Source organism: Haliotis cracherodii, unplaced genomic scaffold, assembly GCF_022045235.1.
Source record: "Haliotis cracherodii isolate W230 unplaced genomic scaffold, xgHalCrac1.p SCAF_3, whole genome shotgun sequence".
NCBI lineage: Eukaryota > Metazoa > Mollusca > Gastropoda > Lepetellida > Haliotidae > Haliotis > Haliotis cracherodii.
The window spans coordinates 19353993-19426081 of record NW_027266286.1 but is presented as its reverse complement, the minus strand read 5'-3'; the positions used below and the strand labels follow the sequence as shown (position 1 = coordinate 19426081).

The window sequence follows — 72089 nt, the reverse complement described above, 5'->3', positions numbered from 1 at the left end:
CTGTCCGCTTACCATGAACCCTTGTACTGCTTGAATCTGACAAACATGCTGTAGGAATTTCACCAAGATTGTTTAACGCCACACTACACTATTCTATCTTTGTGACGGCGGCCTGTTAAACAATCGAGTCAAGACCAGTTACAGTTATTGATGTTGTGAACAATGATCCATGCCATCGAGTACCATGGATACGCTGTTAGTTTACATAACCGAGTCTGACCACACGATCCATGTGCTGGGGACCTATTTTATCCTGGAATACCCACGAGCACACAACCATGGGACTGCTGGAACCCTTAATATCAGGTATGACAATTATTTTACGTTATTGTTTAGATTTAGGAGAGCTTTGTACCTTGTGGGGCGGTGGGATAACCTTGTTGTTCAGTGTATTTGCATTATCAAGCAGAAGACCCGGGTTCGATTCCCGACATGGGTACAATGTGTGAAGCCCATTTCTGGTGTCCCCCACCGTGATATTGCTGAAATATTGCCAAAAGCAGCTTTAAAGCATACTCACTCACTCATTGTTCCTTTTGTCGTTTGGAATGGGTGTATGGGGTTAAATGAGAAACATTTTGTGCTGTGAGTCAGCTCGTGTGTGGATGTAGTATGTAGGTTTTGAGTGGACTGTGCAGCAATCTAACCCTAGTATATGCCGGCAGTAAACATGGACATTCATTTGAGGTTTGCAATCATTTACATAGAAATTCCTAAATAAAACCTATGAGCATGCTAAAGTCTTGTCAAAAGTTCATTGAAGTTGAACAAAAACTTGGTTATATCATAAACATGATTTGTTAAAAGTATAATGGTCATTTGTTAATTTAAGATCTAAACTGTTTCTATTTCTTGTTTCAGTGGAATTTCAATAAATACTTGCCATTGTTTTCTCTTTCCAGAAAGGTGATAGGTGTGTATTGTGGAGGTGGGTGATAGTTTACAACACACATGCACACCTCACAACAGTACTGGGTGTTCAACATGTATCCCAGAGCATCAAGAAGTGCCACAAATGATGAAACACAAAGTGCAATACACAAATCTAACAATCTACCTCAACAATGTCGGTCTACATTGTTACAATAGTAACAATCATGGTAGACCAAACAAATACTTGCCCAAAAAATATCCTTATGTGGATGAAAAAGAAATTGCAAACTTGACAGTGGCAGATACATGTATTGTGTTTGATGTGTTTAACTTTGTCTTGACGATGAAGGCAGGATCTCAAACTATGGTAGAACCGGGGCAGTGATTGTGAAGAAGGGGTGGTATACACTAGAGGGAGGATTTATGAGTATTTGGGTGGCCTATTCAGGATGCTGTACCTTGAGAACTAATTACTGGTTACTCCATGCAGGTGGTGTGTTCGGACACTTTCACGTGCAACAGTGATGTGAATTTATGTGCAGGACTTTACCAGTTGACTGGAGTAGCTGCTGGGACAGGCACACACCATTTGTTGATTATCCAGTGCCGTGTGTTACATTTCCAGTTTATTATGATAGTACCTCTGGACCTATTTGCCACCATAGCTTTGTGTTCAACCCAATTCAAATAGCACAGTGATAGAATTATCTATCTCATCTAATTACTCTAGTGTATGAGTGAGTGAGTTGGGTTTGACGCCACTTTTAACAGTATTATATCGCGGCGTGTCAGCTTAATGTGGGAGGAAAGCCCGAAGTGATGCAGGTCTCAGACGTTAACCACTTCGGTGAAACCCACGAGCACGGCAATGGTGCTGACAAACCTAGAAACATAATCGGGGCGAACCTGGATTCGAACCCACAATCATAGGTTTCTGGCGTGCCCAAGGGATGCAACTCTGCACAGCAAACTGCGGCGCCTTAGACGACTGGGCCATCGACTGGGCCATCGACTGGGCCATCCGTGCCCCCTCTAGTGAATGAGAGAACTTCTGTGCTGGGTTAGTTATACGGTCAAGGTGTGTGGGTCATGGATGCTAATGTTGATGCAGTGGAGACCTAATACACTGGATAAATGAGCAAGGCATCATACCTGCTAGAAGCTTTATAGATACAAGGTAGCATATTTTTGTTATTATTATCCGTCAGTCTGTACAGGATGAGCTGTGGTTGAAGCGATTGAATGTTTTCGACTGAGCTATTGAGTGATGGAAGTCATGGAAGTCATGGTTTGACTTGTCTGTGTACAGGACTAACGAGTGCACCACACATTTGTTTAACATATACTGAACAATAGATTTTGGATCATGGATATATTTGGAGATGCATTTTTGTAGTAAACACTGAACACATAAAATTATTCCAAAAAATATTCAGTCCCTAACGTTTTTTGTTCAGTACCTCGGTGTAGGTTGCCATTCAAAATGTTTGGTGTAAGTTTCTTTGAAACAGATAGATCTTATCTTTACTGTTTTGTACTAAATGTACACAGGTATTAAACACAACATAATTCTTGGTGAACATTATTCAATATTGTCACTATTGCAGGTATTATTTGCTCGTATATATTCAGTAACAACATTCGTGGGGTGCAATATACTAAAGACAGTTGTGTAAGGTGTATACTCAGCCCTGGTATAGTGACATTTCAAAACACCATCGACTCTTTCGTAATCTTTCAAGGCTAGTGAATGTTTTGGAACTGCTTTTCTTGTCGAGTTACCTCCCTTGTCGCTGCCCTCGATATAAATATTGCTTGCCTGAGTCCATGTACAGCGGTATCATTGAATCTGTTAGATAGAGTAATGGATACAATTTTGATTTTATGTTTTTCACTCACGATGTTTTTTGTTGTAATGATTGTCAGTATATAGTATAGTTACAGAGCTTTTAAGTAGAAATTCGCTTTTAAGAGAAACAAATCAACAATAACATGTCAGCTCATGATCTGGGAATGTTTTCAAGTGATTGTAAGGTGGTGATGTTTACGTGCACTAATATTGTACCTAACAAACCAAGCAGGCGAACTTTGTGTGTGTGTGTGCGTGCGTGCGTGCGTGCGTGCGTGCAGTGTGGACTTGGCAATTCACCCTTTAGTAATTGTGTAATGTATTGCTATGAGTTAGAACTGTTCTTCAGCAACCAATGCTTGTCGTAAGAGGGTGATTAACGGGATGGGGTGGTCGGGCTGACTTGGTTGATGGATGTCGTCGTATCCCACTCGCGTAGACCAATGCTCATGATATCAAGCTTTATTTACCACCGCAATGTAGCTGAAATATTGCTGATTGCAGCGTTTATCAACAAAGAAATGTATTTTACAGTATATCCTATCACCAATAATATATCTTGGCGTAGCTGAGGTGATAAAACGTACTCATGTGAACCCTAACCCTGGATCTAAGTATGTAAACAATAAATGACGATCCTGTAATATTTGATTATGTCGTTGATGTACATATCTCTGGTAACTTTGTGTTATGATAATTATTTTGTCAAATGAGCATGTTCATATAGTCCTGAGGTCATTTTTAAACCGCTGTCATGTAATGTTGAATCGGTGATGGGTCGTGGTTCGCGATTTGACGAACGGATTGTCTTATATGTTTCAATTGTGACAAATTGTCAGGGCATGCTGGTAAGTGTGTGCGGCCAATATCAGTCACTTGACACCTTCAGATGAAGTTTGAGCCTTTATATATATGTGATTGCTGCCATGTGTGTGTCCTAGAGACTTGACCCGTTCTCCGAGTAAATGGTCCACAAGACATGCCAGACATTAGGTGCCAGACATGTGTCCTCTGACTAGATCCATGTCTTCCGGTATAAAACATTGAACATGCCCCAGACGAATGTGATCCTGTGACAAATCTGCAGCTGGAAGGCTGGCTAAATGATTGAATGATATTGTTTCTCGCTCAGATATTCCGGTACAACATGTGTTACATGGCCGTGTGACAAAAATAGGTTGCTCGCTGTTTCTCACTCAGCTATGTGCTGGCTGTCTCGGTGTGTTTTGGGACCCGGCAATGATCATTGAATTTTGCACCATGGGCTGTTCATGTGCCTTATTAGTGTTCGATTCCTTAAAGTAGGTAGCTGTTCACAGAGCTTTTTGTCTCTCACGGACGTACATTGTGTTTTGTCAAAGGGATAGAATTTGTTTCATGGTGCATGAAAGTACTTATTTTGTGTTTATAATAAAATGTTATTCAACGTCCATGATCTTCAGTCCCAAAAACTGTTTCTGAATCTGCTCAGTCGGCAGATGAGATAGGAAACTTAAGGAGATGTTCCTTCCGGTTTGAACTTTCAAGGACCGCCTCTGGTCTAGTGGTAGAGCGTCCGCCCGGAGAGCGAAAGGTCTGGGGTTCGATCCCCAGACGCGTCATACCAAAAAGACGTTAAAAGGTGGTACCTATTGTTAGCCTGTCTGGCGCTGGCATTAAGGGGCACACATTCGAGCACGTACGCACACGCACACACACACACACACACACACACACAGAGGCGCTATATAAGTGCAATGATATTGAACGCGAAGTTCAAACCCCATTTCACCTCACCCCGAATTTTCAACCTTCGTTTTTGAAGGATCACAAGGCAAAAGAGGCGACACAGAGTGCTTTTAGAAGAATATACGCCAACAAAATAGATATTTTACGTTCGTTTCCCAAAGTTCATGGAAAATGGGTTGGAAACTTTAATTTTTTGATAAATGTTTCGGTTTTGTCTTTCGGAAAACACTTTCCCTCGGGTTTGGCTTAACATGTAAACAGTCCTTGTTTTATCCTTTACCCCATTCCCCCCCATCAATATTTAATCACCAACCAAACAAGTGCTAAACCATGTAATTTGACATCATGTAAGTCGACCATATGTCAGTGCTTTGTACATATATCAGTTATGTGGCGTTCGATATGTTCCCTTGAATATTGCCGTCAAATTTTGTTGTATTATTTCCATATGTATTCCCCCACATACGGAGACTGATGTAGTTCACAAACACACAGACACACACAGACAGAGACACACTTACAAAGAGAGAGAGAGACAGAGACACTTACAAAGAGAGAGAGAGAGAGAGACACGGAGAGAGACAGAGACACTTACAAAGAGAGAGAGACAGACAGATTCACACACAGAGAGACAGTGACGGAGAGAGACAGACACGCACTCGCTATATTTAATGCTGGAACTTTCATCCCTATTAATAATGAGAACTTTTACATTGTTGGATTTGCACACGGACCTATATAGGTTATTTAGGACCGTGATTTGTATGGTAACATATACACTGTTGATCTTCTGAATAAAGAAATATGATGACTTTCTCTCCATGTTCGTTTAGGACCCATCATGGACAGCTGATTGTTCCCGTGTTGCCATCTGTTTTTAGATGTGTTTCCGTTCATGGCTCTGGTAGAGGAGTTCAACTACTTTGGCTGCCAAAACTTCCGCCCGTGGTCCATGTGGGTTTGTATTTGTGAGATAGTTCTACCAGACGGGTTCAGCTCTCGTCAGACGAAAGCAACGGTCACTGATCATCAGAATCAGGCGATCAGGCTCGGTGACTGTCGACTGCGCATCTCATCGTAACTCGACGGCGTGGGAAGTTGCTCGCTGGTTTGACTGGTCCAGACTCGACTATTTACACACCGCCGCCATATGCCTGGAATATTGCCGCACGCTTCAATAAACACGAAGGAACTTAAAAACTAAAAGAAAAAATATGACGTCGGATGTCCATTTGCCGAGTTGAGATAACCGACCTGCAGATACACTCGGGTGGTAGCTGGCAGTAACCTTTTTCCCGATCTTCAGACGTCTTTTTAGATTTGACCTGTGAAGATCTGGGGTAGAATAGGTCTTCAGCAACCCATGATTGCCGTAAAAGGCGACTATGCTTATCGTAAGAGGCGACTAACGGGATCGGGTGGTCAGGCTCGCTGACTTGGTTGATACATGTCATCGTGTCCTAATTGCGTGGATCGATGATCATGATGTCAATCACTGGAATGTCTTGGTTGCTCCAAAACAAACGGAAAGGAAAGTTGCTCATAATATAGATCACTGGTTTGTCTGGTCCAGACTCGATTATTTATAGACCGCCGCCATGTAGCTGGAAAATTGTTGAGTGCTGCGTTAAACAACACACACATACATACACACACTGTTATAAGATTGTTGTTCAATTAATAGCACGTATGAAAATATATTAACGAAACAAAAACAAATGTAAATGTAATATTGTAATTATTTATTGTTGAATGTTCGCTTTTTGATCAGTCACAGAATCGGGTCTGATGCCAATTGCAAAATACCTAACTTTGTCAATCACCACATTTTGAGGATGACAGATGCAATCATCGCGCGTTCCACACATACTAGAGTGATGCCCAAGTCATTTACAGTGAATGTTGAGTTGGACACCATTCCTCATCTCATCTCCTCCACGTCAGTCATCCCCCTCTACATCAATCTCCCCTCCCTCCGAGGCGGAACGGGTGGCGCCGCGATTCGCCATGCAGAGTTGCGTCCCTTGGGCACGCCAGAAACCTATGATAGTGGGTTCGAATCCCGGTTCGCCCCGATTATGTTTCTAGGTTTGTGGAAACATTTTGATTGTCAGTTTCACACTGCAGTGTATACGGATAACAGAGGTGTGTTATATGAATTGATGATGTTACTTGTAGGAGCTTGTTGGTACTAGATTCAAATGTACACATTTGTTTTCATTCAGGAAACTTCTCACTTTCTATTGAATTATAACTGTTGAACTACCAATATATCATATTGCGTTGTGGACATTTGAGTCAATGTCCTATGGTTTCAAATTTGTTTGTAACAGACCAAGATTGTCAGTGCTACAGTAAAACATTCACTAACAGTGAGTTGGGTTTAACGCCGCTTTTAACAGTTATATCACGGCGTGAAAGCTAAATGTGGGAGGAAAGCTCGAAGTGATGCAGTTCTCAGACGTTTACTGCTTCGGTGAAACCGACGAGCACGGGTATGGTGCTGACGAACCTAGAAACATAATTGGGGCGAACCGGGATTCGAACCCAGAATCATAGGTTTCTGCCGGACGCAACTCTGCACAGTGATTCGCGGCGCCTTATACGACTACAGTACTTTAACAATCATTCTTGAATGATGATAGCTGCAATATACCTGATTCGGCTCAAAGCAATATTCACTCCCTCTCTTAAATGATGTTTTCGCATGGAAACGGGTTCATGGATTACCCATTCAAAATTGGCCATTAGTTATTTCATTGCTATTTTTTTATGTAGGTTATGAGGTTCTCTAAGTTACAACTATACTCGAGTATCGTGAAATATGAATGTTATGATCGGTCGTCAGAAGAAAGCTCAGCTTTGAAAAATGCCTGCAAGAGACAGAAAAAGGAACGAAAATCTGACGCTCCAACACCCCTGAAATATTGCACGTGCACCGTACAATTCCCCCGTGCACGCGGGTTGGAAGTGGATGGTGCCTGGACTTTTCCCCCTGCTGCCAACTGTGCCTGACTCAGAAACTCTTACCTGACCGAAGGCAAGTATGACCAACTTTCTTAATTCCCCAATTTCAAAATGTACTTGCCCTAAATTAGGCTAATAAATTCAGTAATAACTCTCTGTTTCAGACCCGATATACACATCCATGGATTTCTGTAATAAGAGTGGTTCAGGAACACATCTGTCTTATTCCTTTTCTCTACAACTTCCTAGTACCTTACAGTGACAGACCGTGGTCTAGTGGGAGAGCGGAACGTCCGGGGTTCGATCCCCAGCCGCGTCATACCAAAAGACGTTTAAAGATGGTACTTGTTGTTACCGTGTCTGGCGCTTGGCATTAAGGGGCTAAAACAAGGACTGGTCGGCTCGGAGTTAGTATACTGTGTCTGTATGGGGTATTCATCTTAAACTGTGGCAAGGTATCTCAGTGAGCTTGCACTATAAATCGGGATCAGTCCAGACTAACGTCGCTATAAGAGTGCATAATCTTTGACGACGTTAAACCCAATTTCACCTCACCTCACCTTACAGTGACACAGATGTATGACAAGTATTACAACATGTTACAGTAATACATATACTGAACAAAAGTGAGATAATGAATAATTTGGGGGAAATGTCTTTGTAGCGAAGAATCAGCACACAATGTCGCACAAATATTCATTTTCCCCAACGTTTTATCAGCAAATTTGTTTTCTCAAATGAATTGTGAGTCTTTATTATTCAGCTGAAAAAGACTGAAGCTTTGTTAGACTCGTGTTCAGACTAGACACAGATAAAAGTACATGACTATATGTACTAAAATAATGTGACTTTTCGAATACTCTATTCTGCAATTCGAACACCCATCGTTAAAAGTCCTTTTTTACAAGCTTGTGTTTTTGGGTGCTGTGACGGATGGTGCACTTTAACTTCGACCACATCATCATAGGAAACTGGTCATTCCACCCATCGATAAATGTTCTTTTTCTCTTACTTAATTTCACATTTATTGCCGATATGGATTTACTTGAATCATCTGAATCCCCCTTCGCATTCCTATCCTATAAAGCTTGGCTCCACGGTCAAAACAACGTAATATAGATCGCAACACATGACATGAACTGACGTGCGATGAATGTCGGTAATATAACTGTAGATGGCGCTAATGAAGCAAATCGAGGCTTGATATTGCAGTTTTACGTTCTTAAAACAAAGCTAGGCCTCGTGAAGCTTCAAAAGTCGGCACAAGATCTACCGTGCGTCACAAATTTCTAGAAATGTCAACTGCCCGCCATTCCATTTCCAAGAAGCGTGTGCCATATATGGAAGTGTAACTACGATTTATCAAGGAAACCAGCCTGGCTCTTGTTCTTGACTTGTCTCACCTCGACGTGTAGTAATCTCATTGGATGGCTAGTGTAGCTGTATGCAAATTAATTGCCTGGGATACTAGCCAGCTGTTAGCCAATCATATATCATAACATAATCACATGATTACATTCTCGTGAAACTTGACATAGTAAACGGGTCCGATTTGAAGTTAAATTAATGAAATTACTGAAAAAATATCGAAAATCTCAAATGTATATAGGCCACTTTTACGTACACCACACTGTTGAGTCATGAAAACCAACTAAAAATAACCCCGAATCCCGGATACCAAAATGGGGTTGGCGGCCCCATGCTTGCCGTAAGAGGATTCTAAATGGACCAGGGGGCAGTCTCGGTCATTTGGTTGATCCAACACCGACGAAAATGAATTTTGCTCATAATACAGATCACTGGATTGTCTTGTCCAGACTTGATTACGTACAGACCGCCGTCATATAGCGGGAATATTGCTGAGTGCGGCGTTAAACAACAACAAACAAACAAAATATAAAAACAAGTTCCCTTAAGACAGATATTTTATCTCAATGCATTCAGTGCAACTGCATCACATCAATAAGAAAAGGAAACATCGCCACGGAGTATATAAGAATTTGAGGTGTTTACCTCAATGCTGTTTTTTTCCGAACGCATGCACTGCAAAGAAGATGCATAAAATCTAAATCGTGGAGAAAGAGAGGTAACTCGGGGGGAAAAAGATTACGGCATGATTTGTCTAACTCAGTCTTGACAAATATTTCCTGGATGAACATGCGAACTTTCATTCATGTAAATTAAGAAGTTTCACAGAAAACTTGTCCTAATTACATGCAGTATGCACAACGTTAAAAATACATTGTTGGTTGGTTGGTTGGTTTGCTTAACGCCGCACTGAGCAATGTTCCAGCTATATGACGGCGGTCTATAAATAACCGAGTCTGGACCAGACAATGGAGCAATATTGCCTTAACTATGGAAAAGATAATTTATGGGATGATATAAGAAGGCCGGTTCTGCCCCAGGGGCCGAAGGATCCGAAGGTTTTGATTGGTTAAACGGTCTAAGGCATGACGTCACACTAAAAATAGCTCACAAGCGTAAGCATGTATTACAGCCCGTGGTGCAATCGGGGAAATCCCGAGCTAAAGATAGACCAACGGCTATACATTCAAACGTGACCTAAACGGTATCTAATCTGTAGAACAGTATTTATGAAATTCCTTTGAAATTGTGAGGATGCAATGTAGTTAGTTCTTTAATGTTTACATTATTTGCAAGGTATATATATTTTTTTTTTGCACGGTGTTGAACTAGGTCACATAACAGCCTTGTCCGCTGAAGGCAAACAGCTGTGTAAACAAACCTTTGAGGAAGGCAGTCCTCTGTATCCACGGGTTAACATAAACACACAAGCACGTTTTTTATTGAAGGTAACCCAGACCCGTCTCTGTAGTTATGATAGGCTATGTAGTTGATAAATATTTAAGCTCTATTTACATCGTTTAGGCGACATTCCCCATATAACCATGCCTGCTGATGGTTGGAAAGCATATTTGTCTAGTATTTATTTTAATACCAAACACCCAACATTCAGGTCTAACGTAAGCTTGCAACTGTTTCATTCATGTAACTTCAGCAGTTGAAACTTGTTCCCCGTTGCAGATACTATGCACTAATTAAAATAATATGAATCAAGGGCCGTAACTAAAAAAATAATTTACGGAGCCAATTCTCGAACTCAGACTTGGCAAGTATCCCTCATATATATTAGACAAGCTTGTAGACTTACATTCTGAGAAAACCTGTCCCCATTTCACACTGGAAAAGCATGGAGAAAGCCTTAATCTGTAAATAATGAATTTAAGACACCAAGTTTCGAACTCATTTGAGATCGTGACTAGTTACACCAGTGTGTAAAATTTCGTTTCTCTAACTTAAATAGTTTTTGAAAAGCGTACGGACAGATGAACTCGTCCTATATCCCCGCCCCACTTCTCAGCGGGGGATAATAAGGCATCGAGTGGAATGCTGCTATCTTGATAATACAACCCGTACGGACCGTACGTCAGAATTGGTCCACCAGCATTCAAAATTGGTCGTAAAAGGCTATTTAATGGATCCGATGGACAAGCACAATGGTTGCTGGGTCATCCCCGACGGGATAGATCGCTGCTCATTATATCAATCACTGAGATGTCTAGTCCATATTCGTGTATTTTAAGGGTGATGTCGTACAGCTAGAATGTTGCTGGATGGGGCTTCAAACAACAAACAATATCAAAGAGATTTGCACCTTGTTTGGATTGAGTCATTGTGCAGTACGCTATGTTAAAGTGTACATGTAACAAGTTCCGAATACCTAAAACTTCTTAATATAAAAAAAATTCATTATTGAACAGTAATAATCGCTTGTGTTCTTGAAGTAGTCAGTTTGAAATATAAATGGGTGTCTTACATTGCAAACAAGTAATAAAAGAAAATGTATAGTCACTACAGTTGAACAATGCAGACATGGCCGCAACTAGTCGTTGGAGCAAGACACGGGGTATGGCAAACTATGCTGCAGTCAAAATGAATAGTTTTCACAAGAATTTTACTCATCCGTATTCCTCTTTTAATGAGTGTACAGCTGAATTAAAACAAAGGTGTTATAGAAAGTGATAGTTCTCTAAGCGGTCGTAATATCCTTGCATCGGGATGGTGATGGTTCACAAATTGTTACTGGGTAATGTGCACGGTATTTGAATGATTACAAAAGTCGGCTGTCTTACACCTACACTATGCACATCAAATGCAGACAGTCAAGGATTAGGCAGAGCCGTTAACAATGTGCCATGACTGCACATCAACTGCAGACAGTCAAGGATTAGGCAGAGCCGTTAACAATGTGCCATGACTGCACATCAACTGCAGACAGTCAAGGATTAGCCAGAGCCGTTAACAATGTGCCATGACTGCACGTCAACTGCAGACAGTCAAGGATTAGGCAGAGCCGTTAACAATGTGCCATGACTGCACATCAACTGCAGACAGTCAAGGATTAGGCAGAGCCGTTAACAATGTGCCATGACTGCACATCAACTGACGACAGTCAAGGATTAGCCAGAGCCGTTAACAATGCGCCATGACTGCACATCAACTGACGACAGTCAAGGATTAGCCAGAGCCGTTAACAATGTGCCATGACTGCACATCAACTGCAGACAGTCAAGGATTAGCCAGAGCCGTTAACAACGTGCCATGACTGCACATCAACTGCAGACAGTCAAGGATTAGGCAGGGCCATTAACAATGGGCCATGACTGCACATCAACTGACGACAGACAAGGATTAGCCACAGCCGTTAACAATGTGCCATGACTGCACATCAACTGACGACAGTCAAGGATTAGCCAGAGCCGTTAACAATGTGCCATGTATTTATGATCATTTGACTAGATACTGCCGTTACATTTAACAATTTAAACGGAATAATGAGTTGGGTTTAAGGACGCTTTTAACAGTATTCCAGTTATATCACGGCGTTTCAGCTCACGATATGATTGGAATGTGATGCAAGACCCCATCCCACAATGTAAACATTGCACAACGACTATGGTTAGCCTTAAATGGAGTGTGGGTACAATGTGTGAAGCCCATTTCTGGTGTCCCCCGCCGTCATATTGCTGGAATATTGCTAAAAGCGGCGTAAAACCATACTCACTCACTCACTCACTCACGTAAATGGGAGTGACAAAGCGCTGAGATCGCTTTGTGTTCACCACTTTGATGACACCGCCGAGCACGGGCATGGTGCTGACAAATCTAGAAACAAATTTTGGGCGAACCGGGATTCGAACTCACTCAAAAACGTTTCTCGCGTGTCCAAGGGACGCAACTCTGCACAGGGAATTGCGGCGCCTTGGAACACTGCGCCCAGTTAATGGGAATAATTCAGGAGTACCAGTGTAGTCACTTTTTGTTTCGTCTAGCGTCTAGAAGCGTCCTTTATTTACACAGTTGTCTAGGGCCAAAGTGTAGCGATAGTTCGAGACCACATGATGGAGGTGTTTCAGTAATACTGCAAGCTTGCATGACATTGCTCATTCTTAGCCAGTCCCACCCCCTTATCAGCGAGGAGTATGTACTCGGTGTTATCAGTAGCGATTACAGTGGTATTCGAACACAAACAAACTCCTCCTGACAAGACTATACAAAACCTGTGGCAGATTTGAAGTAATTTCATACTGAAGAAAGACCCAGCACTAACAACTGATCTTCTCCACTCGACATCTATTACCGAGGTGATATTAAGGAGTAAATGTTTGTTTGTTGTTTAACGCCGCACTCAGCAATATTCTAGCTATGTGAAGGCGGTCTGTAAGTAATCGAGTCTGAACGAGACAATCCAGTGATTGACAATATGAGCATCGATCCACGCAATTGGGATCGATGACATTCATCAACCAAATCAGCGAGCCTGACCACTCGATCCCGTTAGTCGCCTCTTACGACAGGCATAGTCGCCTTTTGTGGCAAGAATGGGTTGCTGAAGACCTATTTTACCCCGGAATTTCACAGGTGTTATGAAGAGGTGCGTCACAACTGCAGATAAAAAAACTAGAGACCAAATCATTATATGATGTGACACGTCACAACCTGAGCTAAAACATATGAGAACAAGTCATTATATGATGTGGCGTGTCACAATCGGAGCTGAAACATAAGAGACCCAACTCATTATACCAGGAAGTGGCGCTTCTCAAATTGATCTGAAACATTGAAAGGCCAACTCATTAAAATAGGATTTCGCACGTCTGAACTGGATCTAAAACATTAAAAGACTAAATCATCGTTTCTGGAGGTGTTACATTTCAATATAGACTATAGAGTCTTGATTTTGTTTTCACAATGATCTTTTGGTAGTGATACGCAAATCGTTATATACCTCTACAAAGTTACTTGCCGGAACGGGTACACAAGACAGTAGTCCATAACTCTGTGCACTGACTATTGTGCTAAATTAATGGTCAAACGAAGCCAGCGTATCTCTTCATTTTAACCTGAAGCTTAGAGCTTTTTAATATCTATCAATAAATGTGCTCTGGAGATCAGACTTCCAGACGACCTCAGCTGATACTACAACTGCCTTTCTACGGTAACTGGGGTATCATTGGTTGTGGACAGCACCCGCAACTCATTCTTACACTTCACCATGGATGCGGAAGGTAATACTTTCTCCACTACTCGGAACATTCGGACCAGCAAAATACACCCCTATATCTACTGACCACATTCTTCACAGAGAAAGTCCAGCATCGCATGGCTTTCTCAAAATGGAGCCCACGAGACAACGGACAGTTGCAATGTGTAACCCATGTCCAGGCACCTTGGTCGTCTTGGTATAATCTACAATTCTAGAAGGACATCTTTACATTCAGTAAAAGTCACTGTGACTATAGAAACTATTTGGAGTTAGAGTAGCGCCGAGTTTAAACCATAATATTGAAAAAGTGATTCTGTCTGGAAAAATATTCTGCTTCGTCTAATAGAAGCGTCTCAACTGGATAAAAAAAACTAGCTCATATGAGTAGGAAGTGGTGCGTCACAACTGGAGCTGAAAAGGTAGAGACCAACTCATCATATGAAGTGGTGCTCACAACTGGAGCCAAAACATTAATAGACGCACTCATCATGATTCATTCATTCACATTAGTTCATGGTATAATCGGCCGTAGCAATTACTATCAGCGACAGTAACAGCAACATCCCGGCATCAACATCAGCAAAACGTCCGAATCGCCAACAGCTTTCGACCTCCACCACTAAAGTCTCCGACCCTACCACAATCCAACAAAGTCCTGTCCCCATTCTTCTTCAAATAAATAAAAGCGACAATACCCTTACCACATTCAATAGAAATCTCTGCAAAAAGCAGAGTCGATTGTACAATACCGACTATGTCATGAGCATGTGTTTATGAATCACTCGAGAATAGTGATGATACCAGGTGTTCGCGAAAAGGTGAGCGTATGCTGCACCACCGGTGGCACCCGTCACAAACACAGGTAAGGGCAAGTTAATTGTTCACCTGAAACAACACGGGAACATACCCAATGCAACCCACATACTCTCCGCCATTGCTAGCGCTAGTCATGCCCCGACGTTCATTCAGTTTGGACCACACTCTATGAAGGTTCATACTTCAGTGAACTCACACAAAGTGAAAGTCCATTCTTAAGTAATCCCTAAAACTGGAACTTCCCTCAACACATTACTTATATTTTCTGACCTATTATCTACTCCCGCCAACTCTAAAACTCTTAAACTTAGCAATAGGATGAAAACATTAATTTAAATAGCATCTTATTTCAAATTCCAAATTGTAAATATTTATGGACATAAAACCCTTCACACTAAAAGTATTACTAAATGGCACATTTTTTTCAAACTCGACCAATGTAGAAAAAAAGAAGTTCAAGAATTCACAGAGCCATTGCAGATCTAAACTCTGCAACTAAACACCACAGCGATCAATGTACAAACTGCAAAACAACCGATGACCTTGACAACTGATCTTTACATCACGATCAGTAACAAACTTCTGTTCGAGATCTATACATCAAAATATAAAAACAATCTAGCTTTACTCTTCGGGCCATTTAATGCATCGACAGTATTCTCGGCAATTTCAAATTTCATTAAAATATACAGCAAATATTTTAGATGAATCTTTGACAAAACAAAATTCCAAACAAACCAATTGCCATATATACTAGTTTTGAATCTAAATTCAGGTGTTTTTTTATAATCGTTGTATGCATGTAGATGTCGGTCAATGGGTGCAGGGGTTTAGCAAGGTCTCACTTTGTGAAGATTTGTTGAAACAAATTCCGAAGGAAAAAGTGACACCTAACCTCACCCCTTCCCTATTTAGACACTGGTACTACGTTTCCGGTTGCTAACAGCTTACTCGTTTTTATTGCAATTAATACTAAGTTTTATTGATATTAAACCAACAGTTTGCAGGTTTCACAATGAAAACAGCATGTACTGATGTTACTACACCTTTCATAGCGGAGCTGGACAAGACAGAGCTGCAGGGAATGGTTAAAACGGTCATTTATGTCTTTACACCTCTGTCGTTGGTGTTTTCTCAATACAACACCAGTGTTGTAAACAAGAGAAAGCAGTTTCGTTGCCGTCATAACGGCTTCCTCAACACAATAAGGCTGTGTTAATATACCATTTCTCCACCCGTACGAACAAGTGGTATATCATTTATCTATTTTTATTAGATAATGAATGAATGAATGAGTGTGGTTTTTACGCCGCTTTTAGCAATATTCCAGCAATATCACGGCGGGGGACACCAGAAATAGGCTTCAAACGTTGTACCCATGTCGGGATTCGAACCCGCGCGTGCACACTAAACACACACCGAATTATCTTTTTCAATAACTTTTCTCAAGGAGAATTTTGGCCAACGCCTCCACACAATTGCCATATGCATCCATACAGGGTATTTGCTGCGAAACAGACTTTAGAATCACTATGTTCCATGTACAAGCTGTATTCTTCTCATTTAATAATATGCTTCAGTCATTGACGACAAGGGACAATCTCTCCTAACCCATCCCCTCCACACACGCACACACACACACACACACACACACACACGCGCTCTTATCGGCCTGGTGCCCTGGTGCTGTTTTGTATCGAATATAACATCACATCATCTGCGAATCGTTACAGCCACAGCGATTATTCGTTTACATAATTACATGTCCACTAGCAGATTGTTTAATTACATATTGCTGCACTTACCATGTCGTTTTGTTCAACGTCCTCTCCAGAGTGAAAACATACGGCAGGGCAGGAAATCACACTGAAAAGTTTTAAACGCAGCGTTCAAAGTAGCGCGTGATTAATATAAACATGAGAAATAGGGGTCTAAGCCCATTGTAATCTCGATTTTAAATGATTTCTAAACAGTTTGTTGAAATTAATTTAACATGCACCGGTGCATTTGATAAAGTAAGCGTCGTCAGCTTCGATCCGAAGTCTGGATTACACGCAGGAAAAACTCGTGCAACGGAAGTGTTTCCCAATTGGCTAAACTCGTAACCATGACATCACGTGACTATTCTGGTGAACTGCTGCGTGAAATAAACAACACTTCTGACCTGATTTTTGACATTTGTTTATATAAATAATCTTAACCGACAAAGCCATTGATGGCGGGGTTTGTCCAGCGAGGTAAAAGCGTCAACTCCGTCACATCAATTCACTACATGGGTACACCACGTAGAGCCGATTTTGACGCCCCTCTCCGTAATATGGCTTGGATTTTGTTCCAAATTTTGCAGCGGTATTACTGGAGATGGCGTAAAAGGCGACTATGCTTGTCATAAGAAGCGACTAACGGGATCGGGTGGTCAGGCTCGCTGACTTGGTTGATGCATGTCATCGATCCCCATTGCGTGAATCGATGTTCATGATGTCAATCACTTGATGGTCTGGTCCAGACTCGATTATTTACAGATCGCCTTCATATAGCTGGAATAATGCTGAGTGTGGCGTTAAACAACAAACCAAACCAAACCAAAATGGCACCTGTTACAGCAAGCATGGGTTGCTGAAGACCCAGTCTACCCCGGATCTTCACGGGTCGACACATCGAATGAAGATCGAGCTGCGGTTGCTTTGTAAAATGTGTATTAAGAAAGGTGGACCTAGTCATCTGTACTAATGGGTGATAATAAATCAACAACATTATTAAACGAGTACGAACTAACGTCAATAACATTACTAAACGAGTACGCACTAACGCCAAAGACATTATAAAAGGGGTACGCTCTGACATCAATAACATTATTTAAGGAGAAGTTTAATTTACAGTGTCAAGTGGTGTGGATAGTATCAACGTCGCGGATGGGCAAAAAAATATGTTAATAAACACCAAGATTGTTTTTTACTAATTGTGCAAATTATTTTATGTCTTTTAAAGTTTAAAACACATGGGACCAGTCTTTAAATTTATGACGTAGATCGAAGCCTTTGCTTGAAACCTAGACATTCATAGCTGAAGAAAGATTTTTTTGCAATGGTAGTAGTAATAATTGTTTTTATCACATTGGGGAATAGTTTTCCACAGCGGTGGGGAAATTTGAGATACGAAAACATTTGATTATTTCACGTCCGAATGAAAATTCAGGGCGGATGGGAGATGGGAAACACAGGAACAAATATGGACAACCTTACAAGTCGCAAGTACTTTTGAAAGAGGACAAATTGACCACTGACCTAACGATACCCGGTGAACACCGAATTATTGCTTTATCGTCAGTTGTGGATGAACAGAGGTATGAAGAGTTATCTCCCTTTGATCACATGAGGTACGACATATTATATACATGCTCTTTCTGATACTTACTTTCAAAAGGCTTGAGACATTCTTCGCGAAAGGCCCGCTACACATTTAGGTCGTTTTTCATTTTAACTGTCAAGTTCTGCAGCATGGCACCTTTCTCAGACCACAGGAGTCCGTATCTAAAAATAGACGCCCTCATGCATATTCATGACCATCTCCACGGGGCGTCTAATTTTAGATACGGACTCCCGTGCTCAGGCGGATGTAGCACTGTTTCCTGGTCAGTTCTATTCTAAGCAATTGTATTTTATAAATGAATAATCCCGTTTCAAATCTAAATGTTTCGACTGTATTGTGCTATCAAGTTATTGATTATAACAGGCTGAATGATCTGCCTGACGACTGACGCAATGGAGGAGTAATTGCTACTTATAGAATCGTTCAAAACCACAGGCCAATCCAGTTCATTGCACAACCCCACGTCAATCATTCAACGAGTTGGGTTGAACCGGAAGAATTCCTTCCATGTTACTCAGAATTACCTTACATTTATAGAACACACATATACATACGAACTACATTAACTTGTTGTCTTCTGACATCTATCGACACAGTGGAGATTTATGTTTTGAGTCAACTGTTCAACTTCGAGAGTTCATGGTGATCAGTAAGTACAGTACGTACCAGTTATCCATACCTTATTTGGAAGTCAGGTCTGCCAGCAATTTATCAATTTATTCTATTCATTTATTGTTCATGATTTATAGACCACACTTTCTAAACACAATACACTTAGTTTTATTTATACTTTCATACCAGTATGTTTACAACAACAAAAAACAAACTTTTCTAGTTCAGTTATCCTTCTTCTCAGATGTGACCACGTGTCAGACATTGCTGAGACATTATCAGCAAACATGAGAGAGGACAAGTCATAAATACATGATGTAACAGAAATACCTTCATCACCCTGTCTTTCTATAACGTGTTTAACCGAGACAGTATTTCTTAATAATTTTGAAAAGAGATATTATATATTATAGTATTTTCATAAACTTTCAGTTTTCTAAGTATGTAAAGTGGCAGATCCAAAAGCGGTGTGTGTGTGTTGGTTTGTTTGTGTTGGTTTGTTTGTGTGTGTGTGTTTGTGGGGGGGGTGGGGGGGGGGGGGGGGGGCGTTAGTGTAGCCACCCTACCTTTTTCAGAATATATATAAAGATAACGACCACACTCCCCCACTCCTCAGGGCCTAGATTTTCGAAACGATCTTAGCTAAGATAAATCTTAACAACTTACGTTCAAAGATAAGATATCTTAAGGTTAAGATAAGATAGATTTTCGAAACTTTCGTAAACCTGTCGCAGATCGTTCAGAGTTACGATACCTGTCGTAACTCTGACAGAGAACTCATTTGTGTTAGAGATTGAAAAAGCGGGGTGTTTCCCAGTGACGTCACGGGGATTTCCCAGCTGCATATGCGTTCAGCATTTAACATGCGTGTTCAAGTCTGATGTTAAGTGATGTATACTGTTTATTTTTATGTTTATGTCAAAAGTCAAGTTGTAAACACCAACATTAAACGTGGACACACTCAAAACAAAAATTGTTCAGGAAGCAGCTCACCCACAAGCAAGTTTATATGACAATCTAAGCTTGTTAAGTTTGTTTTGTTACTTATGTATCCAATATATTTCATGAATAAAGCAAGGACTTAAATACAATATCAAGCTATTAGTATTTAGATGATGAAATTATTTGTTTATCTATCTAGATCCATAATTATTTTCAAAATTTAAAAGTGACACTAATTTTCGTTCGCAAAGAGAGATAATTTAGGAATTGTCAAGTTATGTTGTCTCATGGAACACGCCACAAGTTAACGTGAACATACATATAATGTAGTCATTTTCTATCCTTTTAAATTAAGTAGAGCTAATAAACTGATTTGTCTGATTTCATTTAACTTGAAATCCTTGATGCGTTCTCCGTGTTTTCGAAGTGTCAATTTGAATCACTCAGTTTTACAACATGAAATGTCAATGTTTGAACGTAAGCGGACTACCCAGCTAACAATTTCACGTTGTGACAACGTCGTGACAACGTTGTGTTTACGTTGTGTTTACGTTGTGGATGTAACGTCCATATAACGTTATTCTGTGGACTCCCATTTATGTTGTCACAACGTCATGGCCTAACGTTGTGTTACGTCATATTCACGTCGTCACAACGTTGTGATGACGTTGTATTTTACGTTGTGGGAACGTTGTGATAACGTTGTGTTTACGTTGTGGTAACGTTGCGGATGTTACGTCCATATAACGTTATTCTGTGGACTCCCATTTATGTTGTCACAACGTCATGGCCTAACGTTGTGTTACGTCATATTCACGTCGTCACAACGTTGTGATGACGTTGTATTTTACGTTGTGGGAACGTTGTATTTTTACGTTGAGGGAACGTTGTATTTGACGTTGTGGTTATGTTGTAATTTACGTTGTGGCAATGTTATAATAATGCGTCCCTACAACGTTATTCTGTGTACTACCACGGACGTTGTCACGACGTGAAATAACTTTGTTACAAGGATGAAATACGGTTGTGACCATTCCACACTAAAATGTTGTAAAAACAACCCCCAAAAATGTTTTAGAATATGCTTTAGTCACGTGAATGTGTATGATTCGAGATACCTTTTACCAATATTTGAAAACCAGGGCGTCGAATAGCCCGGTTAACAGTGAGTTAGATCGTGTTTTGCTAACAATGTTCAAAATGTAAAAACACCACTGAGCTGTTAACTAGATACATGATTTGACTATTAGAAAGTTAGACACCATTACCCTTTAGGCTTGTACTGAAAGAAACAAAAAAAAGAATGGCAGACAATGTAAGGGGTTGACCATGTGATATTTTCTGGGGAGGGTCGGGTCCTGGAATATTATCGAAAAAATATATTGTCACCGAAAATTCTTGACAAAAATAATAACGGTTCAGACTGGTGAAAAAAATGCCTGCCACAAAAAAAATGACATAGATCTAGATGCAAGGTGCTTATCTTCAGGCTCATAGAGTTAAAGAAAATCATATATCTGCTTTTGTAGCTGTGACCGAAAACATATGTAATCTCCATAGAAAGGTTCCAGGTCCCCACCTCCTTGAATATTAAATGGTCGGACTCTAATCAAGTCCATATTGTATACTTCAACTTTCAGTCATGCGAAGTCACCATTCAACAAAGAACTCCAAGACATATTTGCGTTGACATTTTATTATTTTTAGATTATAGAAAATTTATACACTTTTCTAAATTATTGAATGCCAGAATCTTCTTTCTTTGGTGTTCACTTCCACTTCCCTGAAATACAAACAGCTTAATAAATCTCAAGCAGGTATATGAAAGATTTCATATGACGAGAAACATTCATTTGGAGATAAGGTTTTATCAATATTCAAACAATAATGTATAATTCAAGTGACTGATGGAAACAAATTTTAACATTCATTCAGAGACATCAAGAATCAGGTTGAATACAAAACGTGGTACGAGCATAGATTTATATAAATAGATCTACATTCTTAGCATTCATTTCAAGCAACAAAAAAACACACCAATTAACATGGATATAGACAATGGAATGTAACTGTAAACAATTGTACTTACGTTAACATAATTCACAGCCCAGGGTTTATTTGGTGTGTTCCTCAATGATTCAACATTCTTGATTTTATCTCCTCGAATGGTCGTGTAACATTTTCCCCCTTGCTGCAAAGAAAACATATTAAAAAGGTCAAAACTAAAACTATATTCAATAAGCATACATTTAGATCTGTAGTCTAAACAAAAAGATAACATACATTGTATAATTGCCTAAAATTTAGGAAAACTGTAAATCTAAAGTCTTCATGTGTAAGGTCCGATCGGAAATAAACTCAGGCTACAGATATAAGTAACAAAATTATGAGTATATAAGTAACACAATTATGAGTACCATCATAAAAAAAACAACACCTCGTCTCACAACCTCTGTCAGAGTACAATGACACACAATCATGTTAGTACAAATATGGTTTGTTGGGGACCTTTTCTAAACCGGAATCCAAACGGGAACATATATATTAGACAGGCATTGTAGCTAATAACGACTCACACTCACATCTTCATCGCAGCGTTGTTTATATAGATCTAGCTACAGTACGATTTCGTAGCGAGCACTGGAACTTACGCGTTCAGTTTTCGATCACCATTTTATTCTCTCTCATTGCCAAAATGTTTCAGAGAACCAAGTATCATATACTTACTACGTTTATTAACATAATACAGTTCAATATCGTTAAATATAATTCTGTAGTATGGTAGCCTTCCTGGCAACATACGGAGAACGAATATGGTTGCTATCAATTCCATTGTATTTTTTATTGGTGCACATTGACTAGATCTACACCTATCTCACCTTAATAATCAACAAACGATGACCAAATCACTGACAATGTATGGTGATATTTAACTTTTGACTATCGACTAGCTATCATCACCAGCGAGAACAATACCGCAAACACCCCGTTATAGCGCGCGACGAGACTCGTTTTACTTTTGCTCGTTTTCATTAGAAGGGAGTCGGACATAGATCTAGTTATCGGAAAATGATGAATTGATTCTTTTTTTTGGAAATATTAAAAATACATATGATAAGCGCCTTGCTCAAATAAACTTTATAGATAGCACTAACAACCATATATGATCGACATTTAGGCTACTTCAGTCAGTGCTAATTGGGCCTTTTCGGGAACAACAAGTATGTTTCTGCCTCTTCCCGAAAATACAATTGTTCATAACATCATTGAGCCCTTTAGACTAGGGCTATAACTAGGAGCCTACAGAGAGTCGATCTGAAAATACTTCCATTGTTTTGATTCCCTCTCTTCGCTGAATAAGAGAAATCTACTCAACCTTTCCCATGGCCTGAATGAGCCACATTGTTTCACAAAAATCAAAGTCAGTACATGTAAACTTTCAGATTTCAGAAATAACACTGAAGAAATGGCAATAACTGTCAGTGGTCAGTAGGCGATGCATACGTTAGGCCTATTTAGGCCTACAGACCTTATACGCTTATGATCGAAACCCGAACATAATATGACGACCACAAAATGCCGCCAGACTGAATTCTGGTCAAACATATACCACTTGCCCTTGGTAATTTCATTTGGTATCCATAAAATAATAATATGGTAAAAAGTCATGGGCTTCCTTCACCTCTATATACATCACGTTTTGTGTATCAAATATTACTATCAACACTGACGCTCAGCTCAGTGAAAGTGATCGGCAAACTGCATTCTAAACCCCGCCACTTCTGAATAATACGATACATTTAAATCATTTGACTATCTGCATGTACAGAAATATATCAACAAGCGGAGACTGCTTTTGAAAAATAACTTACCTTATCCGAATTCACAGATCATCTGTCCAGTTCCCGTTGCTGCACAATCACTTGGTTGTAATATATCCAGAGTGAGCTTGAACTAAGATGGCTGGTGACAACAAATCTTCCGCGACAATGTGACGTCATTTTGACGTCACTACACGAGGCAACAGGCTAAACTTTTCAGCAGTCACTCTCACGCCGCAAAAAATGCGCGCCAATGTGTTTTTAACTGTAATTTTGCTTGTGACAACATTTAGTAGACAGATAACTTCCTTCATAGATATATATGTTTAAAAAAAATAAAACTACGAGATGATAGATCTACAAGTGGTTTCCTAAACATCATCTACAAAAAGTGTTGTAATGTCCAAAGCATAACGTTATCACAACGTTAATTTGCAACGTTGTTGTTACGTTGTGGAATAACGTTACAATGTAACGTAATACTAACGTTGTAATAGAGATACGCAATTACGTTCTGGAAATTTTAGAATTAAGAGATGAAAATTCAAATGCCGAATATACAGAAAGGTAAAGCATTACTGCCTTGGTATTCTGACAAATCCATGTTGATTTTGATAAAGCAGTTCTATTCCTTTATGACTATCAAGAAGCAAACGTTATAACGTTTCACCGACGTTTCAGAAACGTAGTTACAAAACGTTGTGCTATGTCCGATGTACAACGTTTTCAGAACGTGAATGTGCAACGTTGTTGTAACGTTGTGAAATAACGTTGTACGTTGACGTTATAATAACGTTGTGACAACGTTATTTCACGACGTTACCTATCCACAACCTTTCCACAACGTTGTGACAACGTCGTGTGTTAGCTGGGTAGTTGTTTGGCACAATATCTATGGAAAAGTATGCCGCCATCTTGGATGAAGATAAAATAAACTTACGACAGGTATAGGGCTATCTTAGATTTACGACAAACTTAAGATATCTTAGGGCTACGATAGTTTCGAAAATAGGCTACGATAGCCTACGATTTCCTTACGATAACTTTACGATAATCTTAGGGCTAAGATCGTTTCGAAAATCTAGGCCCTGGGTCCGTCAAAGCTGCCCACTATAATAGGTGGCCAGCATGCTTCTAGTTCTTACAACCGAATGACTATATATGTTTACAAACAAGAGTCATCAGAAGATGACAATCCCCCCGGCCCCCCATATTCGAAAGCACAAATCATCTGACTGTCACATTAAGTCCGTCTTGATGAGAGTGTTACTCACTAATCTGTCTGTCCGTACACAAGAGTAGTTATTGAGCTATCAAAACAATACCATGGAACTGGGATTCGGAACTTTGTATTTCTATGTCAGGTACACACCAATATAAACAGTATAAAATCAAAGTTGTTGCCATGGAAACCGATGGTGTGGAAGGGGGGGGGGGGGGGGGGGGGTGGAAGTTCGGGGACAAATTTCCGTTAGTCTGCAATCTCGAAACAAAACGGCAAATTCATCTGGGAAATATGGTCACCCCACAGGAACTCGTTATTGGTCAGTAAATAAAAATATATACCCCCTATATGTAAGTAGAGATGTGCGGGAGCCGACGTTACCGAGAGTGAAACGAAGGTGTCACACTCTGGGAAGGCCCTTGTCACCATTTGAACTGCGTGCACCGGAAGTAAACAAAACACCACGTTGGTTTGTTGTCAGTGCATACCTGTCATGGCTGTGGCCGGTGGGAGATCCTGTTTCGGGTCGGGGAGGATCAGATCGTCGTCCCCGACACACATTCAGTATCATAAACACAGGTTTCGTCGTCTATAACCTTTTGTTAGTATTTTATATGACCTATACTTGTAATGATTGTTGGTTGGTTGGCTTGTTGTTTAACGCCGCACTCAGCAATATTCAACCTAAATGGCGGCAGTCTGTAAATAATCGAGTCTGGACCAGACAGTCCAGTGATTAATATCATTGAAATACATCAACCAAGTCAGCGAGCCTGACCACCCGATGCCGTTAGTCGCCTCTTCCGACAAGCATAGTCGCCTTTTTCCAGATGCATGGGTTGCTGAAGACCTATTCTACCCCGGATCTGCACGGGTCGAGAGCTATTTGTAGTCAGTCAAGGTACATGATAGTTGAAATGAAATAGAACAATCAAAGTGACAAAGAAAAATAATAATTCAGCTTGGGAAAGAGTAGTCGACGTAACGACAGTCATCCCTTGTTAAAAATATAACGGTCAGTCGGTCGCGAGTTCAGCTCCATGCAGGGTTGTGGCCGCCTAGCAACAGTGACTAGTGGCATCGAAGTGCACTTTGCAAGAAATATCCATTTTGCTTGTGATAAACGCGATCACTGAGCTTTGATCACGTTGTTATAATCCAGGTACGGGTCGACAGATATATAACTGCCACAAAAGACTATATTGTTGCAATATTCAGGCTTATAATTAAATTAATTTTTATTAATAATTACGTCATCGATACCTTCAAAATATCATTACATGGAGGGCGATCCATACCGAGATGCTCCAGGAATATTTTGGCAACGATTATCTTTGGCTGAACGGAATGGATGTAGATGGCTGGTGACAGCAGTTCTGAGTCCAAACAGCCATATGTTGTGCAAATCAGTGGCTTTTCTTCAAATGAGAAACTCTTGGCAACATTGGCTATATGGTAGAATTTCCGGGAAGAATTATGGCTAGGCGGGATTCTAGTCCATGACATCGGCGCGCATGTACAGATCGATATGGCTGAACAGCAATCTAGTATAGGTAAATTGGAATTAGAAATATGTCGTCCTCTTGTCAGCTAGTGCAATGCCGTGTGGTGAATATTTGCAGTACCGTTATTGGTATTACTTGACGGTAAGTACACGCATTTTCATAACATACAAACTACCCGCTGACTCGTATGAAAACGCACAGGGAAAGTGACATTGACTGACTCGATCAGTCATTATCTGTGTGGCTACCCTCGCCCAGGAAGAATCGAGTTGGATTATTAGATTCTATATGAACGTAGATTATTATGCAGATGTTTCTAAATAGGTGATGTGTGTTTTTATGCTGTTATTAACGTGTTTAGAATCTGCATCTTATCTTTTTTGCAATGGCTCTCGGAAATGTCGGAGATAGCTTCACACTTTATTGCGAGGTTGCATCATTCGAGAACATTCCATGATCGAATCATATAAGTGTTGTATTCATACACCACCAGGGATAATTCTAGGGTGAGACCTTGTGCTTTTAGCCCCTAAATTTGAAAAAAAGGCCCACATTATTAAATACAATGAGGCATTTTAGTATTGTGCTGTGTGGGCGTACCTCTGGAATATTTGAAATTTTCACATAAAGGGCCAATGTCAGAAAATTCCTTGAGTAAATCCCTGCATCAGCCATACCAACGTCGTCATTTTTTCAGCGAAAAAAAGTTGAGATGAATGTGCAAAGCTTATATAAATGAGTAATAAATATATTACTACATTCATCACCGTTTGACACGTTTTCAAATAAAATGGTATCTAACAGGGACTCGTTAAATTAAGTATGAGAGACAGAGAGAATGAATAATGTTTACTATAGTGTCACATGTTATAAACACTTCATACTAAAACGCGCACACAAGCAATAAAATATAACATCCGACAGGTGTGGCCTACGAGACACTAGATAGAAAATCATATGTATAACGTCATAATCATGAAAATCGTTGAACGCACATACACACATGCATATGCAGACGCACACGCACGCACACACACACTCCAAATTACTTATACAGTTATGCACGCACGCAGTCATACACAAACACGTAGACACATACACAGGTACACTTACGAACATGCATACTGTCACTATGCACATGTGTATCCTTCCACCACACACACACACGCGCGCGCGCGCGAGCGCCCCACACACAGAAGTGCATTAACCTCACCGACACTCAACATAACGTAATATTGACCACAAGGGGAATAGTCCAGCAGATATGTGAACAATATCAAAGGATTGTGCATTTTGTCATAAAAGCATGAAATTTGGTATAGTCATAGACCATGCCCTCAAGAACAATTCCAGATTTGGCGCCACCAGAAAAAGTGGCTATGTCAGCATTGGCAGCCATTTTAAAAATGGCGACTCAAAATCACTCGCGATGTTGAAATGTTTGTATTTATTTATCACTGATGACTCTTTGCAGGTCCCAAATAATTGGAATATTGCCCCCAATATTAGTAATATTAAGCTATGTTTGAATGATGCAGAACGTGGTCTTTTGCAGCTCCAATGTGTGCAGAGAATTAATGCTGAGTTAGCAGAAAGTGTCATTTCGAGGTGGTAGTGGTAACAGTGACAATGTCTCAAGCTTATCAGCTTTATAGTCCAGAGCAGCCTGATCCATACAAAAAGACACCCATAACTGACTGGACTAAGTGTGTTCTTTGCCAAACAGTCACAAGTGAAGCTTTGCAATGCCCAGTAGAATCAAAGCGTCATGATGTTGGTGCTGGCCATGGTTACTCAACCTTTTTAGAGAACAGTGTGCTTTTCCAAGTGCTGCATGAATTACCCCTGCCCATAGATGTGAGACGCCTGGATGAAGGAGGTGGCATAGCCAAAACTCTGCAGGTGGCACAAATACTGTGTCAAAGTTTAGTGCTGCAAGGCTACAAAGGGCAGAAAAGAAGAAGTCAACAGCAAAATATGATGACCCTGATTCAGCAAGCACTAGAAAGTATACCCGTCAAAGTCATCAACAGGATGCCACATCAGAAAATACCTGCTTCGTCTGTGAGAAGGCATCTATTAAAGAGCAACTCCACGAAGTGTCCACTTTCCGCCTAGACAGTCGTGTTAGACAATGTGCATTAGACCTGCAAGACCAAGGACTCCTTGCCAAACTGAGTGCTGGGGACAAGTTCTGGCACATTCGAGATATGGCTATTCTGAAGAAAGCTCACCCACAAATCGAAGCAAAGTTCAACAATGGAAACTTCACTGTTCACAAGTCAAAACGGGTCTCCTCATCAATGGCTATGGACCAGGCCCATGAACAAAATAAAGCTGCTGTGAAGAGTGATGGTGGGGCTGTTGGGCTTACCCAAACTCCTGCGGCACTCAGACGTTGGATGCTTACTGGACCAGAAGTGATACGAATGACTGATGAATTTTAAGCATCCTTGGAGACAGAACTCGAAGGACAAGAGACACACCACCATGAGCAGAAAAATAGCTCCCAAGTGATCTTTGCCCAACATGTGCAAAGTCTTGTTGAAGTATTGGTGGAAATGGGCAACCCATTCATTGAAGAAAAGAGGGACCTTCTGAGACTGAACACAAGAAACATCGTTGATCCTGCTGTGGCATCTTCAGTTGGCAAGGCTGTGGAGATAGGTCAGCAACAGTATCAGACCTATGTAGATGACCGATTGCTGCAACGATCAGTATGTATTATGGAGCCAATCAAGAAGAACAAGCTGGCTCTATTCAGTCGACCCCCTACAAGGAAGATATCCAAGAGCCTTTTGCAAGTCGCTTCCTTAAAGAGTGACTGCTCTCTGTTCTCACGACTCTACATTGCCTGCCAGTCCCAAGATGGCAACCTGGAGGACTTCTCTGTCATGCGAATCAAGTATGCCCCCCATCATTATCTCAGGATGGCAAGCTCAGGTCTGGTACAAAGTCTGCTCTGCTTGTGTGCCTGGAACTTTGCTGGGCACAACCCAAACCCGATGTGCCAGAAACCAATGTCACTATCCTTGATGGAGCTGTGCTGGTGCACACTCTCAAACCACTGGCTGTCAAAACATTCAGAGATTACGCTCTGAATGTAGTCTGTACATACATTCAGAGCCAACTGAAACAAGCTGATCGGGTTGATGTAGTTTGGGATGAGTATCAGGAGAACAGTCTCAAGGCTCAGACTAGAAGTAAGCGAGGGAAAGGCATCAGAAGGATCCACCAGTCTCCCCGGAAACTGGCAGCAGTTTCTACGTGTTGATGCAAACAAAGAAGAGCTGTTTGCATTCTTGACAGGGAACATTTCACAACTGGAAACTGACAAGCAGGTTGTTACCACATACGGCTCACAGGTTCTGTGACATCCTTCACAAGACACCAGCCTACTGGCCCTTTGCAGTCACGAGGAGGTGGATACACGGATGTTCCACGATGCACCATGGCTACCAAAAGATCCTCCTCAGGACAGTCGATACAGACATTGTTGTCTTAGCAGTGGCAGCAGTAGTCAGGGTAGTCCAGGGGGTATGGGTTGCCTTTGGAACTGGTCAGCACTTTCACTATATACCTGAACACGAGATCTCTGCTTCGATTGGACCTGAGAAATCCAAGGCTCTCCCTCACTTTCACGCCTACACTGGCTGTGATACTGTTTCATCTTTCAGCAGAAGGGAAGGAAGACTGGGTGGGATACATGGCAGGCTTTTGAGGAGGTGACCCCAACATTCCTAGCTTTGTCAGAAGGACCAGATGATGTATCTGAAGCTCAAGTGTCTGTGCTGGAACGGTTCGTTATCCTGCTCCATGAACGCACGAGCAGTAGGGAGAACATCAATGATGCTCGACAAGAGCTATTTGCTAAGAGTGGACGTGCTATGGATGCCATCCCGTCCACTCAGGCAGCACTTGCAGCATATCAAGAGGGTTGTGTACCAGGGTGGACATTGCTGGGGAAAAGCTCTTGAAGTGGCCCAAGAATTGCCATCTCCAAGCGACTGGGGATGGGTCGACCCCACTGACTGGAAGCCATTCTGGACAATCCTGCCTGAGGCCAGCTCAGCATCAAGAGAGCTTGTGCGCGGTGGGTGCAAGAAGGGATATAAAGGACGCTGCAAGCAAGCAGGACTGAAATGCACTGCCTTGTGTGACTAAGGTGGCAAGGACTGCAATGTGTAGACCGGAAATCAGACCTGTATGTAATGGTCAAGCATATACATAAACTGATAAAATATATAGTAACCATATTAACAGTCAGTGATGTGTTCTCAAAGGTCTCTAGTGTAGAGCATAAACATGGATTGACTTTTTTCTGAATCAGTTCGGAGCATTGGTGAAGTTTGTAGCTGAGAACGAATTATTTTGACATTTTGCTGACTCAGCAATAGTTCTGACCCCCTTACATCTCCAGTTTTCAATGTTACCATCCTCTGACATCCTGGGTATCATATTCTGTTAAATTGGCCCTGGAAATATATCTTTCTTACAAGTAAAACCATAATATCTTCTTGTGATAATATTTTCCGGGCGGCCATTTTAAAATGGCTGCCATGGCTGTCACAGACATTATTTTGGATGGCGCCAATTCTAGAATTATTTGTTGGACCATGATCCATAACTCTGCCAAGTTTCATGCTTTTATGATGAAATGCACAATTGTTTCACACATCTGCTGGACTAGAACTATTATAACATACATGAAGAAAGGCGCACACAGAATTAAATGAGTGTCAAGCGCCTTTGAAACATTTGATCAAATAATTTACAAGGAGTATGACCCGTGTTCACATCTGCATAATGTAATAAATTGCTCGGTTGAAGATAAATTAAAGAAATCTGGCATACATTCACACACAGCGTTCATTACTGTACATCATAACGTAAATCCTCATATATGTGAGAATCAATTAAAAAATGGACCTCAGTCCCACTGAGTTAAAACAAAAAGGGCAAGTTCTAGCCTGTATACATGTATATTCAATGCGATTGCGATGTCCCGTAGTAGGCGGGGCACTTTAATTGTGGTTTGGGTAGCGGGTGCGAGGGGGGTACGCGTATGTTCCGGAGGGCTGAGCTCAATGTGTCGAATTCTTGTCAGTTGACCTGTCTGTAAACAGAAGTGGACTATATATAACTCTTGTTAACCTTTGATAATTTCTTCACTTGGAACTTAGATTTAAAATAAACGAGCACTGTAGAGTCAATATATTTTGCTGTCAGAGATCCTTCATTATTACATATCCTCAAATCGTCCATCTATTCAACCTTAAAACACACGTGCATGGATATTCACGGGATAGATGGATTCCCTTTGTTCGGACATGTTTTGCCAGCTGGTCAGACTACAGGCAATATTATGGGAAAATGTTTGCACATGATACATCTTTCTATACTTAGATAATTAAATTTCATATGAGACTTATTTGTAATTTAAGATTCCTTTACGTACCTATATGCAAATGCATTATGAACACCTTTTTGTGTCTGTGAATATAACATACATCATAACGTATCCATTATTCCTTGTTTTTGTTATGGAATGACTGAATTCTCCTTCATTTGGACAAATACTGGACAGACAGAGTAAGTCTTAAAGATTTTACAAATAGTTAAATACTCTACATCAATGCTTCAAATATGATGTTTTATGGCGAATTTGGGAGAGAACCTTTATTATAAAAGAATTTATAAAAGAGTTATCCCATTTGGTGTATAAAATTGCACTAAATAATGAAACCCTGAACTTATCAAACGTACTGTACACATATAATACTTCAAATGGATCAAATTTCAATAATTTCAATAATTTGCATTGATGTATTACTCTATTTCTGGCTGCAATGGTAGAAAACATACCAAGAGGTCAAATCTGCAAACATGGCGTAGTTCCCAAGGTCATTACCACCAATACTATACTCACAGGCAAAAGTTATCGTGACGTGGATTTTTATATGAAGTTTTGGAATTGAACCAGGAAATATGTTTGAAAAAGTTCGAAAAACGTAACCAACAACCACGAGAGAGACCGGCCCCTATAGTGGCCGCCGAGCAGAACATCTGGATTCGAACCACGCAACCCCGACACAAGTTCCAGACAGCAACCTTTATAGCCCGCACTTTACTTGGAAACAGAGGCGTGTCTGCAAAGATGGTCCTATGACATGTATGGCATACGAGTGTGGCGCCAATGTTTAAGCAGGACGGCCAATCCTGACGGCAGAACACAACGTCAAGTCTCCAGTGGCGTAGACAACTCTTGCGGCGGGCAACAGGTCGGTGGAGAAGGACAATCTTCACAAAGGAGTTACGGTTCCTTCTGAATATCCAGGTGTCAACCTGACCTGCAAGAATTAGCTAGATAGGGTAAATCGGGTACCCGTGTCGAGTGAGCACTGAGTAGGTACCCGCAGGACTACCCGGACCCGTGGTTAGTCACGTGATATATTGTTTAATGACAGAAATTATCTAGAACTCTATGGTTACACTACAATTAAGTCACTAATGTTCGCATTTCTCTCTGTAAATAATGGAGCCTGGACCAGACAATCCAGTGATTGACATCATGAGCATCAGTCACGATATCGGGATACGATGACATGCATCAACCAAGTAAGTAAGCCTGCATGCCACCCGATCCCGTTAGTCGCCTCTTACAACAAGCATGTAGTCGCCTTTTACGGCAAGCATGGGTTGACGAAGACCTATTCTACCCCGGATCTTCACGGGTCTGACTCATTTGCATATGGTAGGAGCTAGCGCTCCTTATATGGATTGTTGTTCGTTACCACACCCTCAGAAATTGCTCTTTCTGTTATATTATCCCTCACAAAGTAGTACAATTGTTTGACCGATGCTGTTTGTGTTTTGTATGTCTCAATATCTTTTGCCTTTGAGTATACAAGCAAAATATGTTTTGAAAATATCATTTTTATGCCCGAATCGATTTATTACCATATTTTAAAATTCAGATCTGGTAACCATAACTACCGATTGAAACCGGTCGTTAGAGTAAATACCCCACGCAACGAACGTATCTAACGCACCTATAGCTGTTGTTGGGGACGAGTTTCACTATATTTTTTTACATGTTAATATAAGCTGTTGACCAACATCAGATATTGTATTTTCCAGAATTAGTGTCACATGGGCCTAATCTGTATCCATTAAAAGTATTATTCTCTGCTCGGAAAGAAAAACATGTAACAAAATGTCAAAATACATTAGACACATACATGTATAAATAAACCTGTGGTTTGTTTAGATTTAATTATGTCATAAATTCTGCAAAAGGGGCTTGGGATATAGATCTAGCCACCTTAGTGACAAACTCTTGTTTTGTATTGAATTCATCTACCACCGCATCTTCCCGAGGCAAGTGAGTTAACTGACTATAACCACGGACCTATAGGGGGTGTAAGTAGGTCACGGGACTACGCGAGACATAACGTTATGTAGTACTTCCGGTGACAAACAACGTCTCGCGGCAATGGCGACAGCAGTGTTACGTCGGACAGGGCCCGGCGAATCATATTTGGAACACGCAGGTGTAACTTACAAAAACATGACATTGTCACAGGCATTAAAACACTCGAGATGGGGAACATGAATAGCAAGTGTTGGCTTGTCAAAGCAGTTGCAGTGTTGTCAAGACGTCCTATGGTCGATGTGAAACTGGCCGCTACCCATTCATAAATATTGAGGTAAGTTTTTTGCACACTTCTGATAAGTTGGTATAATTGTCAGTGTTGATAAGGCAATACTGGTCGGTTCATGGTTCATCATCACACGTACAATGGTGTTGGCGTTGTAAAATGAGCATAAACATTCGTTCTGAAGGTATTTCAATATGCTCTCGGTTTATGCACCATACAATGTTATGGCAAATTTTCATTACATCTATCCTTAACCTTTTCCAATAATAAATGTTCAGCTCTGATAAGGAACGTCACAAAATTATATTTGTAGGTCCAGGGGAGATGACACAAACTATAGTCATATTTAAAGAAGGCCTATCATGTGCATGTTGGCAATGCAAATTTTGTCAATACTTAATGTTGTGCAAGGAGACTTATGGGGGTGCCTGTGTAAATAAATAAGGATATGTGCCAATATCACGATGATAATGTTATGTGCACTAAAAAATCAGGTTTTATTCACACAAAAAAAAATATTAATCTAATTTGTAAATAATGATGATTAAATCCTTGCAGTGTTTGTTTTTAAGATCTCTGAAAAGTGACCTCACTTAAATGTATTCTGTATGATGTGAATAGACTTGATCATTACAACCCCATTTAGCATTTGTTTATCATATTCAGTTGAAGGTACAATGTACATGCTTAATTTATTAAGTATATCTTGATGTGGGCATTGTAAGAAATGACTGGTATTTTAGAAGTATATATTATATGATCTCATTAGTGTTATTTATCTTTTGCAGTTGGGCCATATTTCCATGTTTGAGGGGAGAAAGATTTCCTCATCTGACCCACGAGTAGATGCATATGGATCACCAGAATTACCTTGATGCCAAACATAACTGCACCTCAAGAGCATCTCGGACAATAACATATTTTTGGGAATATTTTGTGGTTAAGCATTGCATTGCCTATGAAAGAACAACTCTTGTTGTGTATACAGATGTAAACATATTAAAGTTCTATCTGAAGTACTGGTTCTGTAAATGATGTCTGTGAACATCAGAATACACCATATACACTGGACACTTGCTGGAACAGGACCTACTTGTCATCAACATGGTGTTGCAGAACATCTTGGGACTCTCCAGTCCAGTGTGAATCTAGATACTGACACCAGTAACAGTGCATGCTGGCACATTTATTTGTTCAGGTTTGGCATTTGGGAATATTTGCCATGAATGTTTAATACTTGTGACCTTGGAATAAAATTACTGAATAGATCTGAAGCTTATTTATTGTTTTTTGTCTGGGATAATGCCATACAAAAAAAGTCTTTTTAATATTTCTGGTATCAGCCATGATACTGAATTGATATTGAATATAATATCATAACAATGCACATGGAATGTTTATGGGTCAAGAGTTTCCAAAAAAATACAACAGATGCTTACCAATGAAAATTTAACTTAACCAATGGCATGGCAGTTGTTGCTTTGTGAAATGAATTCTTTGTTGAAATATCAACATGTCTTGTTTTTGCATCGCTGTTTTAGGGTCCAGCATGCAAATTACACTGATTCATAGAACAATAGCCAATAAACATTGACATTTCTTGACCAGATCTTAAAACAGATTGGTCCAAATGGATAGCGAAAAATGTGAAATGTCAGTTACCTCATTTGTTTGACTTGGATTTTGACCAGAATATTTGAAATACACAAATATATGAAAAATAGGTGCAATTGTTTCTATCTCTGCATCAAGTCAATATGGTTGCACTAAATTTGTGTTCATCAGTGTTGATTGAGTGATAAGGTAAATGTATTAATGTTTTGGACTTGTGGCAATTTTCTTTACTTGGTTCAATTGAGCCTCACAACCAGAAATATTAATTTAAAAAACCCTACCGTTCATCACAATTAATCCTGCTATCAATCACAGTCTGCAGTGTCATAACAATTATATTGCTGACAAGGTGTAACACTTTTATTTCTTCCCTCAGAATAACATTACACTTCATATAATAGTAAGAATCTTTCTTAATGTAGGACATGTCATTGGTGATCGCCTACACAATTCAGTGTATTTGTCTTGCATTTTGGCCACTTCTGACTTGAAGTTGCTGTGTGCTGGATGCTGCTTCGACTTTTGGTTGCTGTACAGCAGAAATTCACTCCTGCATAACCAAGAAAAAAAACATTCATGTTCTGCAACAACATAGAGCTAGACATCAAGTACATACACAGTGTAAAATTACCATTGTCTAACACCAGTTCTATTCATCACCGGACTAACAAATAATGTTTACACAATTTGAAAAATAGGTATATCACTGTGAATATTCATATGGAATACTAACAGCAGTTACTTGTTGCACAAACCTGAAACCACCTAAGACTAAGAGGTCTTCAACTGAATTTCGCAAGTAAAATAAAAAAAAAAATTTTGACTGACACAATTTCATTATGCCCATAATATTGTATATTCGAATGGAATTCGAAATCAAGGGATATGTGTGTTTTACAGGTTAGGGTTTGATATATTTATTTCAAATACTAAATTATAGTCATCGATATAATGTATTGATTTGGTTTCATGGTTATTTGATTAACTATTGAGTGATTCGTGACACTATAATTTTGTTTATGTTTATAATAGAAGTTTCACATATATTCTTTTTTGGTGCATGTTGAGAGGACATTTATTTAATTAGCGTAATTATTTTTGGGATTAATATATATATTGGCAGGGCTATGAAAATCATTCATCCAAAATAGGTTATTAAACTTTTAATTATTTCAATAAACCATTTTTGAGTGTGTGTGTGTGTGTGTGTGTGTGTGTGTGTGTGTGTGTGTCTTCCTTAATTTTTGTCATCCTTTACATTTAGATGAGAGTAAAACTTTAGTTCAAGCCTACCAAAGTGCAAATAATAATAACTCTGCATGTTATTATAACTATTCACATTAAATATACAAACTAATTTTGATAATTACACAACAATTTATGCATATGCTTTATACATTGCATAAACCTTCCTTCATAAAAAACATATTTTAAAAATAAGTTTCTCATCAAAGCTAACAAATGCCATAATGGAAAATTATTTACTTTATTAAAGGTGAGTGACAGAGCAAATATATATATATATGACCAAATATAATGCATTTTTTAAATTTAAGTTTCAAACATATGACTGGTTTATTAAATACTATAAATACTAAAAAAATAAATTAATAGAATATCCTTAAATATATTTCACGTTTAAAAATATGTTCATAGCATAAATATTCCAAATTTCATCCTCCAAATCTTGCCTAATAATTTAATGCCTATTCAAACTGTCAAAGGCACGGCTTCCTTGACACTGCTTATGCTGTCAGATACCAGAATACCATGGTAAGTTGGGTAATGTGGCCTACCTATTAGTAGTTACATCTTCATAAATAATCTAACATCAGAGAAACATGTAACACATCCTCCGTAATCATAAAACACTGTCCACTGAGACTATAAATACGCGTCTGAACGATAGTACCGCACTGGTTGTTAAAATTATTTTAAAGGTAAAGAAAAGAACACATACCTTTACGAACGGTCCTATGGTTGTCAGTTGTCAATCAGGAACCAATACACCTTGCAGGAATGACAAATAACCGATCATATTATACCGAAATAAGTAAACTTTTACGACTGTCAACAGCGGTGACAACCAAGTATGGTAGTATACTTGGTCCCGTCTACAGAGTTAGCTTTGGCGGTCGCGCATTTCGAAAGCAGAACTAGTTCATGAATATTGGCATGTCACCGGAAATGCTGGTACCGGAAGTAGCGCTTCGCGAGACTTACGGGCCCTATTGACCTTTTTCACACTTTCGCCATCTTGGTTCGAAAACGAGGCTTGGAGAGCATAGCTCCATGCAGTAGGAGTCGCATCAGCTGATAGGGAACAGACAGCATGTTGTGCATTTCACTGGTGGACATTTCAAACAAACAAAAAATGGTATCCTCTGTATCTAATACATAAGATATTTCACATTTAATCGTGAGGTCCAACTAAAATATGCCTGTAACACACTGGAATTTGCATTTTGCTGTCAGGATCCCGGAAGTGAATGGAAAAGTGCATTTCGAGATACGTATTTCAGAAATAGGTTGTTTTATCATAACCTCGTCGGCATATAGGTACAATGTGACAGTACATTCAATGACAGAAGTTGGGTATCGTAAATAAACGGCATAACATGAAACACGTCAATGTACTTTTGCAAAATTGCTCAGTCAATGCGTGGCTTGGCGAACTCTAGATCAAGATCGAGATCATGTTTATTTCACGTTTCATAGTGGTGTTTGCTGCACAACGCGCTGTCGTTTTGCCATGAGTCCAGTTGACAAAAGACACTTTTTCTGCTATGATTTTCATTTTAACATATTACAATGTTAATTATGAAAATAATTCGTGTGTCAAAAAAAATATTCAGAAGGGGCGATAAATCTATTCAGTGTGTACAATAAACAGATGATACTTTACTTGTTCTTCAAACATCACTTACTTAACTGATTACTGCCGATTGAGATTGCACTGTGCACGACAAAAGTAATAATGTGTGAACTGTTTAAAACAAGTTAAAGGAAACTAAAAATTGATAAATATAATTAAGGCATGATATTGAAGAAATATAAGAATTGATACAACTATCAACTTCTTGAACACCCTCACCTAATCCTGTATGATGATAGGTAATTGTATATCAAAAGGAAGCTACTAATACATTTATCCTGAATAGTTTGAAAATGTCTTGATCAGATATGAGTACAAATAAAATAACAAAAGATAAAAAGGAATAAACTTCAATTGGCAATCAAGCCAAGATAAAATATATGTATTGGTACAAATTATGTTGATGGAACAATCTGGATTTCTCATATTTAACAAAGAAAAACAAACTAAAATTTTCATATCTTTATTTCTCACAATATAAGTTTTCAAAACTTAACATCGACTGGGTGTCTTTGTCAGTCAAAAGCACCTAATTAAATTCCAGCAGAAAATAATTTTCTTGCTTGTAAACAAATGGTACAATGTGCTTTTTCAGTGTCCGATAAATATTGGCCATGTTGATTTGTGAGTGAATAAGGCTTTTCACTTCCTCGTCCTATTTAAGTGAAATATGACAGGAAGCACATTTGTTTATTAAATGATTATGGCTTTACACTTCCTCGTCCTTTGACAGGACGCACATTGTAACCATTGTGTTACTGTCAGAGGAAAGCTCCTCCAGACATCCGTCACCGGATACTAGTACTTCATTGTGTTGACTCGCTGGCCTGAAATGAATAATTCAATAATTCAATAATTTGTAATAATATTCCTACTTCAATAACATTTTTTATAAACAATGCATATTCAACTTCTCTCAAAATATTGCTTATTTAGAAAACAAAATTCTTCTGAAATAGAGAAGTTTAAGGAAATTTAATCACAGTGTGTAACATTATATGCTACTTAAGAACAATCTTGAAGGCATCAATTCATCTGATATGTCGAAAACTCAAACAGTATATTCTTTGTAAACAGTAAACTCAACAGATGCATCAATTTAATGACAGTGTACTAAAGCTCTTTATATCAATGTCACACAGAAATTCACTCTTGTTTTAATGAAACACGTTTTGATATTTGCATTACCAGTATGTATTTAATCATGAAATACTTTGTTTAGTCTAACCATGTTGAAAACATACTTTCGCTGGAGTGAAAATCAGGTGAAATATCACGTTTTGTCACACCTACAGTCAGTCTGCCTCATGGACACTATGGTTTTCTGAGTAAGGTCATGAAGATCACAAAGAAAATATAAGACTTGAATTTATTTTGTCAAATGCAATGTTTATCCCTTCATGTGGTTTACTAAAGTTAATATCTTGACTTGAAAATATTAACTTTTTCAGATCACAAGATGAAATATTATTAAAAATATTTTATTGTCCAAAAAGACAAAGGGCAGCACTTATATACAGTCTCCCTATATACAGTTATACATAATATTGCATAATGAAAATGAACAATTTACAGTTGAAGCTTCTCATTGTGGAAACATAGTGCGCAATATATATACAGTGCTCATATGAAGGATATGTACAATGTGCTGGAAAGTGAAGACAGTGTGTATCTCATACATATCCTAATATTATACATTTTAGTGTTCAATATAGATTTAACAATATTAATGAATAACAGTTTGGAAACAATAATATGCTAGCTACTGAATCTGTTAGTCGTTTCTATAAAATTGTGTACAGTCAAGAATATTTCTGTATTCAGGAAAACATCTAAGTTTGGATCACCAAAAAGAATACTATGTAGAGTTTTTTGTCCTCCAAGATTATCGATAGCTGTCACAGCCTGTCAGTAATGTCTCCCTAAAATCATCATATAAGGTACATTCGAAGAAGAAATGGAATTAATTTTCACAAGGAGCATGCTATACAAGGAGCATGAGATAATTTCATGCTATCATCGTTATTTGACAAGGAAAACAAATTTCTTCTATGTATTTATATTTTTTTATTTTTTGCATTTTGATTGAATTATAAAAAAATATCAAAATGATCACACCACTTGACTTGATTGAAATAAACTAAAGTTCTAAAGATTGTTAACAATAGTAAAATATTACATCATAACAATATAAATATTGCAAAATGACACAGTAAGCACAACTATATTCTTATATATAAATTGATATGATTAATAATCAATAATACATGGCAATTGCTTGCACAAAAGAAATCTTTTTGTTTTAGAAGTTTCAAAACATGTTTGTGGACATAAAACCAGATGGGTTTCACAATTAAACAAAGGGAATTAATGAGTTATGATTGCAATACGCATGGGAATTAAAAATAATTCTGTTTATAATTTAAGTTTTTAGTAATGTCAATATCAATTTATACATTTGAAATATTTGAATACAAACTGTTAAAGAGTTATCTGTTTCTGTAAATTATATAAAGATCAAATGTAGATTGAACATTTACTGGACATTAATTAGTTGGGTTTTTGTTCATTTCATGACATGATTAAATTGGTACAGTAAATTAAATAATTCAGTTTAAATATTACACCTCATGCTATCTAATCTGTCAACATTGACAATCAAAATAACAACTGTTCACAATCACAACGGCACAAGTAGATGGAGAGGTCTAATATTTTATTGGAATGCATTTGAGTCCATTACAATTTACATCAAATACGCAACTGATGCAAACTTTTGATTTGTTACGATTGTAAATTCTCAGTAGGTTACAGTTTGATACATTATATCAACATATCAATTTAGTTAGTTTCTGACATATATCTGGTCAAAAGGTCAATATTTCGACTTCAAATACAACGCGCAAAGTTATTAAACTCACAATAAATAGTTTGGCTTAAAGGTGTGTAAACAATGAATTATTCTTTACAAGATTTCAGTAGCATTTGTATTTAGTCTGTTCAGCTACTATAAACTGCACTGGGAGTTACCAGGTGGTCATGGATATTTTAAATTGAAATCACAACAGAACGGCCAGATTCAAATTTATATCGGTAAGGAGACCAGATAACAGTAGAATAGTTTGTCAATAAGAATAATGTTCAATACTTACGATAAATGTAACGGGATGGTTAAATTGTCACAGTTTGTCCCGATTGCGTGCCTTGTTGACATCTCCATGTGTTTCATGTGCTATCCAGCCTTCACCTTCTGCTCTCCAAGCCTCGCTTTCAAACCGGAAGTAGCGAAGTGTGAAAAATGTCATAGCCCAGCTGGTGGAGAAGCGAGAATATCTATAAATATTGCGCTGAGCAATTTTGCATGATTTTCGACAGATTCCTTTCTAAATTATATTTAAACAGGGTCTGTTTTTGTGAGTTTTCAATATTCATTTTCGGATTAATATTTTATCTTCTTATGAAAACGAGTAAAAACAAAACGAGATGCGATCACGTGCGCGCTCTAACGGGGGACCGACGATATGACGATAACTGGTCGTTGGCCATTCGTGTGAACCAAAATGGCCCAAGGCGATTCAAAGGTCATGATGCATGACTTGCCAGTCAGCGTACATTTGGTGCCACAGGTAAAATAACTACTGGCCATGCAAGCCAAAGTATATAGGGGGATGATGTGAATTCGTAGACAGCGCCAACTCGAAGACACGATTTACAGTGTACACGTTCCTTACTGTAGTAATGTATTTTGGATGCGCCATTTTATAGATTTACTGTGCATGTAGCCTAGTGCATACATTTAGCCTATATCGACCATGAAAATATTTCCTGGAAATTTGCTTACAGAATGTGACACGTTACAATAATATGAAAGGACAAGAATGGCAATGTCATATTAATTATTAGTCCTGAAATTTCCTTTTTATTCAATTTCTATGAACATTTACCAATTTAAAAAGTGACACACCACATAAACACTCACGCGCCATAACTGCATGACTTGTGGAAGTCTATATTTCTCAGTTGCCTTTGTTTCAGATCAGTCGCTGAGAAGACAGGAGACAATAATGTAAAGGTTCAGAGGGGGCATGGCAGTGAAATATTTTGATAATGAACTTACTCAGTCCAAGTCAATAAGACAAAAGAAGCCTGAGAAAGAATTGATAGACAGCAACATACCTGCTCATTCGGAAAACGAATTAAGAGAAGTATCGCTACATTTAGAGAAAATTATTTCCGAGCAGTCTTCTACAATACCTGCAATACATCAAATTAGCACTGAACTTAAGGATACATATATAAGTCCCAAAGAAAGGGTTCTACAGGAACTGATTTCACAGGAACAGATTCCACAGGAAAGGATTTTCAAGGAACAGGATATCTTGGAAACGATTACCAAGGAAACATTTCTCAAGCATATTGTATTTGCAACAGATTGGTTGTTCTATATCTGTTCCTTGGTCATATTTGCAGTCAGTCGACTAGTCATGTCTGCACTTGAGAATCAGTATTTCAGACGATTATTATCTGGAGAACCAATGAGCACAGTTGAAGAGATGAAGTTTGAACTTCTTCGTCTGAAAACATTTGCAGGATGGATGTTACTTGACCGTGCTAGTCCAATCAGATTGGCCAAAGCAGGATTTATTTACACAGGAAATGAAGATGTTGTTAAATGTTTTTCTTGTGATGTCGTGAAGGGAGGATGGAGCCGGAATATGAACCCAATGTTGGTTCACAGAGAACTGAACCCATCATGTTCCTTCTTTCAAGAAGCAGATGATGTGAATATCCCAGTCTTTGTTCCACAACCATCAGAGTACCAGGAAATTCAAAACTCCTTGCACAGACAATACTGTGGCACCGACTCCCCGGCAATCACCAGCAGCAGCTTCTCAAACCGACCAGAAGACAATCCTGATTATTCCAGCGCCACCTTCAGGCAGAATCAGGCAACATCAACTCAGACAAACTTCCCTGTTGTGGCTACAGACTCTGGAGCAGCAGAAACAAGTCGCCAGGCTATTGGCACGGCCAGAGGACTCGGACTCGGACATGATTCAGAAGCTACTCCAACCAGGGAGGAATTTGCACCTATGAAGAAGGAGGCCAACCGATTCTCCAGCTTTGATGTCAACTGGCCAAGACAGAACACTCCAGACCCCAGAGATCTGTCCCGAGCTGGATTCTACTTTACTGGGACTGTTGATCGCGTTCAATGCGTGTTCTGTAGAGGAATACTTCGCAACTGGGACGAAGACGATGTCCCTATGGAAGAACATCGGAGACATTTTCCTATGTGCCCATATGTCATGGGATTGGATGTAGGAAATGTCCCGGACCCAGCCGCTATCATATCTGCAAACAGAACATCTGAGTTCATGAACGTCACCCAGCCAGCTGCTGTGGTCAGTGATGCCAGCCTGGGGATTGTCACTGACCGGCCCAGACACCCACAGTATGCAGTGGAAGCTTCCCGAGTCAGCTCCTTCAGAAACTGGCCCAGTGGAAAGGAACAGACACCCCAGATGCTGGCCAAGGCTGGCTTCTTTTATGCTGGTAAGTATTTTGTCTCTATTTTATGGTAACTGCAGCTATTTTGGATCAGTGGGAAGAGTATAACACTGCTCGGACTTGACGTCACTTTTTTCAGAAACATCATACTTGATAAGCCTGCAATTTACATTAGTAAAATATGCTAAACTTATAAGTATGATCATGAAAATATTTTCACAAGACTGACATTGGTTTGTGGCCAGCTTTGCTCGTGTTTCCTTACAAATGTCCACCGTTCTTCAAGGAGTCATTTTGCTGTGTCTGAGGGAGGCATCCATGTTAAACTGTGGTGTGCGATCTCAATTGGCTAGCATTTTATAACTGACACAAATCCATACTACTAGTACAATTCAGCTACTCATATCCCAATTGCCTAGATTGATGCTCTGATTTCAATCAGTGTGTTAATGACTGCAGCGATAAACAACAAATTAACCAAAAACATGCAGATTTATATATTCTTTGCTCTATTGAAATAATCTCTTCTCTCCTCACCTCACCTCTGCTCACCACCTCTCCTCATCTCAGCTTACCTCACCTCTCCTCACCTCTCCTCACCTTACCTCTTCTCACCCCTCTTCACCTCACCTCATCTCTGCTCACCCCTCCTCACCTCACCTCTCCTCTTCTCATCCCTCCTCACCTCACCTCTCCTGTCCTCACCTCTCCTGTCCTTACCTCACCTCTCCTCGCCCCTCCTCTCCCCTCATCTCCTCTCCCCTCCTCACTCTTGGGAGATTTGTTTTGTGATCTTACAATAGTGACTCAGGAATCACTTGCAGTTAGTTCTTGAAGATGCAAACTTAGTTTACTAAACGTTCTAAGACTGGAAATTGAAATAAAAAAAGCCCAATTAAACAGACAATACCTAGCCGCAGTATTTCTGGACTTCAGCAAAGCCTTCGATATGGTATGGCATGACGGACTCCTCTCAAAACTATCACAAAATGGAGTTGAAGGGAACATGGCAAACTTCATAGACAGCTTCCTGCAAGACAGGTCGCTATCAGTTAAAATAGGGAACAATCGATCGGATCCTATGGCACTGGACAATGGCACGCCACAAGGCAGCATCATAAGCCCAACCCTGTTTAATATCATGATCAATGATCTTTTTGACCATGTCAACTCTCCTACCCAAACTTCTAAGTTCGCTGATGACGGAGCAATATGGGTAAAGCACAGAGATATCTCACAAATCAGAAAAAAACTCCAGTCAGCCCTGGACGGAGTAGATCAATGGTGCAATAAATGGGGATTCACCCTTTCAAGTGAAAAAACGGTTGGAGTTCTATTCAAACGCCGGGGGAAAGATGCTATGATACCCCGTGTCTCCATAAAAGGCAAACCTATCAAATTCGAAAAATCTGCAATATTTCTTGGAGTTATCCTTGATCAACACCTCACTTGGCGCAAGCATATAGAATATGTGGAAAACAGATGTCAAAAAGACCTGAACGTATTACAGGCAATTTCAGGCACATCTTGGGGCACATCGAGGGACACTCAGCTGGACCTCTACAAAGCACTTATCAGATCAAAAATTGACTATGGTTGTGAGGCTTTTCACTCAGCATCAAATACTGTCTTGAGGCGCCTAGACAGAATACAATACAAAGCCCTAATGCTGGCCACAGGCGCAGCGACAGGCACCTCACTAGAAGCACTACAAGTAGAAACGGGAGAACTCCCATTGAAACTAAGAAGAGAGCAGGCAATATTATCGTTCTGGGGACGAACATCAAACCCTTTGGTTAAAAAGATATGGCAAGACAAAAACGCTCGAGATGAAGCCCTAGCTCGAAAAAATCCCTCACTAAAGCCATCTGGGATATTAGTACGTGAACTCATTCGAAGTCACAATTGCGATGACATTCAGCCTCCAGAAAGTCACTACAAAGGGTTACACCCTCCCTGGACTTTACAAACTCCCAAAGTTGACACTGCTTTAACATCAGAAGTTACTAAAAGAGAAAACCCAACCCTACTACGATTAGTAGCTATCACTAAAATTCAAACTACCTGGGACAGCTGGGCCCATATATACACTGATGGATCCAAGAATCCTATCAACAACAGTGCTGGTTACGGGATCCATATCCACAGCTCCAAACCCCAAGCACATTCAGTTCGCTTGCCTGATGGTCAGTCAGTATTCACGGCTGAATTGGAGTCATCCTATCAGACTCGCTAAGTGCACTTCGGGCCATCAGTGGGAGAAACTCAAACTCCAGGCCAAACACAGTCAACAATATTCTATACGAATATACAAAACTATCGGACCAAGGGCAACAGGTGGAGCTGTGTTGGATCCCCTCTCACATAGATATTCATGGAAATGAAAAAGCAGACTCACTGGAGAAGCTAGCTCTAGACAAAGCGGATATACAGCCTATTCCCTTTAGTAAACGAGAGATAAAAAGCAAAATCAAAGTCTCCATAGCAGAAAGATGGCAAGCCCAATGGGACGCAAGTAAGATCGGCAGATGGCTATACAAAATTCAACCCAAGGTCCAACAAAAGCCAAACTCATACTCAAATGAAAGGAAAATTGAAACTGCTATCTCACGCCTCAGACTTGGTCACAAAAAGCACTATGACAAGGTTTGTTCATCTTGCAATCAGGCTGAAACCATTGACCACCTGTTACTAGAATGTCAAGACCATGCCCCAGCCCGGGCTAGGTTAAAACAAGAATTGCAGTTAGATCCGCTATCTGTCATAGATCTCCTAAAGCCAAGAGATGCAATAGCGAAGGCCAAACTAACTCTATTTCTGAGAGATGGACAGCTTCTCGAACGTATATAAACAGAGCAGCCAAGGATAAAAATGAAATCATATCAATATAAGAAAATAGAAATCATATCAATGCAAAAAACAGAAATTATGTGTACACCGAAATCACAATAGATATGTGAACCCTTCTCACACACAGGAGTCCCAAAGAGGGACAGGTCAGCCGAAATTGCCAAGGCAGAAGGCGACCTCTTAAACACCTAATGCAACAACAACAACGACTAAATGTTAGATTTTGAAGTATGGCCAGTGCATGTGACTGAGCAGCAAGATGTCGCCTCCACATGATGCTCATCAGTTAGTGTTAATTTGTAGGTGAAAGTTACTTTGATACAACTTAATAGTTATGTCTTGAGACAAGTGTCAGTGACTGATAAAATGTACCATCTCAGAATCATGAAATAAATAGCCAGCCTTTTTCTGTTGCGTTATTGAAAACAAAGTAAGATGCTCTTGTTTTTTGTTGTTCCTTCAAAGTGAGCTTACATTGCATTGAAATGTAATGAAAAGAGCAACCATTTCATATTTTAGATTGCAGTTTGTGGAGTCATAATGCAATGGTAGTTCATGCTTTCTTCAAGATCCATTTCAGATAATAATGTCTTGTTTCTTTCAATGACACAGGTTTTGGAGATAGCGTGAAATGTTTCTACTGTGATGGTGGTTTGCGCACATGGGAACGTGGTGATGATCCTTGGTCTGAACATGCGAGATGGTTTCCCCGTTGCCCATATGTTCGTCAAGTCAAGGGAGACAACTTCATCCAGACTGCCCTTGGAGGACGAGAGGTAGCTTGTTATAGTACAACCTGAGCAAGCCTTTTGATAGACAATCACAAATGTTCATATTCATTTTTTGTGGATATATGTCCACATATACTGATTCAGTTTATGTAGATCTGTATCTTTTTTTTATAATAACCATGAATACCTGCAGCAAAATTTGCTATTTTAAACAGCCATGTTTGATCACCTTGATCCAACACTGAATAGCCTGTTATCTGATAGAAGTTGAGAGAGACTTCTGTTCAAATTTGTGTCAAAGTGTAAACTATGTGCAATACAAGGATTGTCTTACCTACTGGCTGTGTAATCGAGATCCTTGGGAATTAGAATAAACTAGAAAGCTCAACAGAAGGATACACTAGATTGCTATGTGCTTGGACCACTTCTGAAATTCGTACTTATACTTGAATCGATCCCTGTATTAAATCTAATCAATATATCCATTAGCCTGCAACGTCTACATCTGGCAACAGCACGTCGTCGACATCGCAACAATTACCTAATGGTAGGTACATATAGATCCCAGCTGTGCTGACTTCTGCAAGATTTGTAGTTTTACCTTTCTGACTACAGTTCTTACCAGCCATTTGGTCCAGATATCGGTATTCTTCTGTGTATTCTTTTGCATTCTGTCACCAAGTTATAGAGTTGTATCTCAGATCATTTCATTTGGAAAAAGCCTAACATATTCACCAGCAATCTTCCAAATATATTCAGATTTGGCACAGGTGTGCATGGGGTAGTGTGTGTTTCCTTTGTCGCAATATTATGAAATTTGACCATGATTCGACCATTACAGCATAATAGTTGATGGAGAAAATATGGGGAATAAATATCAAATTCATTGAATTATCTTCATAAGTCATGTAAGTAGGAGTAATGGCAAGAAGTAGGTTTTTGCATATGGTTGGTATGTATTCCACACTTGACTTTTGAGAAGAAATTTTTTAAGCAACATAGGGAGAGGCTGTCAGTAGATTGTCCAGACGAATTTTCACCATCTTACCCCTTTTTATCCCCCTGGTGTGAAAAATGGGGGGATATAGCGATCACTAGTTCCATCCGTCTCTCAATTGTCTGACTTTCATTTCTGGAGCACAACTCAAAACTGTTAAATTTCTTGTTGAAACTTTTTATGTATATCAGTCCAGTTGGGAATTGGTGCTTTTGGATTTTTGGGATTTTTTAAACTTTGTTTTGTTTTCATGTTGTTTTTTTGTTGGACAAAGCCAAAACATCCATTGCTTTGGTAGTGGAGGCAAGGGCTAGGCACCCACAGTGCTGCAAAGAGGGGCCCTTTCAACTTTGCAGTTGAAAGACCTTTGCACTTTTACCATGTTATAACCACTGGGCACAAGGTTTAGACTTTGTGTGAATGTAATGACCATAAGAAGATCCCCATGTAATTAAGACATCACTATCTTCATGTTACACTGTTGTCCTAGACGCGTGAAGATTCGGGGTAGAATAGGTCTTCAGCAACCCATTCTTGACGTAAAAGGCGACTATGCTTGTGGTAAGAGGCGACTAAAGGGATCAGGTAGTCTGGCTTGCTGACTTGGTTGATGCATGTCATCATATCCAAACTGCGTGGATCGATGTTCATAATGTCAATCACTGGATTGTCTGGTCCAGACTTGATTATTTACGGACTGCCGTCATATAGCTGAAATATTGCTGTGTGCGGCGTTAAACAACAGACATAACAACATAACTGTTGTCCTAAGCGATGTTGTTCTTTTCCCCTGAATCTTTTGCACCAATAATTCTTTAACACACTATTGCTTTTTGTTGAAATGTAATGAAACCGTAACTTCTGAAGTCAGGTGAACTTGTCGATCTATTGTTGTTATGTGTAACATGCCAAGTTAATTTATTTGTAAGCTTCATAAAAAAATGTATGTTTTCCAAGGTGCATCCAACAAGAAAGCTGTGCGGACCCTTGACCCGCGAGAGTTGTCTGCCCGGATGGACAGCCCCATGGTACAGACAGTGTTGAAGATGGACATCCCGCGAGACCGGGTGGCCAGAGCCATACAGAACCGACTACAGGAGACAGGTACAGACAATGGCTGAAACAAACAAACTGATATTTTACTGTACTCCTCAGTATAAAAAAATTCAGATAAATACAATAAGATGAATTGCGGCTTCAATCATGTTAATCCTATTTATACTTCACTTCACTGCTAAGCTCAGTGACATTTAAACTATGGTATCACGAAAAGTTAAACATAACATCTTGATGGACATTCATAATCACATTCCATCATCAGGAATTAACTACTATAGATACCAATACTGACTGCCACTGCAGACACAGTACTAGAGTATATTACATTTAGTGGTTTTTCTTATGTATGTGTCTTTATTGACATGAAGGAATTTAAGAATATTATTTGCTGTATTCCTGATTGATCATTAGTGGATAACAGATTGCCTTTCCAACCGAATGATCAATTTTGGAATTTTAACAATCCCCAACACTAGTTCTGGCCTCAACCGCTGCAATGCATTTTCAAAGATGTGTCCTTTGGCATGAAAGATAATCTGATCTTAGTTCTCGCTATCGCTAAACAGAGATCTGAGGACATCCCATTAAGGGACTTTTCAGAGCATCGCTTACCAGATCATGAAAGTGACTCTCGGAATGTGTTTTCTAATCATGCAACCTCGAAATATTTAACGGGGTATTCCGAACGATAGTTGCGTGTTTAATGATTATATCCGTACAATCTAGGCCATCTCTATGCCATTCCAGAATGTTCTTCTTATCAGTTTTAATTTTTTTAATCGAGTATATGTCAAAATCTGTTTCGAAGCATAGTCGCCAGTTTGAAACTGGTGTCATAAAGCTCGAGAAAGCTGCCTTCTGATTGGCTAATGTCATTTACTTGTCAGGCTATCATTGGTCGTTCAAAATTCGCGAAAGGTCGTTCTGACAAGACCGTAATGGGATGTCCTCAGATCTTTGTTTGGCGGTAGCAAAAACTAAGATCTGATTTTAATGAGATTGTGCCATGATGTAACTGAAATAATGTTTGAGTGACATAAATCACCATGCCCTCACTCAGAGATACTCATATTCATAGTAATAATTAAGGCAATGTGTGATTCAGGATATTGCCTAGTCTCACTTCAGCATTCTTCACAAGTTAAAACAACGCAAGAAGGATGTCCTGCCAAGCATTCATCCTTCGACAGACTTGTAGCGATAAATATAGCATACTCTCTAAACTTTGATCTTCACTCACAGGTGATGACTTTGCCTCCCTCGAAGCACTGATGGAGGCCATCTTCCATCTTCCTGATGGGGAGCAATCTGCTCCTGAAACACCCAAAGTAGTTGTCGGGCCTTCCAGCCAGAATGTTCCTGCTGCCGCTGGAGATGACAAAGGTCAGTGATGCATACTTACATTCATTTCATTGTCATTAGCTTTGTTTTATGGAATGTTTTCACAAAGAAAAGGGCCAAATTCTATATCAATCCAATTCCAAGGAAGTCAAAGGTGAGAGATTAAACTGATCCAGTTCAAAAGAAACATGACAGTGATTAAGAATATACTACTATGTTTCTGAACCGAAATATTGGCTCAGCTGAATTGGAAAAGTTTTAACTTCTTATTTGTGTATAACAATTGCCAGTTTCAGAATTTTGACAAAATATTGATCAACGTAGACAAAATTCAAGTTATAATAAGGGAAACAAATGCCGAATAACATTTGCAGGAAGACAGATGGAAAGTATGAACCTGAAGGGACGGTCGGGTAGCCTAGTTTAAGCGTTTGCTCATCACACCGAAGACCCAGACTCGATTCCCCTTATGGGTACAATGTGTGAAAACCATTTCTGGTGTCCCCTGCCGTGATATTGCTGGAATATTGTGAAAAGTGGCGTAAAACCCTACTCACTCACTCATGAATCTAAAAGGATTTCAGGGTTGATTGCATGTGATGAAAATAACAATGATATGTCACTGAGCAGCAGCTTCACGTATATATTGGGAATGATCCAATCTTAGTTTTGTCTGAATTGGATCTCCTTTGCCTTGGTTAGTTTTTGAAACAATGCATTGCTTGGACATATCAGGGTATCATATCGTGTACATGTACCTCTCCTTTTTCGCCTTGAGGAACAGTTTTGTTAAGGTCAAGGTCATCTTCAATGTCACAGCCTGAAAACAGGAATGTTCATTGTGTAAGGGTTTACTGCAGGTCATTGAAACTCATATTAGAAATTATCTTCAGTGACTTCTGTGTTAAGGTGATATATATTTTATATCTTTATATAAGTCCTATATAAGGACAAAGTAGTTGTTTTATTTGTTTGATACTTATGTATTACATCAATAACAATCATATTGTAAAGTAGGGTCAAAAAGGTGTCAGAAGCAATCACCCTCTTCATGGAAGTAGTCATTTATTCATATGAAAGTAGGAATTACAAGAAACTAGGAATCTGCAGGAATCAGGTTGTCAAAATCGGAATCAAACACTTTCTCAGAGCCGCCACCAAATTTGGTTACAAATATGAGGTGCAAAGTCACTTGACATTTCCTCGTGCGGGATACATCGGTATACATGAACAGTTTGTAAAGGTTTGGAAGTTTGACTAGTGTCGACATGGACTGGTGTATTCCTTATCCTAAACTCGAACTTTTGCATCCGCGCTCACACCGTCTCAGCTACACATCCAACCATACATCGCTCCCCAATCTGCTGAGGGTCAACAATTAGCACCACATCATCACACACAAGTCACTTCTACTGGCTCTCCATTTTTGTCGAATTTGAAGAGGGGCAAATAGTACCTAAAATATCTCTTTCAGAACTCATCGGCTATCACCTGACTGTACTGCCAATGCTTCCTTCCCAATAACTCCTCTTCTGGGTACACTACATGTAGCAGTGCGGGGTCAGACCTCCCGATAAGGAAGGAGTTTGGTGTCACAGGATCTAGGTCAGCCAAATCGGTCTGGACATGACCTGGAGGTTTTGAGTTCATGATGGCTTCAATTTCTGTAAGAACAGTTCGCAGGACTGGCTCAGCCACTGACTGATCTCCGAGGACAACTCTAAGGCCATGTTTAATAGACTTTATTTCACGCTCCCAGCAGCCACCAAAGTGAGGTGCAAAAGGTGGATTACACTTGAAGCATATCTTCTGCTTGGTCAACTGCTGAGCGATCTCAGGGCTCATTGAAGCAAATTCTTCAGTCAACTCCAGGTCACCACCCTTGGAATTCGTACAATAGTCTGAAAGTATTTTATATGGCTTTCCGCCGCGGGCTATGAATCTTCTCAAAGACAAGAGGAAAGCATCACTTTCTATCCTCTCGAGCAGATCCAGGTGAACTGCCCTGGTTGTGAGACACTTGAAGACTATTCCCCATCGCTTTGCTCTTCTGTGGCCAATCTTGACCCTCACTGGTCGAAAACAATCCATGCTAGTTGAGTAGAATGTGGGTTTGTACACTCAAAGGCATGATGTAGGGATGTAGGTTCACAGCAGAGATATTGCCACAGAAAGTTTTCTTCAGGTCATATGCTTTCTCAGGGAAATCAGGTATATCACATTTGTCTATGAGAGTCGGCCATTTCTCAGAGGATCCTAGAGGGAAGGGAGGACTGTTCCTACATCGGGAGGCAACACAGACTTACTGTAAACCTCTTGTGATATCGGCTGTGTTATCCTTTGAGTTCACGGTCTTCAGCAACACATAAGAGGCAACTATGTTTCATAATAGGCGACAAATGGGATTGGGTGGTCAGGCTCGCTGACTTGGTTGATGCATGTCATCAATCCCAAATTGTGTGGATCGATGCTTATGATATGAATCACTGGATTGTCTGGCCCAGACTCGATTATTTACAGACCGCCATCATATAGCTGGAATATTGCTGAGTGCGGCGTTAAACAACCAACCAACCAACCAACCAACCAACCAACCTTCGAGTTCACATAACACCAGCAGTCTACAAAAGTAAGGGCTTGTATGTCAGAGACCCAAGTACCAACAAACACCTTGAACCGACAGTTGTAGCATTGCTCTACATTATGGTATCTTGGATCATGAGGCTTACCAGTAAGGGTAGCAGAGAGTTGAAGTCTAGGCATTGAGAGCTGCTTCTCAGAGGCCACGACACCATGACTATCTACACTTCTCAAATATGTAGCTGAACCAAAGGCATGCTCAGAAGAGTCCAGAATATATGCAGTCGTCTCTGTGACTGAGAAGGATCATGGCTTCTGGATGTGTAGCATCTTGGTAAGCGAACTAGGGGGATATCACACAGTTCAGAATCCCACTTGATCATCCCTCCATTTATCATGAAGTTCTCCAGTCTCTATCAAAGCGCTCCATTCATGTTTCAATCTCCATAGGACCTGCACCAAGACTTTGGCTTGTGTTGTGAATAGCGTCAAGTTGCCGATAGGATTATACTGTGTGGCAAGGATCTGATGCACAACTTTCATTGTCAGTTTGTCATATGTAACCGGTAGATACCTGTAGCTGAGTTTGTGCAACCCAAGAGCAGGTTCTTCCTTATCATCTTGACCAAGACTTATCCATAGCTTGAAGGTATCTGACTTGGCTTCTGCAAGCAAGTCATCTAGTATCAGGTACGTTGTGAGCCCACTGATGGATGTCAAAGCCACCTTCAGCTAGCACCTTTCTCAGATCTGGCCAGGATTCATCAGACTATCCAGGCAGTTGTCTTCATAGAAAGCCTCACCAACACGCTTCATAACTTCAGGGTTCCCCCGCTGATCGTCAAATGCTTCAGAAGGGCAAAGGTCATGCACCTTTGACTGCAAGTAGTCCTGAAGGGCAGAACCTGCCATTCGTAGACATCTGGATCCACATTATTGTTCATGTTGTGCCACAGGAATATGAGGATGGGTTTGTCTTCAGGTGGGAGTTAAATCTGGTGGAACATACCCTTTATATCACCTGATATTCCAACTGGGTATTGTTGAAATCTCAAGAAAATGCCTAGAAGGGAGGATCCAAGGGGTGGACCCGGTAGAAGCTGGCTATTGAGGTCTTGGCCCTTATATTCGCAGGAGCAATTGATGTTTGTATTTGACAAGGTGATGGGAATAAACCATGATTCATCGGTTACCTTTGCCTGTTCGTCGCTTACGATTCGCATTAAACCTGCATCAACTAGTCTCTGGGTCTGATCATTGTGGATCTTTGCAAGTTCTGATTGTGTTTCTTGGTTCGTCTTAGAATCGACATCACAGCTTTCTTTCCAGCCTGTAACTTAATACAGTCTGATCTATGCAGGAGTGGTTTTAAATAGTGCTTACCATGGCTAACCTCCACTTTTAGGACTGACCACACATAACTTTTCAAATATGAGGGGAGATAGCGTTCCCTTGTAGGCACGAGGGCCTACGCTCCAGGGCCTAGATTTTCGAAACGATCTTAGCCCTAAGATTATCGTAAAGTTATCGTAAGGAAATCGTAGGCTATCGTAGCCTATTTTCGAAACTATCGTAGCCCTAAGATATCTTAAGTTTGTCGTAAATCTAAGATAGCCCTATACCTGTCGTAAGTTTATTTTATCTTCATCCAAGATGGCGGCATACTTTTCCATAGATATTGTGCCAAACAACTAGTCCGCTTTACGTTCAAACATTGACATTTCATTTTGTAAAAATGAGTGATTCAAATTGGCACTTCGAAAACACGAAGAACGCATCAAGGATTTCACGTCAAAATGTTCTTAATCGCGACAGCGATACACATAACTGTGGAGTCGATAGCTTACATTATTTTTCTATCCGAGTCCATGCTGATGAAGTGTGAAACAACATACCTTTTCGATAATTGGGGAAGGATAAAAACGGAAGGTGTCGGCAGGCTAAAGTAATGACCGTGACCTTATTGATAGTTTAGGGGGAGCTAATCTTAGTTCAAACTCTAGTTGAGAGTGGTTTATTTTGTATTCGCCCGGGACACCTTGCTCAATGGTACAGTTTTCATAAAGCGCAGAGTTCCGCTGTTATATTATTGAGTCGCATTTGTGTCAATGCTTTAGTCTTTATTTTCGCATTTTATAAAATTATATCAATCTACATATGTAAAAACAACCATAAAGGTTTCGCATATTTTTTTACATCTAAAATCGTGTGGGACGGGTGGTTTTAATAATTGAATTTTAACTATACAGTGTAGTGTTTCCACGTATAATGTTGGTGTTTACACTAATATAAACTTGACTTTTGACATAAACATAAAAATAAACAGTATACATCACTTAACATCAGACTTGAACACGCATGTTAAATGCTGAACGCATATGCAGCTGGGAAATCCCCGTGACGTCACTGGGAAACACCCTGCTTTTTCAATCTCTAACACAAATGAGTTCTCTGTCAGAGTTACGACAGGTATCGTAACTCTGAACGATCTGCGACAGGTTTACGATAGTTTCGAAAATCTATCTTATCTTAACCTTAAGATATCTTATCTTTGAACGTAAGTTGTTAAGATTTATCTTAGCTAAGATCGTTTCGAAAATCTAGGCCCAGTATTGGCTGTAGCCGTCGCTCCCTCTATTGGCTCTCCCGATGATTGCAGATGCTTCCTCCATAACTCTACGCTCTCTTAGCTTGGGAAAGACTTTCCATGTCGCAATGCTTCAGTTCATCTGGCTCCCAGTACCATGTAAAGTAGGGTCAGATAGGTGTCAAAAGGAATCCCATGCCTCATGGAAGTAGCCTATTTCCCCAGTGTCGGCGTTGTCAGAAGAGCTTAATGGAACTTGAGTGCCACCTCCCCAGGTGGTGGCGGTTGAGGCGTCGGTGGCACCATGAGTCAAAGTACCTGTGCGTCTTCCGATATATGACGCCTTGAGGATCGGAACTAAAGGATGTAGGCTATAACAATCCAAGCCCAACAATCCCACAGAATATTTCTTGAGCCACATGTGACACAAGTGAAATATCTGGCAATGCACAGAGTTCAGCGATGATTTGTCTATGAAGCACATGAAAAGATTTGCAAAATATCTGTCTGCCCAGATGGCGGTACAATTGCTTTGCAAATACTGCAGTTGAACGAAATCCATGTTTTTTACAAACTGGATGTCTAGTTTGTTTTGCGATTTAGATTTGACTTTGCATAGACTCGTTAGTCCAGCCAAAATGTAACTCCGGAAATCAGCCTTGTTCAGCAAGGGAGGGAACTGGACTTTATAGTCAGTTTATGCCGATGCCTCTGGAACATGCCATTAGTCTGGCAGGAAGTTGTAGCAGGCATGTGTTTCACCAAAGCAAAGGCAATGGAGGTGCATGTTGGTTTGTAATGATTTTTGGAAACACTTCTGTTTCTGTGATTCATTTCTAGTGTATCAAACATTTCAGTGTGAGTGGTGAGGTCTTGCTGGGGTTTTCAGTGTTTCTATATGTTTACAGCTATATGTTCTGTGTTGTAGGGGAGAAGTGTGATGACTCAAGTGAGAGAGCAATGGACGATGATGACTCCAGTGATGAGGGTAAGATTGATTGTTCACAGCCTACGTCATGGTTACACTATGTGTTAGGCATGAATAACAAATTAGAATAACATTTGACCACATTTTTTCGAAAACGTCCTTTTTAGAACCATGTGGCTCTTGTAGATGACTTTTTATAGCCCTGGGAAATGTATTTGACACACTGGCCAGTCTTGTCAACGGTGAAGTTCATCCTCTAGGTTATAACCTGAAGAAAAGTTGAATTTTACATTAATCGAAGAAGCATTTACTGTATACAGTGTTCTCGTTTACCAGTAATTACCAGTTTTTAACTGGTAAAATTAGGCTTGGACCGGTAATTGATGTGAGTGCCAGTCCCTGTGGACCGGGAAATAAAGTACAAAATACTGGTTACCGGGTAATCTTTGTTGTTGAACAAAACATCATCGATGTTCATATAAGTATGTTTTTTAAACGAAGTCAGAAATCTGTCACCATCAGGGTTACCCTTGTCTATTATTTGTGCAAGGAACAACAAACATTTCGCTTTGCTTCGAGGTAAAATATATATTTGTTGCAACTTAGGCTCGAAATATTAAAAAAAAGAGAGTAGAAATAGTGACTGAACTTTGTGTGAATGACATGCAGATGTAACTAAGTTACTTCAGAGATGATGTCATTGCATTGAACATGATGTTGAAAGAACTAAACCCAGGTAATTTTCATACTAATTTGTTCAAAGTTGGAACTGACAAAAGTTAGAGGGGACTGGTAATTTTTGGATTTGCCAGTCCACCAGGACTGACAGTTTCTAAAGCCGTGGAAACTTGATCAAGGTTAAGCACTGTTGAGGTAGTTCAGGTCGCTATATAATTATTGTAATGTTGATGTTAAACACCATTTCACCTGACAGCCTTGTGTAGTAAAATAAACCATGTGTTTGCGTGACATGCTATACGTTTAAATGCAGGATTGTATGTAATGATTTGTGGACCTTCTAGAGTGAGTGAGTGAGTTAGGTTTTACGCCGCTTTTAGCAATATTCCAGCAACATCACGGCAGGGGACACCAGAAATGGGCTTCACACATTGTACCCATGTCGGGAATCGAACCCGGGTCTTATGTGTGAACGACCGAACGCTTTAACCACTAGGCTACCCTACCGCCCCGGACCTTCTAGGAGTGGCTCTTAATGACTGCTTTTGTTGCAAGTAATTGCAAACATTTTCCAAGTGTGTCAGCATGTTGTAGTTCATACTTTGTGTTATCAAGAACAACCTCCTTTTCCCAATTTAGCACATCATCTCAAGTATTTTCACCTAATTCTTTTAGGGGGCGGTGGGGTAGCCTAGTGGTTAAAGCGTTAGCTTGTCACGCCGAAAACCTGGGTTTGATTCCTGACACGGGTACAATGTGTGAAGTCTGGTGTTCCCTGCTGTGATATTGCTTGAATATTGCCAAAAGCGGTGTAAAACCATGCTCACTTATTCATTTAAAACCTTAAGATTGAATGACACTGTTTTTGTGCTTCTGTTAAAGCAGAAAATTGGAACATGTATTATGGCCCAGTGTTTTGGAATTCAGAACTAATGTTATTCCCCTAAATTGAATTATAAATAAAATAGGAGGTGCTGATGAGGATCCAATGGATCCCTCTTACATTCTGACATTGCAATGTAATATTTATCTTAATGTTTCCAAATAGTAAGGGATTTGTTTCACTTTGTATCTGACAGTGTAAGAAGCACCAGGGAAACCAATCTCATTAAAATCAGACCTTAGTTCTCGCTATCACTAAACAAAGATCTGAAGACATCCCATTAGGGGTCACGTCAGAACGACCTTTCATCCAACCAATCAGAGCGTCGCTTACCAGATTATGAAAGTAACAGTCAGAATATGATTTCTTATCATGCAACCTCGAAAATTTTAACACGGGGTATTCCGAACAATAGTTACGGGTTTAACGACTGAATCCGTACAATCTAGACCATCTGCTAGCCATTCCAGAAAGCCTTTTGTTCAGGTTTCAAATTTGTAATCAAGAATTTATCAAAATATGTTTCGAAGCGTAGTCGCCAATTTGAAATTAGTGCCGTGAAACACGAGAAAACTGCCTTCTGATTGGTCATTCCATTGGTCGGTCAAAGTTCGCGCAAGGTCGGTCTGACCTGACCTGTAATGGGATGTCCTCAGATCTTTCTTTAGCGGTAGCGAGAACTAAGATCTGATTTTAATGAGATTGTAGGGAAACTGACCCATGACCGTGTAGTTTCATACTGTGACAGGCATCCACAGATTCCAAGCCTGTTTCTGGCTATCTTCCCGAGGCAAGTGAGTTAACTGACTATAAAAGTCCAGTTTCCACCCTTGCCGAACTACGCTTGAATTCCTGGGCTCGATCGTAGCGCCACCAGTGGCTATTACGAGTTTTGTCCTTTCTATGCCTCTCCTATTGACCAATCAGATTCAACCTCTCTTATCACTTGCATTTGCTTCAAAGAAAACGGTGGCGCCAAGTCAAGACGATCTGATCCATAATCAAGATCTATATTGTGATAAAACGAGGCTTACATCGCGAAGTGTATCAAGTCGCGTGAGCACCTTGATTAAAAACATGAAAAGATTTGGAAAATATCTGTTGACAACGAGTTAGCGGTGCACATGCTTTGCAAATGCTGCAGTCGACTGAAATCTGCATGACACTTTACGAACCGGATTTCGATTTCGGTGCGCGATTTTGATTGGACTATGCATAGACTCGTGAGTCCAGCCAAAATGTAACTCCATAATACCAGCCTTGTTCGGCAAGGGTGGAAACTGGACTTTTAAAGTCAGTTAACTCTCTTGCCTCGGGAAGATGGCTTCTGGCACTTCTTATGAAGACTTACCCTTGTATTATTGCTAAGGCCAGAGCTTTTTGAGCAATTGAGTTTTTACTCGGAGGTTTCTATTTTAATTGGGTTATTACATTTTTCATTGGGTAACCAATATTTTTTCACTCATCTATTCATCACTTTGTTGGGCCTTTCCCAAAATGAGTCAACATTTTGAGATTACAAAAAAAAAAAAAATGCATTTGGTTTTTCATTTAATATTTAATGCATGCGTTTCTGTACGCAAGTTAATTGAAAGAAATTGGGTTTTGAATACTTTTGGGTCTTTTTTTACGCAAATACACAACTTATCTGTAGGCTATATGAAAATATTTCTTGTTCTACATATGATCCTACCAAGATTTTGCAAGTCTTAATGAAGAACAGAATCTTGTGATTGAAATTGCTTGTTTCACAATTGTCAGTACATTCACTAACCCTTTAATGGAACTATTGTTATTGTGTTACATGTATAATAACAAAATTTATTCCATCATTTCTTGAACCAATATGATGATGTCTTAATTGCAGATTCCCAGTCTTTGATGGAAGAAAATAGACAGCTGAAGGAACAGAGGCAGTGCAAGATCTGCATGGATGAAGAAGTGAATGTTGTATTTCTGCCATGTGGCCATCTTGTTTGCTGTGCGACCTGTGCACCTGCCCTGCGGAAGTGCCCCATTTGCAGAGCCAATATTCGTGGCACCGTTCGGACATTTATGTCATAATTGTACATGGGAAAGGGTACCCACTGTTGCTTTTGCTGGGCCTTAGACATTCTATTCCTGGGCATTCTTATATTTCTGTTTAACACTTAAGATTGTATCCTTATAGTTGTGATGTGTCAATTGTGCAATCAAAGGTTCTGAGTTACGTATTTATACTTATATAATTGATGGTAATGAACAAATTGTACCTTACTGTGCCTGCTTTCAGCAAAATTATACCTCCATGCAAAACCCATTTTTGTTAAATTAAACAATCCAGCCAGGAGGTAGAAGACGGATTGTCAGTTTGACACTGTTGTAGCCATCATGCTGGTCAATGTTACTCAGTCATACAAGAGCAGGATGAGGGTCCAGGTCCAGGAGTATATCTTCCTAACTTGGCACTGTAACTAGGTACATGATGCCGGAGCGGCCATGTTCCCTCAGCAGCCATGTTCCCTCAGCGGCCATGTTCCCTCAGCGGCCATGTTCCCTCAGTAGCCATGTTCCCTCAGTGGCCATGTTCCCTCAGCAACCATGTTCCCTTGGCGGCCATGTTCCCTCGGTGGCCATGTTCCCTCGGCGGACATGTTCCCTCAGTGGCCATGTTCCCTCAGTGGCCATGTTCCCTCAGTGGCCATGTTTCTCCTCAGTGGCCATGTTCCCTTGGCGGACATGTTCCCTCAGTGGCCATGTTCCCTCAGTGGCCATGTTCCCTCAGTGGCCATGTTCCCTCAGTGACCATGTTCCCTCAGTGGCCATGTTCCCTCAGCTTCTGTTTTTGTCCCCCGCCGCGCGAAAGCGCGAAGCGGGGGATATAGTATTCACGACCGTCCGTACGTCCGTCCGTACGTCCCACCTGTTTGTTGCCGCGATATCTCAAGAACTAAACACTGGATTGTCTTCATATTTGAAACTATCGTGTATATACAGATTCCGCAGACACCAGTCGGTTTTGGTGACCTTGACCCCATTTTCAAGGTCTCAGCAGGCAAATCTGCTTTTGGAGTTGGAAAACGGTGTTGCCGCGATATCTCAAGAACTAATCGCTGGATTGTCTTCATATTTGGAATTATGGTGTATATACAGACTCCGCAGACACCAGTCTGTTTTGGTGACCTTGACCCCATTTTCAAGGACACAGCAGGCAAATCTGCTTTTGGAGTTGGAAAACAGTGTTGCCGCGATATCTCAAGAACTAATCGCTGGATTGTCTTCATATTTGGAATTATGGTGTATATACAGACTCCGCAGACACCAGTCTGTTTTGGTGACCTTGACCCCATTTTCAAGGACACAGCAGGCAAATCTGCTTTTGGAGTTGGAAAACAGTGTTGCCGCGATATCTCAAGAACTAAACACTGGATTGTCTTCATATTTGGAACTATCGTGTATATACAGATTCCGCAGACACCAGTCGGTTTTGGTGACCTTGACCCCATTTTCAAGGTCACAGCAGGCAAATCTGCTTTTGGAGTTGGAAAACGGTGTTGCCGCGATATCTCAAGAACTAATCGCTGGATTGTCTTCATATTTGGATTTATGGTGTATATACAGACTCCGCAGACACCAGTCTGTTTTGGTGACCTTGACCCCATTTTCAAGGTCAGAGCAGGCAAATCTGCTTTAGGAGTTGGAAAACGGTGTTGCCGCGATATCTCAAGAACTAAACACTGGATTGTCTTCATATTTTGTACTCTGGTGTATGTATATACAGGCGGGGGACATTTCGTCACTTTGTGACAAATACTTGTCATATCTGTTTTGATATCTTGACTCTTTTGAGTGCAGTAACATTGTCTTCCACACGTTGGAGTTTTGTGGTTTACATATATTTGGCTTACAAGTTAGCTTGGCTAGGTCAACATGAAACCAAATAAAAATTGAGGATCACTCTTGTATGTGGTAAAAAGTTGACAAGGTTGGCTGATTAAATGTCAAAAGTAATGATGTTTTTTTTTAATGTTTACTGTTGCATGTACTCCCATATATGAAAAATAATTTATTTCAGTAGATTTTTGTAGTCTGTCAACATGGCCTGACCAGGCTCAATACACATCCACAAGTACAATGTAGTTTTGAAAAATGCGACCTAATATTTATTCTTACATGTATCGAGTGCATGTACAACAATAAAATTTTGTTTCTGACCCTAACATGTCCACACAGTATCAATCTTTGAACACATTCAATACTTCTAATGTTTATTTACCATACTACATCACTAATTCCTGTGTTACATGTAATTTGTCATGCTTTCTTAGGCTTGACGTTATCAAACTGTTTATGCTTCAAGATTACGTGCACATGTTCCTATTGACTTTTACAACAATGTGGCATTATTTTTTGGCAGCAGATTGGCCTGTGTTTTATTTAACCTTGATAAAGTTTGGTACCATGGCGTATGCTGGATTTGTTTAGTGCAACTTGTTTTCATGTGAACAGGCATCGGTGCAAGTTGAATCAAATTCCTCAAATCGAGCCCTGGCCTCCTAACAACCGTTCAGTCCACACCTTAACATTGTTCAATTTTTATATGAAAGATGCTTTGTTGAAACTTTCAGACAAGATTGATATGTTGTGGGAAGGTGGACAGTCTGCCTATGATGTTACTGCTGACAGACTTTGGAAAGATTTTGTTTGATTATATACTGTTTGCAAATTTGTAGCAGATGTTTTCTGCAATTCCCATTTTATGCTTTGCTTCTACTGTCACTCATACACATTGTATCTCATTTCGAGTTGGGATCTATTCAATAAAAAAACTACTACTGTACTTGTATGCTTTGTAACATTATTGGTTCTGTTGTGTCCTGTCATACTTCAGCGTCATAAAACCACACTTTATTATCTCACCCCACGAAGTCTTTCTTTCCATCCGGCGCAGAACAGTAAAACCATGAGTGATATCTCAACCAAACTTGGCACATAGATAGATCTAGTGGTGACCTGGTGCATTTTGATAGTTTGGTATTTTTGAAAAATATAATTTTGTGTTTCCTTGACCTTGAAAATAGTGGTAGTGCTCGTTTCCGGAGCAGATCTTGAAAACCTTAGAATATTTCTTGCCTTGCTCACGACTGGACATATTGGCCGGGGATATGAGTATTTCATGGTTGTTCTTTTCTAGGATTTCAGAGCTTTACCTTAAAATATGGAGGTTGAGAAAACTACCATTTATATACCTTAGATATTGTTTTTCAACATTCTGGTTTCATTTGTACTGGAATTGTACATTGAAACATTCTGGGGCCAGGGAATAAGTGTGGTCTTACATTACATTTACAACCATGCCTCTCTAGCGGACAAATACCTCTCGATAAGAAGACCCTTGAAGATTCCTGGTAGAATTCCCATGCTTGCCGTAAAAGGTGCCTATGCTTGTTGTAAAAGGCGACTAAAGGGATCGGGTGGTCAGACTCGCTGACTTGGTTGATGCATATCATCGATCCCAATTGCGTGGATCGATGCTCATGATATTAACCACTGGATTGTCTGGTCCAGACTCGATTATTTGCGGACCGCCTCCGTGGTCTAGTGGTTCCATCCCCGGCCACGTCATACCAAAAGACGTTAAAAGATGGTACTTGTTGTTACCCTGTCTGGCGCTCGGCATTAAGGGGCTAAAACAAGGACTGGTCGCCTCGGAGTCAGTATACTGTGTCTGAGTGGGGTATTCATGTTAAACTGCGGCATGGTATCTCAGTGGGCTAGCACTATAAATCGGCATCAGTCCGGTCTAGTACAAGCAGCCACACACACACACACGTGCATGTACGTCTCTATATAAGTGCAATAATCTTGGACGCGACGTTAAACCCAATCTCACCTCACCTCACCTCGATTATTTGCAGACCGTTGTCATATAGCTGGAATATTGTGCGGCGTTAAACAACAAACAAACCAACCAACCAACTCAATAAGAAATACATAACTGACATCTTGCGACATAAATTGAGGTCACTGAATATTAATGGTTGGCCAAGAGGGTTCACATGCAATATTGCATTTTAAACTAAACTGCATTCTTAATAGGAATTCAACCCACAACTTTTCATTTGGCATGAAATCATTTTATCAGTGTGCTGTCCAGTTCATCAACATGCCACCAAGATTAGTTAAATACACCTTGTGAAAAGTATCCCGTACACGGGTCACATCCACAATACATCTCATGCTCAAACTCTCATGCCTGATCCTCAATTGAGGGATATGTTGCCATTCCTCATGCACTGACTGGGGTAAAAGGTGACTGTGTTTGGCATAAGAGGCATCTAATAGGATTGGGTGGTCAGGCTCGCTGACTTGGTTGATGCATGTCATCTTATTCCAAATGCGTAGATCGAAGCTCATGATGTCATTCACTGGATTGTCTGGTCCAGACTCGATTATTTACAGAATGCGGTCATATTTCTGAGTGCAGCTTTAAACAACAACTAAAGCAATGCCTGGGTCATTTCTCGGAGATTCTGTACTGGTGGGTCCTGGCTCTAAAACGACGTCCCATCTGATCCCATAGATGCTCGACTGGATTCAATTTTGGCTTCGAGAAACCCAAGGCAGTGTCTCGTGGCTGTTGTTCTGGAGATGGTCATTCACAGGTCGGGCTTTGTCATTCATGAAAAAAGGACGTGTGGCAAGTGCATGGTTATGAAACTGAGGCACAACAAAACCGATATGGTATCTTTATACCTTTGTCAATTTGTCTCCTGAACTTTGATCATATCAAATTTACAATCTAAGGAGCAACATCCCCATACCATCACTGAGCCACCACCACATGCCACTGTTACCTGATGTTATGCTGATGATAAAATATTCCCAATTGTCTCCAGACACAAGACTTACCATCAACGTTGTGCAATAAAAAAACGACTCTCCTCAGACCAATGAATCCTCCATGACCTCAAGTTCCAGTGTGATCAAGCCTGATCCAGCCTGATCCAGCCTGACACCAGGCTAAACTGTCCCGCATGTGTTGGGGTGAGAGTAGTTGACGTCTTCTGGCCCCCAGTCCTGATGCATTCAGTCGACGCCTGATGGTGCTGAGGAGCACCCTGTTGTAGGTATGCCAGTGGGGATGAAGAACAGTACAAGCTGAAGTTAGCAGATGTTTTGCCTGTGTACAAGGACCCTGTCCTCTCTGGCACTGGTCGTCCGTGGACGACCTGATCTTGGCAAGTCGCTCACATGCCCAGTTCCTAATGAGTCGACTGACAGTAAAAACAGGCAGGATTGAAGTTGAATGCAAATAAGTTTGCAAAGAGGAGAGTTACGAACTTGGGTCATATTGTGGATGCAACAGGGATACAGCCAGATGCAACTAAAGTATGAGAAACTGACTGAGGCGAGATGGTGTTTACCTTTACCTCCGACTTGTCTTTGAAGATGTTGGAAGACCACTGAATCATCTAACTGAGAAGAATATTTATAAGGACTTACAATTTAAACAGGACGTCACAAAATTGCTGTAGAAGAACTACTGCTCGAGTCTTAGTGGGCGTTCAAGTAGCCTAGTGGTTAAGCGTTCGCTTGACACGCCGAAGACCCGGGTTCCATTCCTGACATGGGTACAGTGTGTGAAGCCCACTTCTGATGTCCCCCGCCGTGATATTCCTGGCATATTGCTAAAAGCGGCGCAAACCAAACTCACTCACTCACAGGAGACATTTGTGGAGGACACTGATGCCAGCAGCTGGGGGCTGTACGAACTCAGAAGGGGGTTGGGGGGGGGGAGTTCTTAATATGCATCAAGAACAAGAAGAACGCCTGTCGAAACGAACCAGTCAGCCAGAGAGAGGGAATATTTGGTAACCATTTGGCCACTTGAAAAGTTCTGCATGTACAGCCATCCGTGACCATAAACCTCTGTCCTATCTGATGAAACTGAAAGAGCCACAGGGAAAATCTTGCAAGATGGCGTGCATTAAGCATATGATACGATAGGATACGATGACGTATCCACCAAGTCAGCGAGCCGGATCTTCACGGGTGGCACTGAGATTTGAAGCTATCAGACATAGGCGATTTCATCTATAAGAATGGTAGCTTATGCGGCAAAACAGGAAACTCCATTTCAAGTTCTGTTTGGTTTTCGTCCTAGAAACCAGCCGAGCATATTTAGGTCAGAAAAATATACGAATCTGGAGAAAGTGTTAAACGAAAAAGACAGACAATAGATGAATCGGAAAGTCAGGTAAGAAAGGAAATGTAAGGTTCAAACCATATCAAGAGGAGGAGAAAGTCTGGCTTTAATTACCTTGCAGAAAAAGGCATCTCTTCCGGAAATTGATAAAAGAAAATAGGTGGTCTGGCGGACTCACAGGTTACAAACATATGCAGGAGCTCCTGGTGCACATGTCCCATAGGGGACGTGCAGAGAGGCAGGACATGAACAGGCTCATTCGTGACCAACTCGTGTTATTCCGGGACAAGCCGAATATCGTCTTCTTTCAGGTTACGGAAAGGGTCGAGTGGTGCCGAATAGCTGTGTTGCCGACTAACATCGATGACTTTAACAATGTTGCAGTTGCTCATAGGGGACATCTTCCCGAGGCAAGGGAGTTACCGTATTCGACGTAATTACGCGCCCAGGGCGTTCTCAAAATTAGAAATAGGGGGCTCTTATTAGAATATAATTTTGGTAAGAAAAACAAACAATTGAAAGATCGTAAATTTCGTGGTTTATGCTGACAGCCTGAAATGATCGTGTGCGTATTATACACGACAGATATATTTTCCAGAATTTAATTGTCCATACTTAAGGGTGCATATAACACACGAGTGCGTATTTTACACGAATAAATAAGTCTTGTGAACATTGATCAATCGGACGGGGTGCTAATTGGGATTGTTCACTAGCCAATATATTAGACAATATCGCCCTGGGCGCTTATTGCCTCGAAAACGGGAACTGACTTTAAAAGTCCACGTGGAAACTTGACTGGAGTGTTCGCGAGGGAGAAGTGATTACGAGTGAGAGTGTCGGGAAATTCTAATGTTACCAGTAAGTAACTGGTCAGGTGGCTAGTATGTCTGGTTAGTGTACATGTAACGGATATTGTGCAACGGCAGTTTGAGTCTAGACCTGAAATAAACAAGTCGTGTTGTAGCCATACGTGTCACGATCTTTCAGTACATTCATTACTTGTTTCGGAGGTTGATTATCAGTATTTTATACACTTCAACTCTCGATGCAGGGAAATGGTGAGGGATTTCCCAGCTTATGACCAACACACAGAGTCATGTTTCCGCCTGTGTTTTACCAGGAAGAGTTTATACAGAGTCTCATACACGAGCTTACGTTGGGGGAAATGGGAAGTTCAGAAATAAATGGCGTGATCGAGTTGGGAATTATATTTATATTTGAATACACAATATTTATAGCATTTTGTTGAACAGTTTGGTCATCGGGAGTTTGGTCATCGGTTGTCGGTTCAGCAGATTGCAGGGGCGGTTATTGAGGCACGGGATATAACCGGACATTAAGTTATTAACAGGCTTGAAATGTACTACCGTATTCGACGTAATACGCGCCCAGGGCGCTCTCAAAATTAGAAATAGGGTGCTCTTCTTAGAATATAATTTTGGTAAGAAACAAAAACAGAGTTGAAAGATCGTAAATTTCGTGGTTAATGTTGACAGCCTGAAATGATACAAGAGAAAAGTCTGTGCGTATTATACACGACATATATTTTCCAGATTTTTATTGCCCATACTTAAGGGTGCATATAACACACGAATGCGTATTATATGTCTTGTGTACATTGATCAATCGGAGGGGTTCTAATTGGAATTTTTCACTAGCCAGTAAATTAGACAATATCGCCCTGGGCGCTTATTACGTCGAATACGGTAGTACCAGTAATTTTTGATTGCTCATAAAAGCGAATTGTAAATGTAAATCTCCTGTTCCGGATGTTTATTATCAGTATTTTAGTCACTTTCCTGTTGTACGGTCAACATAAACTCTGAAGGGATATGTGGAAGAACATCCTGTTTTATAACCAATCCACAGCGGAGAACCTACTTCCCTTTCATCTAGCCTGCAGTCATGTTGATGTCAGTAACAACCATTTTGGATTTTCCGACACCCACCTCACATATTTCACATGAAAATTCTGGTACAGAAATTCGTTAATCGACACTGTTTTGTGTGTTAATATAATTAATTTTGAAATGCAGGGACATAAATACTTCTTTTAGATCACGTTCGTGACTTTATTCATAAAGAGTATAGTTATCAACAAGATTGGGCCTCTAAGGTCTGAAGAGTAGTCTCCCTTTGACCCTTAAAGTGACCGGTTGTGTCAAGTTTTCATTTTAACATTCCATGTGCGATATGGGCACCACCAAACAGTGTAAATAAATTTGTTATGGTGTCTTTAGTTGCCGTATACGGTGTCATACGGGTTAGCAGAAAAATACTGGGCTCAGTTGAGATCTCGCCCAATATGAATCTCATTCATTAAAATCAGATCTTCTCGCTGCCGCTAAACAGCGGTAGCGAGAACTAAGATATGATTTTAATTAGATTGGCCCAATATTTTTCTACTAACCTAATATGACACCGTATACGGCAACTAAAGACACCATGATTAATAATATGGCCAGGAGTGTCTGCTGTATACAAAAGCACTTTATATTTTATGCCAGGGCCAGACTTTTTTTTTACATGTATTACGGATTTTTTTACATCACAATACCTGTCGGTGGGTGGAAAAAAAATAAAAAAATATTTGTTCAGTTTTTTCTTCTACTACTTCGTCTGGTTTGAAAAATAATAATGGTTTGATGTGGGAGGAGATCCTGTAACACATATGTTGTTTTAAACAATGCAAACCTGACTTATCAAACAGGAATACAGTTTAGACTTCGGGGAGTTGTTATCTGCACTGTCAAAACAATCAGACAAGGTCACAAATGCGGATTGTGGTTCCAAATTCATGAACATGGCGCGTCCAGTGATACACCGACAGCTACAGATCTCTCATATCTCTCGCAAACGGAAACGTCTTGAATTTGAACATTGTTTATAGCACGATAAATAGGAAGGCACTGACAAAACTACAAATTGAAGTGCTTGTCCTCCGTCTGTGCCAGTTCTTAGAAATTCAGATTCCGGCTCGAAAAAACTATGTCCCCTCGACCTGGAAAACTATTATTTGGGGCAATAAGCTACCAGCTTATCCCAGGATAAAAACAGAACAGACCCAGAGACCTACTTTCCATTAAGATGACACTTGTAATAAAACTGAAATAGTTTCATTAAACAGAAGTCACTCTGGCATCTCTGGGTGACAATATACCAACATCATCATAAACACGTTCGTTTGTTTGTTGTTTGTTGTTTAACGCCACACTCAGCAATATTCAAGCTATATGACGGCGGTCTGTATATAATAGAGTCTTGACCAGGCAATCCAGTGATGGACATCATGAGCATCGATCCACGCAATTGGGATACGATGAGATGCATCAACCAAGTCAGCGAGTCTGACCACCCGATCCCATTAGTCGCCTTTTACGACAAGCATAGGTTGCTGGAGACCTATTCTACCCCGGTTCATAAACATGTGATACTAGTAATTTTTAGCGTCAACATTCCAAAGCATACGGTAGATGTGTGCACAGTCGCCAGTTCTTTTGTATGAAACAACATATTGACACACACTGTTATGTTACACATCATACCTTATTTTTAAGCATGTACTCTTCTGTATGGAATACTGTCAGGGACATTCTCGCGATCTCAACCTTTGGAAACGAGCTAAATATGCCAAAAAGACGAGAATGCGAGATCGCGAGAACGCGAGATTTGGCCAACATGTCGCGATCTCGCATGCCAAAAACACGAGAATGCGAGATCGCGAGAACGCGAGATTTGGCCAAAATGTCAGGTTCTCGCATTCTCGTGTTTTTGGCATATTTAGCTCATTTCCAAAGGTCGAGATCGCGAGAATGCGAGATCGCGAGAATGCGAGATCGCGAGAATGTCCCTTGCAGTATTCCATACTGCTGTGACGCGGACAGTGGAGAGTGTTAACAAGGTGCACCAAGAATGACTGCCAGTGATTTTACGAGTGCAGAAGCACACAGTTATGATGAGTTATCTCCCGTTGATCACGATACTCCCTACCTGTGTTCTACAGCAAGATCTGTGTTTTTTTAGATTCACCTCGCGCAGGGTTATGTCTAGTATTACATATACCTTCTGTTTCGTTAATGTTTTCGGGTCAATTATGTTATGATTGTTGAGATTTTATCGAGTTTCCTTGTTGTTACACCAAAAACACACATTCATGACCTTGACCAGTTGCCGGACAATGTTGACCGATTTTCTTAAGAATCTCCGGGGGCAGTGCGTCACCATCGCCTTCAGTAGTCAGAATCAGTTTATTCTCAGAAACCACAAAAGGTGGTACAAGAGCATATTACAATAAATAATCATGCATATGTACAAAAAGCAGACAAGATGGCAATTAATAACAACATGTGATTACCTAGCATTTTTAATACTAATGGACATTTTTACAATGAATCTCGATAATTTTTTTAGATCCTGTGTGTTTGTTGTTGATAAGAGTTTTACAAATTTTATAATATTTGGCCATTCAGTATAATATGGTGCGAGAAATGTTCGCCTCTCTCTTTTAAAATAATTACATCTGAATAAGTAGTGAAATTCATCAGCAATAGATGGGGAATTACATAATTTACAAGTTCTATTTTTGTAACACTTGTAAATTACATAATTTACAAGTTCTATTTTTGTAACACGCCAGTGCATGTTGCTTCAGGGTAGAAGTTATGGGTGGGTCAGTTTGGATGTTAGGGGCTACTTTTTGGTGTGATGCCAATGTATCTTGTATGTCACGTGGGCGCTCGACCTTTAGGCATTAAACAAGGACGGTTCGGCTCGGAGTCGGTGTAGTGTGTCTGTTTGGGATATCCATGTTAAACTGCATTAACTATCGCATCTCAGAGGGTGTGCACTACGAACTCGGCACAAGTCCGACTAGAAGAAGCAGAAACACACATGTGCATGCACGTCAACATATAAGTGCAATTATCATTAACGCGATCAACCATGACCAAAGCTATTACATACCCCCCGCGTACCATCAACTCATCAAAGACACCAATCAGCCATAATCCCGTTGTTTATATTACTGGCTTCATCCTTTGTTTATGTCACTGACTGCACCGATGACTGCCATCACTACCCTTGTGTGTACATAACAGGCTTCTCTACTCCAGTATAACAATATTTACTCTACTGTATAAACATTGCCTCCTACATGTATATATATACTTGCCAACCCCACTCTGTATATCTGGGGACGAACATCGAACCCTTTGGTTAAAAAGATATGGCAAGACAAAAACACTCGAGATGAAGCCCCAGCTCGAAAAAATCCCTCACTAAAGCCATCTGGGATATTAGTACGTGAACTCATTCGAAGTCACAATT

General features: G+C 40.1%; 1 protein-coding gene across 4 annotated transcripts; it reads left to right on the top strand.

Moving 5' to 3' along the window:
* Nucleotides 1–18739: 18739 nt before the first annotated feature.
* On the top strand, nucleotides 18740–60898 carry LOC139473949 (E3 ubiquitin-protein ligase XIAP-like). 4 transcript variants are annotated; one of them, XM_071256791.1, is made up of 8 exons: nucleotides 18740–18822; nucleotides 42464–43984; nucleotides 47402–47565; nucleotides 48010–48067; nucleotides 49475–49621; nucleotides 50819–50959; nucleotides 57013–57072; nucleotides 60441–60898. In XM_071256791.1, exons 2-8 carry the CDS (start codon nucleotides 42514–42516, stop codon nucleotides 60635–60637), a joined length of 2238 nt encoding a protein of 745 aa, XP_071112892.1. In that variant the 5' UTR covers nucleotides 18740–18822; nucleotides 42464–42513; the 3' UTR covers nucleotides 60638–60898. The 4 variants fall into 4 exon arrangements, with proteins under 4 accessions (XP_071112892.1, XP_071112887.1, XP_071112891.1 ...); XM_071256786.1 differs by having other exon boundaries at nucleotides 18776–18831; XM_071256790.1 differs by lacking the exon at nucleotides 18740–18822 and adding an exon at nucleotides 26366–26419.
* The last annotated feature ends 11191 nt before the right edge of the window (nucleotides 60899–72089 follow it).

Coding starts and splice junctions, on each gene's coding strand:
- LOC139473949 (XM_071256791.1), top strand. CDS start 42,514: ATGGCAGTGAAATATTTTGATAATGAACTTACTCAGTCCAAGTCAATA. Junction 43,985..47,401: donor GGCTGGCTTCTTTTATGCTG/GTAAGTATTTTG, acceptor TCAATGACACAG/GTTTTGGAGATAGCGTGAAA. Junction 48,068..49,474: donor ATCGCAACAATTACCTAATG/GTAGGTACATAT, acceptor ATGTTTTCCAAG/GTGCATCCAACAAGAAAGCT.